Source organism: Anser cygnoides, chromosome 1, assembly GCF_040182565.1.
Source record: "Anser cygnoides isolate HZ-2024a breed goose chromosome 1, Taihu_goose_T2T_genome, whole genome shotgun sequence".
Lineage (NCBI taxonomy): Eukaryota > Metazoa > Chordata > Aves > Anseriformes > Anatidae > Anser > Anser cygnoides.
Window position 1 is genome coordinate 23,943,132 of NC_089873.1, and position 72,089 is coordinate 24,015,220.

General features: G+C 40.0%; 2 protein-coding genes across 6 annotated transcripts in view; both read right to left on the reverse strand.

The window, feature by feature from the left end:
* Positions 1-7,849: 7,849 nt before the first annotated feature.
* Positions 7,850-35,955, reverse strand: LOC106047630 (ADP-ribosylation factor-like protein 8B). Of its 2 annotated transcripts, XM_066990590.1 has the most exons (7): positions 35,344-35,955; positions 30,972-31,052; positions 16,443-16,516; positions 15,519-15,612; positions 13,314-13,381; positions 11,292-11,362; positions 7,850-8,245 (listed from the first exon to the last, which is right to left on the reverse strand). In XM_066990590.1, the coding sequence occupies exons 1-7, from the start codon at positions 35,938-35,940 to the stop codon at positions 8,196-8,198; spliced, it is 1,035 nt and encodes a 344-aa protein (XP_066846691.1). In that variant the 5' UTR covers positions 35,941-35,955; the 3' UTR covers positions 7,850-8,195. The 2 variants fall into 2 exon arrangements, with proteins under 2 accessions (XP_066846691.1, XP_066846693.1); XM_066990592.1 differs by lacking the exon at positions 11,292-11,362.
* Positions 35,956-45,379: 9,424 nt separating this feature from the next.
* SPAM1 (sperm adhesion molecule 1) overlaps positions 45,380-72,089 on the reverse strand; it is a 38,335-nt gene continuing 11,625 nt past the window's right edge. For all 4 annotated transcript variants that reach the window (XM_066990597.1, XM_013199200.3, XM_066990601.1 and 1 more), the window contains 3 exons: positions 50,444-51,633; positions 48,393-48,482; positions 45,380-46,572 (listed from right to left, as the gene is read on the reverse strand). In XM_066990597.1, the coding sequence (XP_066846698.1) occupies positions 45,913-46,572; positions 48,393-48,482; positions 50,444-51,412 (1,719 nt within the window). In that variant the 5' untranslated portion in view covers positions 51,413-51,633 and the 3' untranslated portion in view covers positions 45,380-45,912. The remainder of the gene's footprint in view (positions 46,573-48,392; positions 48,483-50,443; positions 51,634-72,089) is intronic.

The following is a 72,089-nucleotide window of genomic DNA, read 5'->3' on the forward strand; positions in this document are numbered from 1 at the left end:
ACTCCGATACCCCCCACCCTAGAGCAATCTGCAAGCAGTTGTGAAGTTTCCCAGTCTCCTACTTCAAAAGGTGGTAACGTATGCAGGGAAGGAACGGCTTGACATTTGAAAGTGACCTTAAAAAGAGTTTTATCACATGGCAGGCTAAGGTGAAAGCAAATAAAAGTGTTTACTTGCTAAGCACAAAACAGACAACACCATTTGCAAAATACAAACCCATGAATGTGCAGAAATGAAATGAGCATGTATTTATAAGTTATCCTGTCCTTGAGTAAGCAGTTTAGCAAATTACTTAGTTCTGATATTTTTCACCACAACAGCCCTTCACACCCTGCTGTGAACCACTCTAAATTGATGCTGAAGCTCACTAATATGTTATATCTTGCATTTAAACTTAAAGTGCATCTACTACTCTCTATATGTGTGCATGCATGTATTTTTATATATGCATATATGGACCTAAGTCTGCTGCTTTAGACTGACAGCAGATAGGACAGTAACCAATCAGTTTGGAACAATAACGTTTGTGGTAGACTGTCCCTGAACCCTGTCTTTGAGGACGGGGGACAAGGGGACAAAGGCCTGCTTTTCCCCAGTTTTTCTCCCCTTCCCTCCCTTCAGTTAATTCTTTTTCTCAGACAGACCCTGCTCAATATCATTATCCTCAGAGAAACCCACCATCCATCTCACTTCATCAAGTTCGGCTGCCTTTTGCCAATTGCCTATCATCCTTGGGAAGCAGCTGATAGTACCATTCCCAGAAGGAAGGAAAAAGCTCTAGGATTAATTACTCTCCAGTTAAGTGCAGAAAACACATTTGCTGTGACATATTTATCATCTCACAGCATTCAAAAAGGCTAACATCTTGCACTCTAGATGAAAAGCCAGGGACTGTGCTAAGAAGCTTGTATCTCCTTTCAGACGCAGTAGAGTGGGGATGATAGGGAGGGGCTGAAAGAAGGAAGGTGGAAGTAGAGAAGGGTAATCACAGTTTCCCAGCAGATTTTTGTGTACAACATTATGGGACAAATGAAGGACTTGATTCATGTTTTGCTCAGATGCACCTCTTTATTCTTTGCAAACATCACAGTAAAATTGAGTCTTGTGGACAGTTTAAAGCCATTGCCCTATTTTCATTAAAAACAGGAGGAATCTTCCCACTGATCTCCACACACTTGGTATGAAACCTTAGAGATCTGTTGCCCAGATCTGTTGGATTAAGTCTAGCAGACAGAGGTTAGCCAAGGAGACAACCCGTGGCTCAATCACTTCCCAGCCTAGTGTGTTAACCTAAATTGCCACCCATTTCTTTGGGTGTAATATTCAGGGTGCGATGCAGGGCTCCTGCCTTTCCAGTACCTCTGAGGACATCGACTTTGGTGGAGAGGTGGAGTGAAGCACTCAGCCAAAGAGCTTCCTCAGCTGCAACAGCAACCCGAAAGCAGTGGAGATCACGAATGAGAGGCCAGGAAGATGGAACCCCCTGTGACATTAGGGGAGCTCTGCATACAGGAGTGGCACAGGGGAAGGGCAGGTAGCAGTAAGTGAAGCAGACAAATGAGCATCATTAGTGAACAGCACAGAAAATACAGAAAAAAATAGTGAAGCTAGATGAAAGGGATGAAGGAAACAGTCACATAAATCTTCACCCCCTTTGTGTGTTATACGGATTTGCATGATTGTTACTTTTGAGAGTTTTTTTCTTTTCCTGAAGAGTAATCTGTCAGTTATCATTAGCCCCTGGACCAGTGAGCCTCAGATGGCACTGATGACCTCTAATTCCCTTCCCTGAAAGGTGTGAACCCTGCACTTCAGATTGTACACAGCATGTTTCTCTTCTTACATTATCTGATAAACCTGACTGGCTACACTTGATGCCAAATAAAGGACTCAAGCCCCAGAAAGTGTAAATGTGACTCCACTACCTTCAGCGGAGTTTCACTAATTTATAACATCTCAGTCTCAGGCATGGAATTTTATTACAATAAAAACCAAATATTTTACTTTTTTAAAGACTTAAGGTACAACAGTTAAACGTAGTTAAAACTCTCCGATACAAATATCAGTGCATTTTGTTCTGTGTAGCGTAGAAATACTCCTGCTGTTCCCTAATCTTTCATCTCTTGTTTTAGACATTGATTTATTAGTTTACAGCTTCGGTAAATTGAGAAAACCTGATGCTCAGACTTCTTATGTCTGACTTTTGAGCCTCATTTCTCAAATGTACCCTATAGTTATTCTGACAATTATGCTAGATTTAATTAGAAATTGTTTCTCCAAAAATTCAAATACTGCATTATTATTTTGTTACTGTTTACCTCTCTTGTGCTAAGTTCAACATAGTCTGAACTACAACTTTGAACATTGTTTTGGTACATGTAAGGCCGTGTGACAACTTTGACTTTACGGTCAATGAAAATCAATTAATGCACATTAGTAAGAAAATTCTTAGAAAAGCAAAGTCTTTTTGAATGATAATCCTTCCCCTCAATAAAACCTTCCTTGCTCCACAAATCTTGCAATTCTCCTTTTTTCACAGAGACATATAAACCCACTTGTATTTTGTGATGATCGTATAAAGGCAAAAAAGGCTTTAATGACCTTTATATAATTTGACTTCAAACAAACACTCAAAAGGCACTTTTTAAGCAAAGAAATTGCAAATACATATGGAATAAATTGCTAGATCTCGTTAGCAGTATCTTTAAAATGTAAGCCATAAATGTATTTCATGTTCTTTCCTCGTTGCTATATTGCAAAATATTTACAGAAAGAAAGAATGGTTGGTTCTGGCCCTATAGATCTTTCTGTGGAGACTTTGTTAAATATTGCTTTCCTGATGAGCTGAAGATACAAATCTACCTGCACTTACAGGCCATTCAGCTCTGATTTTTGTGTAATTGATGCAAATGAAGCATGTAATAGTGTTTTGTCAACTGCATGAAAAATGGCTTTAGGACATTCTAGTTATAGGAGAGAGAAAATTAAGAGAATCTGAGACGTTAAAGAAGGTTAAGAACACGTTAGTTGATTTAATTCTTCCAACACAAAAAATACTTGCCTTGTGCACCTCCAGGCCTGAATGGTTATGTTAACCCCACCTTTTGGCAGGTAAATACCTTCACCTCCTAGAGGACACAAGTAGACCTAGTATATTAGCAGCTGATGGATGACACCTAGAACAGGCCATGTGCATTTGTTACTTACTGGCTGTGGGCAGAATACAAAGCACTTCTGGGTGTTAGGCACATATTTAAACATTGTTATATTAACTGGACAGTATCCCCAAGCACAGAGATTTTATGTTACATACATTTCTTTTTCATTTAGTGCATTTACAAGAGAGGCAGCCACTGAACCCTAATGTTGAAACTCACAATTCATAAGGTCTCAGATGTTCAGTACAGGCTGGGTCATAAACACTGAGAAAATCAGGGAAGTCTGTTAGAGTCAAAGATGTAGGAGCTGAGATAATAAAAAGGTTAAATACTGGAATACCTTACTTCCTCACAAGCAAAATTTATACTTGTGTTTAACGAGGTTCTTGGTCCAATATGGCTGTACCTTACAGCCTTCAAAACAAGCAGCATGCTGCAAACTTGCATTCCTTGCCCTTTAATTGATAAAAAGCTTTAAATACCAGCAGTGCACGTGCCTGCTTTTGCATTGAAGGATGGATTAGGGAAGTGTATTGACTTGTTTTCCACTTCAGTGAAAACACTTTCCACGCAATCTATAGATAACAATGAGCAAAGAGTCAGGCAATGCTGCTTAACAAACCCACTTACTTTAAGTGCACTTAACTGTAAATACCTTATTCCTGAAAAAGTATACTGCCTACACAGATGTATCATAATGCTTCAATTTTTGAAACTGGAAGGCAGATGAGCTACCTCCTCAGGGACCATTTTGTAAAATTATGCGCACTAGGTGCAATCTAGTCCACTCACTGTCAAAAAAAAATAAAAAATAATAATAATAAAAAAAAGCATTTTCTAAAGGCATGTCTGTGAGCCCTAGGGATGAGTCTCATCTGGAAGCAAGGATTAAGTATTCAGAGATGACAGAAAAATCACCTCCCTCTTTCGTCAGCTGACGAGTGCAGGCCTTCAACTCCATCACAGCAGGTGCTGGACACTGCAGCACAACCCATGAAGAGCAGAATCACCCAGAGCAGCGGTTCTCAAATGAAGGCTTAGCTGCCCAAAGAAATATTTGAATGGCTGCTAGGTCCTGCATCTCACCCACACTACCATGGCCTTGGAGAACCATTAGGAAAATCTGTGCAGAGGCGGCTCACCATTCTGAACGGTCTTTTCAGTGCAAATACAAAAGCACACGCTGACACAGCCTCCTCCGGAGGGGTAAGTCCACCAGCCCGCTCCCAACTGCAGGAGGGCAGAGCCAGTACCACTCAGTGGCACAGGACCGTCTGTCCACCTTCTTTAAAGCTGTCCTGCAACATCTTGAGGACATAGTGGTCCCAGCCCCTTCCTTCAGCAGCCTGGGCACGCTCCCATGCCAGTAATATGTGCCTGCAAGCAGAAATTTGCTCAGCGTTTACCAGAGCCAGTAGGCTCCTGCCAGCGTACCCCAGAATCTTTGCTGGGAAAACTATAAATGTGTCCTGCAGTCTGAAGGCATTTGAGTAAGCCAAATCCACGGGAAGGAGTTCTGCACAGACACTCTGTAGACTGACGTGTACAGACTTGAGGCATGGCCTTGAAACCACAGGGCAGAAAACTGATAGCCAGAAGCCAGCCCTCGCCCGCATCTCACCTCCCTCGTGTGCTTTTAAGCTGTGAGGTTATGGCCTGAGCTAGGTGGAGTTTATCATGCAGCGCCTTGCAGGATCACCGTGTGCATCCTGCAGACCAGGCTGCATCATAGCCAGAGGCAGAAGAGCCTGGTTGGAGGTGCCAGCCAAGGGTACAGCCTGTTCTGCTCCACAAGCTTCTAAACATTTTGGGTAGCTATACACAATTCTTGTATTTGTTCCGTCGGCATGCCCGAAAGTCGCGTGACAGCCGGTATGTACACCCTGTCCTCACGCACAGAACAAAGACACTCAATTTGGTATGCTGCTCAGGTGACTGAAGTACCAGTGTTTTACAAAGTGGCTTATTCACGAACAAATTATGTATGTGTCACTGCTCTCCACAATAAAATGTAGAAAGTTTTATAGTGCATTTGATAAATCCTTTTTTTTTTTTTGGTATCATTTAACTAAAATTTTATGTTCAGGATTGCTTTCTACAATACACAATGCAAATGAAAAAGAAATGTGGGAAAAATTACATCCTTAAGCAGAAAATAAATAAATAAATAAAATTTGCTGGGTTTAAAACAGATGGGTTGTACCTGGTGGTTCTGTATAGCCCTGGGTGACAAGTTACACTATTCCTACGCTTGGAGCAAGAAATAAGGGAGAGGAAACATGTCTGTATGGCTGTTGCACTAATACTGTTTTAGGGCTCTTGGCGTTGTGGGTCTGGCGTTATTAGCTGTGCCTGAACAGAAGGTTAGTCCAGCTTCCACAGCCACCCACATGCCCCGGCACTGCTCTCTTCCCATGGCCTGGAGGACGTTGTGCATGGAGGTCCCTCCCTTCTTCCGAAACACACCTGATGTGGGAGGAGAAAGCCTGTGACCCCTTCAAGTAGCTTTTCTGCCATACTGTCCCCAGAGGTCTAGACCTCTATAATACTTTATGGCCATGTGTGGTCTCAGAAATAGGATGTCAGAGCTGACAGTCAGCCACAATCCATCCTTCCCGCAAGGCTATTGAGTGTGACAGTAAACACTCACCCTGAGCTAAGGCCGTTTTGAAAGATCACTTGAAGGCAAGTCGCTGAAAAACACACAGGCTGTTTCAAATGGGAACAGCGAGACCGGCGCCTGTGCTGATTTGCCTTAGCTTCAGATACAAGGTCACACAGTAGGAGAAAAGAAAAAAGGAGTAAAGAAAAAAACAACCAAACAAACACAAAAAAATAAAACAAACAAACAAACAAACAAAACTAAAACTGAAAACAGCACGTGTTGTATAATGGAATGATTTTAATAACGAAATCACTCATTCTCCCCTCTTATTCACAGAGATTCATTCAGCCAGCCTGGAAGCTAACCTCTTCCCTCCACAGATTGTCTTTACTTTATGTTGGTACTCAGTAATGTGCATACCACATACGGGAAGTTAACTTCTTCAGTCCTTGCCCAGAGAAAAACTACATGAAGCAAAGCAAGGGAAGGATAGGAGCCAGCACGGCTTTTCTCACCAGTGCCGGTTCCAGTCAGCCAGCACTGACAGATCTTGCTTCCACCCCAGAAACTTCCTGCAGCAAAAGGAGCATGGCAGGTCCACAATAAGGAGCAACGCAGTAAGATCTGACATGAGCTCCTGACAGAAGCACAACCTTGTATGCCATGTTAGTAGGTCAGAAGGATGAGGCAGTACTGTCAAAAGGCACAACTAAGGAAGGATATTGAGACCAGTGATAAAGAAGTGGCTCCTCTTTTGTGTTTTATGCAAAATGACTGCAATTCCAGTCACTACCTTTTGCAATAGCTCTGCTACTTCAGAAGACCACGAACAACAAGTGTTCAAAATTTATCAGCTTACTCATCTAATGTTGTTTTCTTCAGCATACAATATGTCACTAGATGGATTACTCATCACATTTCTGAAAGTCTTCTCCCACATCCTATTTCAGTTAACATCCACTAATTTTATAGAGCACTGAGCACTTAACATAGTCAAATTATTTTCATGGAACTACTAGAAAAATTAGCCCCTCTGGCCACAGCTCCACAGGTGATAACAAACAAGTGCTACACCTTGCCTATCATGCTTACAGCAACATTCCTGTGACACTTGAGAAAGATTTTATCAAGGCTGCTCAGCAGTTGTTTTAAGCAGCTTATCAGAGCCACTACCCAAAAAGCATCCTCAGACTCAATAAAAAAAGTTACTATTTTTATAGTTCATGCATTTAATTACAAGAACAGCATAAGCTACTTAGAACTGTTAACGCTTACAGCACTCAGTTCATCTACCACATTTTTAGACCAGTATCTCAGAACTTTGCCCCCCTTCATCTGCAAGTGTTCTTGAAACACTTGGCCACTGAGAAACTATCTCATATAATATTTAAGTCTATCTACTATTAGTTGACAAGAACTTTCCAGATTGAATAGAATTTCCAAACTCACAGAATTCCCAACAGAGTGCTTCTAAGTGAAGCACTCAGATGCAGGTATCTGTAAGATGTTAGTAATGCATCAAAATGTAAAAGTGAATTACTCCTTTAACCTGTTTAAGAGAACTGATTCTACTTCAAAGCCTAGATGTACTGGAAAATTCTGCAAGGTTCAGGAATGAAATTAGTAGTCCAGAAGCAAACTGAAAATTACTTCAAGCACAATAAAAATGCTAGGAAATACATGAGTTTTGGGGGCAACAATGTCAGTTGGTCCATACAAAAAAGATGCACGTGCTCTCACCTGCTCTGTTAGAGAGAGACAAACTTCCACTGCAGCCCCAGACTTTCCTCTCCCAACAGAGGACAACACTGTCTAGAATTAATGTTTTTTTTCAATTCCCAAAAAATATTCATATGAACCATTTACCTTTGTGACTAGAAAAACTAGATAACTGCAGATACATAACTTCAGAAATAACTTCTCACCAACTGGAGTATTTGAAAGTGATCTGATTAACAGCATTCTGGCAATTAAGAATCTTTTAATTATGGCTTTAATTTATTACTGATAGTTAACTACAGGTATTAATTGGAAAAAAAAATCTGTACTAATAATTGATATCTTAATAAAAAAAACAACAGTCATATCTGTTTCCACTGTGCAGTTTATTCTGTTTCAAATTAGAAAAAAATACTAAGTATTTGACAATTCACATGCATAAACTCAAACATTATAGCCCAAAAAAGTACTGATTTCTTTCAGTCTTGTATTAAGGCGTCCAGGAATTTCATCTAGGCAGACAAATATCTGGATTAAAAAAAAAAAAAAAAATGGAGAGACAAGCTATAATTCAGTTTTATTTCTGTTAACAAATATGATCAAAGTGAGTCCTGGTAGTATGCAGTTGCATTCTTCATCTTTTCAGTTGTATATAGCTGACAGGAGATTGGGAAAGTGATTGGGAAAGAAGAGTTATCTTCAGCAAGTTTTCTTCAACAGTGTCTTGATTTGGAGTGCTGAATAAGCCATTGCAATGTTATGTCTGCCAGGAAAGATAAAACAAAATGAAAAACTCAACAGCCTGTTTGCAGAGTGTAAAGGGACAACAGAGCACCAGCAGGTTAATACAAATAAAAGCAAACAAACAAAATCCAGAAAACACAGATCTTCACTCACACCTAATTAAAAATTCAGCACTTAAGACTCCAGGGTTCTGTTTCTGTTGCTTTTTGTTTGTTTCTAAGTTATGTGCATTTTACACTCCTGAAATATGATGACTGACATCAAGTTCTCTATGCCACAGATGAAGAACTATTGGAAACGCAAAGATTTAAGATGACCATAAAATGTACTATAAAAACCCGACTGGAATGAAATGTAGTATGAGAACAAAGGCAGAAATACATGACCAGAAGAAAAGAGAAGGGTAAGCATCTGACAAGACATTAAGAAGCCATTTAGGTAGATTGTAGGAGTCCAAGGTCTCTGAAAGACACGGAACAGTGGAGTAGAATTTGATAGCTGAAATTGGTCCCCCTCCTGACACAACCTCCTGCACTGGGCTGAAAACTGCAGCAGTTTACAAACTGATTCATGAGCAGATTAGATGCTTTTGCCTCAAGGCAGTAACATCTGTCAGGGAAGAAGGAAGAGTGTCAGGGGGCAGCAACAACTGTAGCCCTCAAATTTAAATTTGTTGTCGCATCTGTGCAAAGTTCAAGACATCACTCCAGGAATATCCTGGCAGACCAGCTTAGGTACGGAGATTGCAGACAAAAGCATCCCACGGTATCCAAAGCTAATAACTGTATACTAATCTTTCACAGTCTCTCAGGACCCAGAAGCTGGCAGCCTTACACCTACGCCCCTTGATGAGACCCGCTAGTTAGGTTGCAGTTTGCACTGAAAAATGACTCTCTCGTTCAACTGCATTGACATCAATCAAAAATGCAGACAAAGAGGACAGCTCCCACTCTTCTCCCTAACAGCCTAGTAGTTTCATCACTTTAATAAGCTAAATATATTTTCATGACAGTTTTTCATCATTGGTATTTGCCAGTCCTTTGATCTCCCCAGGTTCTTGCTCTTGCTTTCAGTTTCTCCAGGTGTTCTTCAAAATATGGCACATAAAAAATATGGTCATTCAAACACGGTGCTCCAGTGATGCTCGCACAGTTCTGAACACACAATATACACCATCTAGTCCCATTTGTTATTCCTTTGTGCACATATTCAGCAACCAGGTCAGCCTTTCTAAGCACAGTGCTACATCGGAAGATACTTGACTGATTCTCAACCAGGACTTGAGTACTTTTCATCTCTACCCTCAGGACTACCACAAGTAGATGATCTACACTGTTCTGTATCAGTGATCCTTTTCATTATTTTCTCATCTGCAAACTCTAGCACACATTTTACTGCATGCTTTTTTACTCCAGACCATTCATAGAAATGAGCCAGGATTAAAACCTACTTTCTCCAGGATCCTTCCAGAAATGATGCTGATTGTTACAGTGTCTAATTACAATACCACTTTGAGATCCTCCACTGCAGCCTTGCTGATTTGATGAGGATCAAATGCCACATTTATAAAACCTGACAGACAAGATGGTACTTATGTAGTTGGGGAATATTTTCTGAGTTTTGAACAAATAAGTTCTTACTTAACTCGGAGCCATGCAATTTCTGAAGCCAACCAGCTTCCGGAGTCCTTCACCAGCAGTCTTCAAACTTGCTTTCCCTGTATTCTACTTTCTTCATTTCAGTGCTAGCTGAGGCCTGTGCCCACCTCAATCTGCCCCTGACTTATGCAGATAGTCCGGACTATGCAGTCTTCCTCTGTCTTTATATCCCTAAGCCTATTCTTCCCAAGTTTAACAGTGCATTCTGTGTCCTTCCTTCACTCAGAAATAATGGCTGCATACCAAACTTCAGCAAAACTAGACCTTTTGAACCAACTTACCCAAACCCTGTACACCATTTCCAATAGAATATATGAATGTCCTGCCTGACACTGCCTAACAAGTTCCTGACAAGCACTCAGCTGAAATCTTCCCAACTCTCTGAAGCCCAGGTGTCATAGCAGTCTCCTCACTACCTCCACTACCTGGTTCTCCCTGCCTGTGATGAAAATTTCCCCTGCTGCTGGGAGAAACTGGCTTTCCTCCCATTTCCACTCCCACTGTCTCTCACTCAGCTGAGCCCTACAGAGCTGCATAACTCTTCCGACAAGCCTGGTTTCCTCAAGAAGCAGCTATAAATATCTACCCAGGCTGCATCCCTCCCAACCAGCACCACCTGTCTTAGCAGTGTGCGGGGAAGAAGGGTGGCACAGAGGCAGCATGTCCCCAGCCAAGTGCTGCTGCTGGCACAGCCTGTGCTTCACCCCACCGGCAGCGCTGGCCTGGCCCACCTTCCCTCCCGCTCACCTCAGGGGCCCTGAGGAGCTCGGCTTTCTCCACGGGGTACCCGGGGCAGGGAAGGGGAGAGCATGACAGAGGAAAGGGACGGGGAAATGGAGAGAAAAAAAACAGGAGAGAAAGAGAGAGAAGGGCAAAAAGAAGGAGAGCTAAATGGGAGACAACTTCATGAGGCATTTATAGGTCCTCAGACTTTAGGATAAATTCAGGGTGTCTCCAGTAGGACAAAAGCACTAGTGACATGCATGCATGTAAGATCTGATTAAAAAGTAAAATCATGAACAGGAACACTTATCAAAATTTATTAAATATAAATAAAAACTGGAAGGCCTTCATACCAGTTACTTTTTTTTTTTTTTTGAAAAAGTAACACTGTTTTTATGAAGGATTCAGGTAGTCTGGTTTTTAGACACACTTTTCCAAGGCCCCTGCCAAACTAATTTTATAAGTTCTTGTGCAACTGAGGTCACTCTAGGAGTGATTTTTAAATTATACATAATTCTGTATTAAAAGCAATTCTATTGAAGTAATACCATTTGAAGCAAAATCTTTCAAAGTAATTTGAGATTTTCAGTTATATGTTGGAGCTAGATATTCAAATCTCATTAATGTTTTAAAACATCTGATCCAAAGTATACACGGATGATGCCATAAGAACAAGAAGCTTACCGATGTTATCCTTCTCTTTACAAGAAATAGAATAGCAACAGATTTCTCTGTCTTGAATAGCTGAAAGGTTCCTACAGAACAACAACAAAAAATCATTACGTGGTGTTATAACTTCACAGAAACTGACAACAGAAATTGCCATTAAATTACATATTTCCTGCTTTTTATTCAGTGGGTTAAATTCTAACCTCAGATACTCAATTTTTAAAATATGCTATGACATTAAAAAAGTTTTTTAAATTAAAGATTTTAAGGTTATAAAGTCATTTCAAACATTCGAATTGCTCATTAAGTCTATATAGTAGTGAATAATAAAAAAGCAGAAATCCATAAGCTGACAATAAAATTCTGTACTGGGAACTGAATAACAGTACTTTGTATTAGCATTCACCTTTTACTCTTTCAAATTAGAATTCAGTGTTTTTAGATCTATTAAATCTTGCAGTCAAACAACAGTACTCAGCATTAATATTCAAGACGCTTATATCATACACAAAGATATCAGATAAGTTTCCTACTGAAAGGATACTTCTACAGTTAGGAAGACACTGCTTCTTAATTTACTTGTTTCGTTACAAGAATTTCCCTATTCCCCCTCAGCATTTTTGAACACTTTGCTATTTTTCATTTGTTTATCCTCACACAAGTCACAGAAACATGCAAGAAACAGATGATGCTCCTAGAACAGATGGGAAGTAGAAGCACTGAGAAGGGAAGTCTTAAGCTTTGCAGAAAAGGACTTGGGGGACCTGGTGGACACCAAGTTGAAAAAGAGCCAGCAATGTGCCCTTGCCACAAAGAAAGCCAATGGTATCGTAGGCTGCATTACGAGGAGTGTTGCCAGCAGGTCAGGGAAGGTGATCCCTTCCCTCTACACAGCCCTGGTGAGGCCAAACCTGGAGCACTGCGTCCAGTTCCGGGCTCCCCAGTACGAGAGAGACATAGACATATTGGAGAGGGTCCAACAAATGGCCATGAAGATGATTTAGGGACTGGAGCATCTCTCCTGTGAGGAAAGGCTGAGAGAGCACAGGCCGTTCACCCTGAAGACAAGGCCTGGGGGGTTGTCAGGTGGAGATTTATCAATGTGTACAAATATCTAAAGGAAGGCTATAAATAATATGAAGTGGTGCCCAGTGACAGTACAAGTCAATGGACACAAACTGAAGCACAAGAGGTTCTGTCTGAACATCAGGAAACACTGTTTTACTCTAAGAGTAACCGAGCACTGGAGCAGGTTGCCCAGAGAGGCTGCATAGTCTCCCTCCTTGGAGATACTCAAACGCCATCTGGACATGATCCTGGATAACAGGCTCTAGGAGGCCCTGCTTGCTTAAGCAGGGGTCTTGGATCAGATGATTTCCAGAGGTCCCTTCCAACCTTCATGTGATTCTGTGATTCCTAAGCCTCAGTTTAGTTGCTTGGCCTTTGGACCATCCTTTTATACCGCAAGCTTCGCTTTACTTCCTACTGATTAAAATGATGTGATCTGAGATACAGAAACCTGTTCTGCAAAGTTATTGCTATACCACTCATTTTTACAAAATTGTGTATTTCATTTAAAATTACCCTTACAATGCAACAGTTTAAGTTAGTTTCAGTTATACATAAGTATATGCTTTGGATACATGCCAAAAATATCCAAATTGCTTAAATTTACAGACAATAGTTTGAAAGGTTCTGTTGTAATGCCATTCAAGCACTAAACTGCCACTACAAAGTACTTGGAGAAGTGTAAGTGAGCCTATTACTATCTACCAGTTTTATCTTCAGTGACGGGAAAACAGGATTATCTGGAACAACTTTACACAACCGAAATAATAATCAAGAGAAGTTCAAATCTCCTGCAGTCAGTTATCAGCCTAGATTGCTACTTCAACTGCCAGCAGAACTCGAAGTGGAGCATCTGAGAATGTAAAATGAAATCTGTTATAGCTAGCTATTGCCATAGACTACCAATGACTTTCTCTTACATACCGCATTTCACAGCATTTCAGCTTTTTACGCAGCCCAGCTACTTACAATTTCTCAATTAACTGCTTTTCATCCAGTGCACCTGGGAGGTCTCTTTTATTTCCAAGGACTAACACCTGAAAGAAATAATTCATATTTATGTTAATCCAGGGGCAGTAGAAGTTTATTTTTGTCTTTAGCCACCTGCTGGCATTATTTTGGATCTCACAACCAAATATTTAGAATGCAGTAACTGACATATTCAAAACGACCAATGTCTGCGTGAGCAGCCTGGAAATACCCCTTCCAGTCAGGGCCTGGTGCTGGGTACACATCCTTTGAAAACTGAACCTGTCCAATCGTCTCTGAGTGTATCAGTATCAGAAGTTCCAGACGTGGATCCCTTTAGTATGAGACTAAACTTGTAAGGGAGCATGCACCAGTGCACTCCAGCCACCAACGGTCATTCAATCCACAGGACCAGATTGTTCATCAGAAGTAAGGCCCCAGAAGTAAATGCTGGGTCCTCAAGACCACATGATTCACTCCACAGTTCTGCTTCCCTGCTTCTTAATGTAGGTAAACCAGGGCACCCCAACCACAACCCACCCAAATTAAATGACTGATTCCTTTCCCTACCCATTTTGAGCAACCATGGTAAAAAAAAAAAAAAAAAAAAAAAAAAAAACACAGAGGGCAGCCATTAGGAATTAAGTCTGAGAAATGCAGTAAATCTACCAAAGAGATGCTGGGACTTAAATTTCCTATACAATACACAATACTTAAGACCTCAAGTATAAATTAAGGTCAGATGAATGGTTTGAGCACATTCTAAGATAAAGTAAGCAACAAAGGCTTTTCTAATTATGATTGCATTATTGTTTTCCAGATGCGTTGCAACTCCAAGTCAAAGTCAGGATTGTTCCATTATTTTCCATGCAATTGGAACACACAAAAACTCATTACTTGCACTCTCAGATTAAAAAAGGTACCTTAAAATCTATAATGTCAAAGCCTAAATAGAATAAATTGGAGGAAGTTCAAACTAGCTACTACCTATGAAATAAAAATAAGTAAAAATACATTACTGCATCTTGGAAATTACTGTGCTGGTCAGGCTGGGCAAATGAAATATGGTATAATAACATGTAAAAGCAAAGGAGCTTAATTAAGTACTTCTGGAGATATTAGAGACCTACCCTGTCAAGGAAGGGGCAGTGAGAAGTAAAACAGAATGTGCAGATAGTAAAATAGAAAGACAATGTCACTGTCCATGACTGGTCTGACAGTACATTTCTGTAGGATTTGTTCAATATGTAAGTAACATATAAAAATGCAATAATAATAGCAAAACTTGTAATAAAAATGGAAAATCACTTGAAAAATTCTCCTCTGAGATGGATGCATTTGCCTAATTTTATTTTCACAGTGATTTGAAGGGGACTCTGTTGATTTTCTGTCTACTTATCTGCATCTGACTTGAAGCATTTGCACTGGCTGAGTATCCAAATACTTGCTTGCATAAATGGGCAAAACAAGATCCATAAAGTCTAATTAGTAACTTCTCCCTGATTTGTATGTAGCATTACTTGTTCTTATGATCAAAGATAAAAACTCATTTGGTGATGCCATCATCAAAGATCAGCGCTTATCAGATTGACTCATACTAGGTCTCAAATGGCAGATTACATTTAACTGAACATCAGTCTCCAACTTTGCAATTCCTGACTAGAATTTCAGCAGGATATACTATTCTTTGACACCTCTTACTTGAGAACCAAAGTATTTTTGTACTTTTTCCATACATTTTTTAATTTGAAAAGCTAAAAAGAAAGTCAAGAGAAAGAGTCAAGTTCCTCCACAATCTCTGGAAGCAGAGGTGACTACTTGATGTTAGCATCTGCCAACCTTCAGTAAGACAAATCTCATATGTCTTAAGATACTGCCACAAACATATCTAGGTCAGTGGTTTAAACCCAGCCAACAAGGGGACTGTCTGGAAATAATTATTATCTGATAATGCCACATGTGAAAATGAATTTGTTCCAAATCTATTCTGACCTTTAGACTAGAAAATGTACAAACACACTGCAGCACTGATAAGATGCTGAGTCGTGTGAAAAATGTTACTTTTTTTTTTTAAGAGAGCTTGGCGTATTAAAACTGCATTACACTTACACTCGTATTTTCAACAGTCCAAGAGAATCCATTCATGAGGATTTAAGACTACACAGTCTACATTCAGGTAAGAACCACAGAAATGAAAATACTTACTGGAATTCCATGCAATTGTGGTTTATCTATCAAACTGTGTAGCTCATTCTTTGAAGCTTCTACTTTTTCTAAGTCTGCTGCATCCACCATGTAACTGCAATGGGAAAATAGTTATTTATGATATTGTCCACTACTTACAGAAACTTGCATTAAAACTTCTGAAATGTGACAAATGTGTTCACATTGACAACACCATTAAAACTCTCCTAACTGTATAAACCTTGGATTTATTAACACAGGAAGACACAGAATTAAATATGGGCTGTGGGGAAAAATGGCCTGGAAAATGCACTTACTTACATAGCTGGCATGTGGGAAGCATAAAAAACATTCCTTGTATTGTGCTGGGTCCTCTTACTGAATGGTTTGACAGATCTAAACATCTTTAAAGACTCTTCTAGAAGCAACTGTTTCTATCAGAAGGATTTTTTTGCAGTAGGAAAATCCAACATCATCAAGATATTGAAGAGTAATAGGCAAATGGATGGAAAGAATGGACACTACTAAATATAATTATATCTACATATAGTGCTAGGAAACAACAAGAATATTGCAAGCATAGGAAACAATTTTCTGCCAGCTGCATAACGTAATACCTTTTATCCAGATGCCAGTGAAGTCAAAACAAGACATTTTAATATGGTAAGTTAAGTAACTCACTGTTACAAGCCACGTAATTTTTTCTTGAATTCTGCTTTCTGCTGCTAGAGCAATCAGGTTCTGAAAAGAACACTGCTGCATATCTTATGCTTACTCTTTGTTTTCATATTATCACCAAGTTCAGCTAAACATTTGACCATAAGAGAAAAGCAGCGTCATTAAGAAAGGGGTAAGTAATTGAGATGGAAAGGAGGAAAAGCATATCTATATTAATAATATGTATTTTAAGTTATGTTTTATATAGGCATACACAAGAAAACTTACACAACTGCATTGACTCCTCTGCAATAGCGTTCCCACATGCTTCGAAACCTTGGTTGCCCTCCAATGTCCCATACCTGGAAAAGGTAAAAACACATCAACCCCAAAACTTTTTTAAGTACACAGCACTAACAAAACAACTCTTACAAGCAGCATGCAGGTTGTATTTACTCTGCCTAAATGTAGGCAGTTCTTAAAGTAATTGTCCTCAGAGACTGGTCTTCTCAGCCCATTCCAGTCAATGGGCAAGTCAGTCCTGTGACCGTAACAGCTCCAAATGCCCACTTGGACACCTCTACCCTTTTCCTCTAACTGCAAGAGAAGTCTAACTCAGATAGCCAAGTGAATTGTGCAAATACACAGTCTACCCACAGAGAATAGCTTATTTGAATGAAAACAGCTATGGAGTTGAATTTTTTACGGGGCTAGGGAGACCTGAGACAAGAATGCATCAAGCCTTCAGTGGAATAAAGGATACTGATAAACAGTTGGTCAGAGAGTAGAGTGAATCCACGTAAAGGACGATATATGCTAGGGAACTCCACTACCTCCACAGCTTTCCCATTTGTTCATTAAACGTGATTTAAAATACATGGTTTTGCTGATTCGAACCAAAAAGGAAACAGTACTGTAAGGTAGGCCTGAAGTGATTAATCAGTGAATCTTAAGGAAGGGAAGCTCAAATTCTTCCTGGTATTCTATAAACTCCAATCCTGCAAATACTTACACATCCTATTAGTCCTGAACTATCCCACTGAATTCCTTATCATCAAAGGGCTACCCCATCATTTTTCTGTGAAGGAGGAACTTATTCTGCTGTGCTTGCAAAAAAAAAAATCTCTATTTTTGGTGGATGAGAATAAACATCTTCAGAACGGTTTCCAAGATCAAAAAAAAACAGGGAAAGGATCTAAATCACACAGGCAAGGGCTGCATGACGATGCAGCTGTTGCAGCTACATCCAAAGACAGTTGTGTACAAGTTGTGTACAATCTTTAAAGTATTGATGAATACCAAAAAATAAAAGGATTGGATTTGTTTCTATGTCAAGGGCAAAAATTCCTTATTTCAATCCGATTTAACTATCAGAGCAGTATATTCCATACACCTAAACTAGGAGGAATATCCATTACAGCACAAACTGAATTTGGAAATAGCATGCACAGAAGCAAAAAATTATGCCTTCTAAATTTTCTTAAGAATTGTTTTCGTATTTATACTTCCTAAATACAAATACGTTAAAGCTGCTGTGGCAGTAAAGGCTTGCACAAAACAGACTTAATATACCCTTGGGATAAGGACTTTTTAAAGTAACGTGGGCTGTATTTTTTATTCCACAGTCCATAAATCATCTTTATGTATAAATTTCTCTATCATTTTCAACAACTTAGGTTCATATTTTGGAAAGAAATATTCCCCAAATCACCATTACAATCATTCCATGATTGATATCTTACCATTCCTCCTAGCATAAAATTAGTATACTACTTAAATGTAGATTGCCTTTGATCCCCTTTATAGGATTAAGAATTCTACACATTAAAGAGAGTTGAGTGAAATTCTGAACATGAACTGGGTATCAATTATTATCTGCACTGACATTTGAGGTGCTGTTTCAGAAGTCTTAATAAAATACACCTTTTATTTTTAAAGCTTGAAAGAGAAGACTACACAGTTCAATATTATAGTTAGATGACAAATCTCACACCAACACTAATTATTCCAATAACTCATCAGGACCTTGAAACTATCAGTAGCCATCTGGTGCACATCTGTGTGTCTGGAGAAAGAAACCATATTATTTTCTTGGTAGATCAGAGAGGAAAGAAGGGGGAAAGAGGACAGGGCAGGCCAGTAGTAAGATGAGATTTTTGAAGGCTGATAGCCATTATTCCTGGTAGCCAGAAAAATCTACAAGATGATGTGGCCTGGACTAATCACAAAATAAATATAAGATAGCAAAATACTGGGTTTGTCCTTGTTTGATAATATATTGCATCTATACTATATTAAATTGCACTACAGAACAAGTGTTACTGTCATTAGGAGAAAGAGTCACCTTGAAGCAATGGGAAGATAAGTCATTTCCAGTCAGTTTCCCTAATAGGGCTTACAGCTATTCATTAAAGTACAACACGAAGGACACAAGGGAGATTAGGTGTTTCTAATAGCACTTTGGAATCCATTTTATATCAATATATTAAGTTATAATTATGTTAACTAAGGAAAGAAAATACACTGATAAAAAATCCCTCTCCTCCTTGCTTATGAAATTAAAATGGTGCAAGTACTAACTTCCTAATAGTCTTTACTCTGTAGAATAGCCAGTAACAGTGTTAGCTACTTTATTCCAAACACAAATCTCTGCCTCAAACCATTTTCATTGTTAATGACTGAACAGAGAGAACAGTGTAACAATAAGGGGCACTCAGGAAGGAAAGGGGAGATATGTTAGCATCACAGATGTTTTCGTGCATGAGCCCTGCATGTTTTGTACATCACTTACTTTTGTACCCCAGTATTTAACACACAGGTGAAACGTTCTGTGTGTGAACTGGGAGAGGTGGGAGACTAGATCTTAACAGAACATCAAGTAAGCTGTAAAAAGAAAAGTTAATTTTGTCTACGTGATTTTTAAAAGACTGGATTTCAAGTTGCTCCTGTGGCTTTTGTTGGGCCCTCAGGAATCTAATTTTCACAATATTTAATAGGTAGCTTTATCCTTAGACCAGCTGATGTTAAGAATCAGACAATGCCTACAGAATGACCAAACTAAACAGAGAAAGAGTTTATTTGATATCCAGTGCAACTGCCTCAGAGGAGATCAAAATCTCAAGGAGTTGCTGTTTAGGCTAAATCTCAGAGGCACACACCTTAGTTCTACCGCATTTTATAAATTGCTATTTTATCTGGCCCTGTTTACTCCTGTGGAATAGTAATTCTTACCAGGCTTGAAGGTCCATGCTCCCATAACGTAATGCAATGTTTTAATTTGTAAACTAGATTTATCCCTGCGCGTTGGAATCATCATTCATCACAGTGCTTATACTTACCTGTTCAGTCAAATTCGTCTCAAACAAGAATCTCTCTGGGTATGTCTCTTGTTCAGCTTCCATACTTCATGTGGCTCTAAGGCTCCCTCCTAAGACTGCAGCCACCAGCTATGTTTAAGGAAGAACCCTTTTTCTTTTGCAGAGGTGTATCATGACAGCTGAGCAAAAATGCAGTTGTGGCATACGTTCAAAGGTTTGCAGAAGCTTTCAGTGACAGAAAGGCTCATTAACACTCTAGTTGCGCTTCTTTTAATTAGCTTATATTGTGGGAGGGTTTGACAGTTAATGAGAAAGTTGCAGGAAGGGAGAAGTAGTATTTTCTAGCTGTCAGTTTTTCATGGCTTTTGTTTTTCAGACATGCTGGATGGGATTTACCTTCTGATAGAGAGGTGTACCATGACACATCTGTGTCTGTATGTCGATGCGTGGGCTCAGTACCCAAGATCTCACTATGGTCTGACAGCTGTTCAGCTGACCCAAAGCAATGTCTTCTTTAGGATGACAGCATTACGCCCTGAGGTTGTCGGTACCAACTAGAGCTCCTCTCACTATTAAAGGAGCTTAAACCTCAAGGCAGGCATAAAGCTGTTTACATTCAAGCATCTTAATTTGCTAGCTGAAACTGACTCTACAAGCACCTGAATGCAGAAATACATCTTTCTAGTTGGAAGTACTCAGAAAGTATCAGCCAAAGAACCTAACCTGAACAAATAGGTAAGGAGATTCTAAACACAGAGAAATATTTGGGCAGAATAAGGTAGCATCAGCAACACCTGACAACATGTTGTACACAGACAAGTCCATGTACACTGACACGTGACTTAAGAGCTCACACATACACAGCAAGCACATAGCACTCAAAGACAATGCAATGTGGAAGGACAGGGAATAACTGGATAGCACGGGATTCGTTTCGCACAATTTCAGCCACCTAAAATGTAGGCATGTAACCCAAGTTAATAGCATCTTCCTGTGATTACAGAGGGAGCCCTGGGGGCACCTAAAGCAGAAAACGATGGCATCTGCCATCTCCCCTATCAGGTGAGCCATACCTGCAATGCACCCACTGCTTTCCTCTGAGTTTAGCCAACCGGCTCAGGCTGGCTTCCTCCTTTTTACCTGGCTAGGGCTAGGGGAGACAAACCCTGAACAGTCACCTCCTCTAGACTGGATTCTTCCTCCAGTAACATTCACCTTTCTTATCTAATAAAGGGAAGAAAAAAAAGAGTTAAACAAACAACCTTAAACTTTTAAATAAAATAGTCGTGGCTACATTTTCTGCAGGCAATACTTCCCCGAACACTGTGTTCCTTGAAATCAGTCTTGGTCTGTGAAAGAACCCTGTTGTCACCCCTCACTTGTGATAAAGCCCAGCTCTTAAACATTTTTGCAATTAGACATTTTATTTTTAGTTACATCAGGCAGAAAAAATACTATAAGAACACTTCACACAGTTTATAATTATTTAATTTAATCATAATACTTTCACTGAAGAACTGGAAACAAACTTAGATTTGCAACACAAAATGGCTGAGCAACTTCAACTCCTGAAAACAAGCTCAGAGGCATTTTAGTAGGAGAGAGTATTTCTCAGTGATGAGAGTATTTCTGCCATTCTATCAGAGACACAAGGTAGAATGTCCAAAGGATCAACAGCTGGATTTTAAGCAGGACATAAAAGCAAAGTCTGTTCTCAGCAACCATTTTCTGAATCTAGTGCTGCTTACATCTGCACTGTGTTCGAGGGCAGGATACCACCAAGGAGCCCAGATTTAGAGATAAGATCCTTAACCAAGATGTAACACACCCCTAAATCCAAAGAGCCAATCCTTCCTAGCCTGTGTTGTATCTTCCCTCAAGAAGAAAGCCCCAAAGTTGGGTGATCACACGTGATCCTGTGCACACACTCTTCCCATTATCATGAATCAGTCTCCAGACACCAAAATCCTAGATATTCTGGTGAAGACTGGTACACAGAAGTTGTAAGCTGTAAGGAGAACTTGCATTTGGAAGACTGACAGCAAGGAGACCAGAGGCAAGGACACTGCTAGCTCAAAAGGGCTGATCAATAACTCCTGTAGTGATTATTAATTTTGCTTGTCCTTGAAGAACATATAACCATGAAAGCAAAATGAGTATTTGTTCAACAGCAAAAGCTAGTAGGATGCACAACAGTGTGTATACTGGGAAAACATACTCCAATATTGTCAGACAAACAACAAAAGGACGTTCTCCCATGTCAGATTTAACCCCCAGAGCAGCTGCCTGGCACTCTCCTCACGTGTCCCCTCTTGCCCTCTACTTCTCAGGTCTGAGCAATCCTGACAGATTCTTGGCATTTATCAATGAGACAAAGCTGCTGAGGAGAGAGCTAATCAGAGGCAGCATTTATGGTCCCCTGGTGTCCCTGCAGGATGTTCGAATAGGACATACGTTTAAATAAGTTGCAGATAACTTCAAGCTGGGAATGGATACGAAGAGAAGATCAGAATCCTAAATTATCTGGACCAATTAGAGGGACAGTCTGAAACAAAACTGCTGAAATTTAACAAGCACAAGTTCAAAATGCTACATTCGGACAGAGGGAACCAAATGTACTGATGCAAAATAGATAACCAGGGAGAGACAGAGGAGGAAAAGCTCTCGAGCAGTTCACTTAGTATGAATCTTCAGTGTTGCAGATCTTAAACCAGCATGTAGTAGCAGAAGCAATTTATGTACAACTTTGGGAATATTTACTGCCCTATCCTCAAAGTCAGTGAGGCTCCTGTACTAGTTTCAACCATCAGTCTATAGAAAAGATGTCAAATTTTAAAAAGTCAAGACCAGCTTGGTGGCCCCCCACACGTACTGGTGCCTGGGGTTGTTCCTTTCCAGGAGCAGACTTGGTGTTTCCCCTTGCTGAACCACATGAAGTTCCTGTCAGCTTACTTCTCCAGCCTGTTGAGATCTATCTAAATGACAAGCCAACCACTTGGTTAATCTACCACTCTGCTCAGTTTGGTAGCATCTGCAAACTCTGTCCCATCATCCAGATCCCTAAGGAAGACATTAAACTGACTCCAGGGTACATCACTACCAACTGGACTCCCTGATGTGGATCTCAGCCCTTAGTTCAGCTTTTCCTCTGACGTAAAACTGTCATAAATCACTGGGACATCCCACAAAAACTATTCTGTATAGAAATAACCACATTTTGATTTGACATCAGCCCAGATATGGCATGGCCTTTTCAAAGGGACACGAACCACATGGAACGGCCAGTACTTGCAGAAAAACTGCTGAAGCTATACCAGCTGTACACACACAGGCTTCTACTGCAGCATGATGTGAGATGGTGACATAGCAGATAAGATATTTTTCATTGTTGCTGAATAGTAGGATGAAGCATTAAAAAGCAAGAGGATTATGTTTCTCTGTGGATGTTTGGAAACTTGGAAACTCTGCTCTTTAGAGGAGGAAGGAATGCAGCAATGAAGGAAGCTGGAGAGGAACACATAGAGCTGGAATTCTCCTCCTCCGTTGTATGAGAGCAAACAGCAAGTAGCAAGAAGCTTGGCTTTGCCCTCCAGCTCATTTGCCTGCACTTGCCCAGGCTGCAGCTCCCATGGAAGGGCGCTGGCCTCTAGTGGTGACAGCTGGAGTGACTGCAGCCCAACCTCTGCAGCTCCAGTTCCTTCCAGCCTGCAAATAGTCAGTGGGGTTGCAGGCACTGGCTGGTGGTGCGATTTTAAGAGGGTAAGCTTAAAACAAAGTGAAACAGCAAGGAAAATAAGTTGCTCTTTTCCATGTGTATATGCATTTCATGTGTTACTTCTTTTTCATATCTGAAATTATTCTAAGACAACCACTGTGAGAATCAAAGGCTGATTAGTTGGAGCTTCACAATCATTTAAAGCAACAGCTAGTGATGTATGCCTTCTGAGCCTCTCAAAATTTGGTATGTCAAAAGAAATGTTTTAGCTACTCTCTAGCTTATTGAACAGTAAATCTCACCAAACCAAAAGTACTACTAATACTGAGCTAATCCAGAAATAGAGCAATCCCACAGAATCAAATCACTCAGCAAACAACAAAACTTGTTTGGAATTAAACCCTCAAATTACTTCTGTCATAGAAATTTTGTCAGGAAAAAAAAAAAAGTGATAGCTATCAGTTTCATTATAACCTTCATCAAAATAGTCTTAAGAGATCCCTAGACTGCAGTACATCAGGTATTTTGATGCTGGAAATCATCCTGTAATTTAATACCTCAACCACAGCCTCAAAATCCATAAAGCTTCTTGCTTGGATTCCAAATGGTGCCTGGTAAAATCTTTTCTCTTTTCCTCACCTGCTTTTTGGTAATTGTAGGTGACAGGTTTTATGAAATACATTGATATGCTGAATTTATGAAATTGATATGCTGAAGTTTGACAATACATGGTTAAAGCTAACAGCTTTACAATTCTCATCACGCTCAACCACATGAGCCACATTAAAGACAAAATGAAATTGGCACTTTTCTATTCTTTAGACCTGCATAAATCAGTGTTTTTCTTTCAGCGTGGTTCAGATAAATACTATTATACACAGGTATGTCAGTGGCCATACTTCTACACTCTAGGATTACGGTCTAAATACGAGAATAAATCTGCTGACTTCTGGAAAAGACTGCCAAAATAGTAAGAAAGTACACTGCAGGGTCCTTAGTTTTTGCTGTCTTCTGGAATTGCATGGAATCTTCAGATAGAACTGTAGCCAGGAAACCAGACAACAATGCTGCTCAAGCACAGTATTTCCTTTTTAGTGACCTGACTGAAAAGATGGCAAAAAACAGATGAAAGATTAGTATCACCTACTTGTTGGCATTGTAGCTTTCTTTCCCTGAAGTGATCAATCTTAGCCTTCTGGAACGCCATTTTTTCCCTTGATGACTTTTTGACCCAGACAGTTTCTCAGCCTCATTCTTATATTAAGTTTAATTTATTCTGTCATACAGTGTCCCCTTAGACCTTCGAAAAAGGTTAGATGCAGGACCTTTCTGCTTAATATGAAGATTGCTCCTGACATGCTTGAAGGACTTTACAGGTTTAGTAAAATAATGCATTATCCAAGAATTCTAATAGCCGCTGATAGTTGGATATCACACTATTTCTATGCTTGAGAAAAATAACCTGCTTTGTTGTGAAAGGTTAAACAAAATTTCACTCAAATTCCTTGCTAACTATGATGCAAACTGTTCATTGAAGAATGAGCAAGAGGCATCCCCCTCAGCATTTTCCAGTCATCAGCTTATCAACAAACAATGTCATTTCTTCTCACAGTAAAGTAATTTTGGAAGCTTTATCTAGCAATTAGATGGTAAGATTTTAACAGTTTATTTAAATGCGGGAATATTGACTTTTAAGTACTTCTTGACAGGCTTTCAAGGAAATAAGCACCTATATATGAACCATATTCCCCCAAAACACTTATTTTCACTATACACTGTTGTAGCAGAGAGACCACTAGAATTTGTTGGGATACATTATTTTCCGTGCATATTGGTTTCCAAACTAAGTACTGTTTTCAAATCTAGTAAACTTACTAACAATATTAGTATTATCCTCTTATTCTTACCATACTATATTGCAAACTTTCTATCAACTATATTGTAAAACTTTTCATATAACATGCTTTTTGAGAACAAAGTGTAAAACAAGGCATTTTTACACAGAAACCCACATACCTCATCCCTGCATGAAGCTAACCTTGATAAACAACTGTGTAAACAATTCTACTACAAACTTTCTTCACGTACTTGAACCATCCTAATTCAAAACACACTTCATTTTGAGGACTCTGTTTACTTGTAAAATACTTTTGTTTGTCTAGTTGAATGAACCATCAACAGCTTTCTCCTTTTCTTCCATGTCTGACAATTTGGTAGCAGCACCACTATAGCACTCCAACTGTCCTTCTGTTTTCTATACACAAACATCAAATCATGGCTTATTGTTTCTAGTCAAAAGACATAAAACAGTGGAACTGAAAGGCAATTCATACTCTTATAGATTATTTATCCTATCCATAATCTCTTATGGATTATTCATGGTTGAATGAGGTAACTTTTTTATAGACTGTGTCATCCACGGACTTCTTTCATCAGTCTTGTGGCAAGGCAGATGCAATGAGAATTATATAAACTGGATGTTTAGGAATAAATAAAATAGAGAGTATCCTCTCCTGGATAAATTGGGCAGCACAGACAATTGAATCTGGCAAATCAACAGATGGTTGCAGGACTGGTGCCACAGCCCGGGGTTTGGCTACTTAGACTTATTTGACTTATTCACTCCTTTGAATAAGTGAAAACTTAAGACAGTTTGACCAAAACAGAAACAAATAGCTTTGGTTTGTAAGCCTGCTGCTTCATATCCTGCCGCTTCATATCACAGTACTAATCAGAATTGTCACTGCTTTAGTTCTCCTACACATCTGCCATTGAGTTTTAAGAGGCCAAGAATGCATGGGATGGCCTTAGGATTCACATGCACCTGCAAGGCAGTACCTCCGATGTTCTAAATACACTGTCTTGAGTTACTATCCCAGCTAGTGCATGTTCATTCGTGTATAATAAGTAGAATCTTTGAGGAGAAAATCTATAACATTAGTGCATCAATCAGACTGTTTTGGTACTGGTGGCTATTCACTTCATAAATTCTCTTTCATAAGTAATATGAATAATGAATTAATCATGAGGATTAGAAAAGCTTAAAACCATTCAAAGTTTGTAAATCCTAACAATATCGCATTAAACTTTTATTTAAAAAAATATTGCCACATTTTTCCAAACCCACAGTCAGCCTATGTGTGAACACATAATTCTAGCAGCCCCCTAGCCACATGCTGTGTTAGCTGTACTTAAAAGTTTGTAGCTATCAGGGCTGAAGGATGAAAAGCTTAATTTTAACTTAAGGAAAACTTATTTTTTCTCAGAAGTGGAAGGACTGCTTTCTTCCTGTCCACATTCAATGCTCTAAATATGCAGTCTTGCAACTAAGTCAATCCATCTAAGCTGCCCTCAAAATGCATGTGCCTGTACCCTGCTTTCCTACATTGGGGTGGCACCACCAATCATGCAACTGTTTGGGGGATCACATTACTTAGGTAATTTGACCAGGCATAAACTAGTAGGATCGTTTTTAGTTTTGTTTTGTTTTAAAGAGGTTACATTCAGTTAGATCAATTGGCTGTTCTGTTTACTGCTTTGCCATGTGATAATTACTGTGATAGAAAAGGGGTGCTAGGGTACATGACCAAGCTTAAAGTGGAACGTAAAGCCTCTCGTCATGATCTACTTAAACTGACTGTAAAATCTGACCTTTAGTCTCCACCATCCTCACCTGATTCCCTCTTAGGTTTCCCAGAAGGGAAATCTCATTTGTCCCCAGTGTGAGGAACATCATTGGGAGGTTTAGAAGTGCTAACACAGGCAGAAAAGCAGATGTGATAAAAGGTTATTTTGTGACTTTTTGGAAAATGGGGTTGATTTCACCTCACTCTACATGAAAGATTCTGTTTGGAAAGCAGAATTTGGAGCCAATTTTAAAAATATTCAGTTCTGATTTTGATAAAAAAGGCATTCTCTTGTAGAGAAAATAAACAGGAATGTGCCATACTACTGTTCTGCTGTTGAGTTCAAGTATGTTCCTTCTACAGCAGAATTCAACACTTGCTCAGCAGTAGTGATGGCTGTTAAGACACATTTAACAGAGGCATTCAAGACTAGAATTCTACTTTCTTTCATTCACTGACATCCACTCCTAGACATTTGCTGCTTCCTCTTGAATTGGTATGAGAAGGTACTTTGAGAAATTAGATGTTTACAGTTTGGCCTTTGTATATGCAATGGGATGAGGCACAAAAAAGTGGAAGAGGGGATCATGTTTGATGAGAAGACAATGATTGTGAAGACAGTGGAAAAACAGTACAGCCAACACAAGTTCACAAACAGAAAGCCCTGTTTAACGAACATAATTTCCTTTTATGATAAGGTCACCTACCTAGTTGACCAAGGGAAACCAGCTGACATAATCTTTATGGAATTTAGCAAAGCTTTCCAGACCGTTTCTCACAGTATCCTTCTAAACAAAATGTCCAGCACACAGCTAGATAAATACATAACGTGATGGGTGAACAGGTGGCTGACATGTTGTGCTTAAAGGGTTTTAATAAATGTGGTTACATCAGGCTGGTGGCCAGTGACTACTGGGGTTCCACAGGGCTCCATTTTAGGGCCAGTTCTCTTTAATGTTTTCATAAATGACCTGGATGCAGGACTAGAATGCATACTAATTAAGTTTGCAGATTATAGTAAATTAGAAGGAACTGCTGACTCCCTCTAAAGTAGGGAGGCCTTGCATATAGATCTTGACAAATTAAGAGTGCTGGGCAATCACCAACAATATGAAGTTGCACATGTAGATGGGTCTACATACAGACGGGGGATAAGAGGCTGGAAAGCAGCCCCAAAGAAAGGGATCTGGGGGTTCTGTTTGACGGCAAGCTGAATATTGGTCAACAGTGTGTCCTGGCAAGCCAAAAGGGCCAACCATATCCTGGGGTGCATCAAGCACAACATTGCTATCTGGTTGAGGGAAATGACTGTCCCACTCCCATTTGCGCTGGTGCAGCCTCACCTCAAGTACTGTGTGCAGTTCTGGGTGCCACAATATAAAGAGGCCACTAGCAAGTGTCCAAAGGAATGCTACGAATATAGTTTTTGGTTTAGACGGGAAGACATATGAGGAGTGGCTGAGGTCCCTTGGTTTGTTCAGCCCAGGGCAGAGCAGGCTGAGGGGAGGCCTCATGGCGGCCTGCAGCTCCCTCACGAGGGGAGCGGAGGGGCAGGCGCTGAGCTCTGCTCTCTGGGGACAGCGACAGGACCTGAGGAAACGGCATGGAGCTGGGACAGGGGAGGGTCAGGCTGGGTGTTAGGGAAAGGTTCTGCACCCAGAGGGTGGTCGGGCACTGGGACAGGCTGCCCAGGGCAGTGGTCACAGCACCAAGCCTGCCAGAGCTCAAGAAGCATTTGGATAAAAGACATATGGTTTAGTTTTTGGGTGGTCCTGTGTGGAGCCAGGAGTTGGGCTCCAACTCAGAGCATTCTATGATTCTATGAAACTCCATAACAAGGAAAAAGAGGAAACAGCTGTCCACCAGTCAGTACACCTTCTCATTACTGCAATAAAGTAGATGCTCCTGTAAATCGAGATTCCCCCTTACCAGCCTTCCCTTACTTGTAATGTAAGCACTAGTACAAGCAGAGCTGGCCACAGATATGAACCAGAAGAAATGAGGGACAGCTTGGATGATCTTGTGTATACTGTAAACATAGGTGAAAAAAGGCCAAGACCAGAAGTTAAACTTCTGGATGAAATTCTGTATATGTTTTTTCAATAGTTTCAAACATAGCGTTTTCATAAGAATTAAAACAGAATGCGCAATGAAATAACATCTTCCATTTACAATTTACAGGAGAAACCAAAATGAAAAATCTTTTGAAGGTTTTCTCTCAAAATTTCAGAAGTTTCCTTCTTTCAACTCCTGCTGTGTATGCTTTTTGTGCTACAATGTATTTTAGTAAAAATATGATAAAGGTATAATCATTTGTATTTATTTTAAAACATTAAATTGAACATCATCTCTGCCATCACACAAAATATGGTTGTTCAAAGTTACAGAAAAGGATTCCCTACAGAAAAAAATTTCTCCACCGAAGTTTTTGTGTTCTGTGACGACACACTTTTTACTTCAAAGAGTTTGGCCACTCTGCATTGACTTTGCAGTGCTCATCACATGACAGTTTGTTGTTTTTTTTTAAACTCACAAACACACAAGCACCATCTATACTGGAAAAAAAATTTAGGCTTCTATCAATCATTTATTTTGCAGGAAATGCTTGAATTAAAAATGCTTCTACGATTCTACTTTGTCTTCTTGCTTACCTGTTCTGTGATAAAAGTAAGATCAGATTCTCTGCCAAAGGAGACTCTGATCAGATACTTACCGTAATTATCATCCACAAAGTCACAAAACTGAGCTTATAAGGCAATAATGATTCTCCTTCATTTTACTTTCACTCCATTTTATATTTATATTTTTACTCCATTTTACTTTTAAGCTTTTCCAATCTTTACTGTAGACCTAGTTTTAAGGTACTTACTATCATTTCTTTTTGGTATTCTGCCAAAATTTCATGGGAAATTAAAATCAGCCCAAATCATGGGTAACGTTAAGAGTTTTTAATTCAGCCAAACCTGATGTGAATTTCAAGAGGGTATATGGGAAAGAGTCTTGGAGTGCTGAGAGGAAATAGCTGGGTGACATTACACTTTCCATTTCAATAGATTTCAAAAGATGATCTTATTAGGCACTTATACACATGGTTGTAGAGAAACCTAGTGATTATTCTACAAGCTTATATCATAGAATTAGATACTCAGTTAAAGTGCTCAGCTGAAGGCGCTACAGTCATGAGGTTTTGAAAAAGCATACCAAGATACTAAGACCAGAGACAGAAAGTCACAATATCTATATCCCTATAGCTATTTTAGGTTTTGGATTATTATTTTCCTTCAGCTCGAACATCTTCCAAGCAACAGAAATCAATTATCCCTTTTACCACCCTTTAGCTGCTCATGGTTTAAAGTGAGTGGGTAGCCAGTTAACAACTGCTTATTTTTACATTATGGGTGTTTTCAGAAAATCCTTCCTAGGTAGAGTCATACCAATCCAGAGGGAAAAGGACATATTTAGAACTAAGCAAGAAAGGAAAGAAAATGAAGGAAAAGAATGGAAAAGTCAAGGCAAAGAAAAAAAAAAACTACATTCTCTTCACCTAATTTTACATGAAAGTTATGAATTTGATCTAAACTAATCAACCAAGCTTCCTTCATAATCAAGCAACAAGAGAGAGTGTTAATGCTAGTGATTTCTCTCTATTTTGATGCTTATGGCATGAATCACAACCAAACTGGTGGCATCTATACCTCTCTATAGGCCTAAGAGATGCTGCCGTGACAACTGACTTAGATTAGATGTTCTGTTTCTGGATAGCTAATACGATGTGAACTCAACTATACTCTCCCATGAAATGCATAGCTTAGGAGGAAAGTTGCTTCACATTACACTTAAGAGTTGTGAAAAGGGGGGAAGATGACAGAAGAAAGAAGCACCTGCAGGAGACAATTTGGCTCCCTCATTATCTCCAAATTTCATGACTTTTCTAATCAAACATAGTGCCAGCTTCTGCCTGGCACGGATATCATGAAATCAAATAGGTGAATGTAACACAGAAATATATGGCTATATGCTTTAAAAATATTTTGAGCTAGGAAAACAGGTAAATGGTTCTATATCACCTTAAAAGAAACTTTCTAAACCTTTTCATTATAAGTTGCAATCACTCTCTTTTAATTATCAATTCTGTATTAATGCAAACATGCACACCTACCTTTATGGTAACGTTTCCTTTTGTTATTTTCCTCATATTGAATCCTACTGTAGGAATCATATCTTCTGTGAACTGCCCTGACTAGAATACAAAAAAAATGGTTACATATATTATAAAATAATCCATACACAGCAGATACATCTCTCATTTGCAATCTAAAATTTTTATTTTACAACACTGTAAAACACCACATTAATTTTCTACAAGAGCATTGGCCAGCACTTCAATTAATGCATTGTCACGCCAAGGAAAACTGTTCATTTCAGTCCCTTTAAATGATCTTTTATTCTCCTCAGTGACAAAGATCATCCCGGAAACCACGAGACTTCAGATAATTCCTCATTTGATCTTTGAGCAAGCCAGAAAGCAGCATTGTCAAAATACAATGAAACTGACTATACTTGGATTTTTCCCTATAGTTTCTCACCACTATTACCAACAATTTAACATGAGATGTAACAAATGGTGAAGGAGTACTCGTGGAGAAAACTTCATGCAGTCCCTTTCCTTCTGAGTAGGTGACAGCAGAGAAGACCCACTGGGGAAACTAAACGAATGCCACTGAGATGGGAAAATTCAAAGTACTAACTCAGCACACCATAAAACTTAACAAAGTGCTGAATGCCTGCCTCTACCTCCTTAGTTATGAGAAGTATTCCTACGAGACAGACATTTGTCAATACAACAATGGGAACCTTACAAAAATATACCCAACTACAGAAGGTAGCTTTTGAGGAAAAAGATGAAACTCAGTTCTAAGAAGGTAACTCATTATTCATTCTTCCTGTTCAAAATGCATCATTAATGAGGTATTGTGCCTCACCAGGAGTGGTGCATTAAGGTATGCGGAAGGGTACTTAACAGTTCTTTCTACACAGAGGTCCAGGCACTCTGCAACGCACACAGTAGTCCTGGATTTCCAGTCACCCAGAAAGGAAAGGCGTGGTACCTTCTTCTTCTATCTGCCCCATATTCCCTTCACCCCTTCAACCTCACCAACCCATGTGACCTGCTTGGTTGGTTTTCTTTGTTTCTCCCCAAAGACAATATGGGTATATGGACCTCACTCCAGCAGGTCCCTCCCATTCCAGAAGCAGATGATCAGAGCTTCAAGGTGCACCACAGCAGCAACATGCCTCCAGTCACACGCCACCACCAGCTATCCCTAGTGCTGTTGCTGGCCACCATACGCTTTCTGCAACTTTTTTCTTCACTGTTTGTGGCGGAGTGAGAATACAGTTTGTACTGCAACTCCAGTTTGTGTTTACAAAGTAAGGTTTTTTTATTTGAGACTTAAAACGCTGTATAACCTTTGACAGCTATTCACTCCTCTTGCATGATTTTGGGGTTTGGAATTAGATCCTTTGGGTGAGAAACAACATCCATCAATTTATTGTTTCAGTTTTACCTAGGGAAACCTCACTGCTAAATTCTGTACATTTTCCCCATCTTTTGTTTCTGGAAGACTCTTTTTTCTTCCCTTTCCTTGGTTCAGTGACTTGTCAACATCAGCAGCAAGGAGAAACAGGGAAGATAAATGTACCTGTAGTCTTCTACAGATACACACACCCAGCAGTGACTGAAGTTTTTAATTGGATAGAGTAAGACAAAACCAATCAGTAACAATCTGCTGTAGCGGGTACTGGCCTAATTTGCTAGAACACTGGGAATGTAATATCATTATTCAGGCACAGGAAAGCCTGGAAAACCAGACAGCCAGCTCAGGAGGCTATCATTTAGGCAAACTCATAGAAAGTCAGCACTCCATTTTTGTTAGCAAATTATACACCATGCATAATACGCTAAACTAGAAGACAAAAATCAAAACAAAAAGCAATCATAATTGCTGTAGTTTGGGGGATAGAATGCAACATATTAATGTCTCCTTTAATGGTCTTTATTATTCTAAAAATTTTCAGTTATGGTTAAACAGAACAAGCTACAAACTAAGTGTTATGTTTACAATTCTTTATTTTCTCCACACAATGAAGAAAATTAGTATGTTGAATTTTTTGCTCATATTAGTCCACAAACTCAAACTCCAATTACTGTGTTTTGTTTCAAGTGCTGTAAGCACCATAAAGTAAAAAGTAACTTCAATTTTGCTTGCTAAGGAAGTTTTACATGACAAATGGCCTATTTTCGTCAATATTCAAGATGTGCAAACAATTTTATTGTTATACCTCAGTAAAAAAGAGATTACATCCTGACACAAATGAAAATAACCAGTGCTAAGAAGTTTGTAATGTCCTTTTTAAATGTTGATGAATATTGAACTGACAATGAATACTGTCATTACCCCTTACTATATCAAAAACAATGGGCCAGATTCTACTTCATCACATCATGCATATCCATAGTAAAAGGCAGTGAAGTTATCCAAGGTTTCCACTGGTAACAGTGGACTAAATAGGGCTCAAACAGGGAGGAGACTGTCTCAAAGCATGTTTATTCAGTGTTAGTAAGAGAGGATCTCTGAATACTATTCTAAAGTGAGAAAAATAATTATTTTCTATCTTTGGTTATACAATCTGTTGCCGTTTGCATTTTAAGAATACACTGTTTCGTAATGGTTATTTTCATCTTGTCACATACTAGCCACATGCATGCGAATGTACACAGAGTTCCCTATCTATTTGCCATCTTCTTATCAACTGGAATCAAGAGTACACTACTATCCATTGCCTCATGCAAAATTGTTTACTCCCAGATTCTTCAACTAGCCTTCTTTGGCAATTATCAGTGCACGTGATCTCCAATATGAAAGATCCAAAAGCTACAAAAACAGTCATCTATTACACTCCTCGAGTCAGAAAACAGGGATGCCTTGCAGAATACTCTTAAGAGAGATGTGTGCTGACAAAACCAGGCCTGCAGCAACAGGAGTGCTATCAAATTCGTGTTAGCATAAGAGAGGCATGACATCATTCCACAGGTGGTGTAGCACAAATGAGTGGGCAAACATTTTACAAGCATTAAATCTAATACTGCACACTACTGTTAGAGCACTAAGGTCTCTGAACTGCTGTGTTTTCCTCTGCTCCCTCTATGAAATCAATACATGAAGAAATATCATTTATTAAGCCCTTTTTCCCTTCCTCACCAAAGCCTGCTGTTGGGACATGAATGCTCCCTGTGGATATTAAGAATATGGAGACCCACATGAGTGCTTAACAATTAACTAGAATACAAGTTTCAGAAAACTTTCTGTTTATCGACTGATATCCCTTAAAGCATATCTTCATTGCTAGCTGCACTCTCCCTACCTCATTCCTTTTTACCATTCTCTGTCTTAACTTCTTCACTCGCAGTAATTCAGTTTCCTTTCTTTCCTTTAATCCATAATCACATCTGAAAAAAAAACAAATACCCTTTGAGAGGGTATTTGAAATTACATTGAGACAATACATTGTCTCAGTTTCCTTCACTGTAGGCGCTACCCCTCCCAGCCTGCTTCTGATTCTTGACCTAAGAGCTATTCAGGATGAGGACTGATGAACATATGGGAGCTCCTAAATTATGGCAGGCGAAGCTGCCATACACCTAACAGCAGTAGATCACCTCAGAGAAAAGGGTATCACTGATAAGCTTCGTGATTACTACTCATCACAGTTAATGTATATTTGTTTGTGTTGGAAAGGAAAGCTTTGGATGGAAAGGAAAGCTTTGGGATGTACCCAAGTGCAGATGGGTGGGCAGCACAGCAAACAGGTAGGAGGAGGTTATTTCAGCGTGGTGACAAAATGGAAAACACCAGAGCAGACGTCAGTGCCAGAGACGAACAAGACAGCAAGGCCATTGTCACCAGAGGAGGGGAATGGCAGAATCAGACTTGAATGCTGGAAGGAGCTATCGAGGGATTGCAGGAGACACTATTTGATGCAGCTGATGGATGGGGTGAATTCAGTGAAAGGGAAGTTAAGGCCTTGGGGGAAGCACAACGTATTGCTAATTATTTGGGGATATACCCACACGAACTTTCAACGACGGGCAACAGGCCTTGCCAGGGGCTCTGTTTGCGATGGCCACACTTTGCAGTCACGACACGGCACACATCTGCCTTCTGTCCCTTGCAGGATTTCACACACATATGAAACCGGTGCGAAACCTGCAGGCTGCCGAAGGCCCACGGGGCTCCTGCCAGCCCCCACCCACCACCCCGGCTCCGGGGCATCCCACGCCCGGGAGGGGCGGCTCGGGCGAAGCCCCCCAACTTGTTGCGGGGGGCAGCGAAGCAGGGGCCGAGCCCCGGGCACGCCGCCAGACCCCGCTCCCCTCCTCCGCCCCGCAGCGACCCCCGGCCCCGGGGCGCTGCCGCCTTCCAGCCGCCCCCCAACCCTCCCCCAGCCCCCGCCGGGCCGCGGCCGCGTACCGCCAGCACGGTGAGCAGCGTGGTCTTGCCCGAGTACTGCAGCCCCACCAGGGTGAGCTCCATCTCCTCCTTCCAGAACAGCGAGCGCAGCCACTCCAGCAGCCGCGCCACCAGCGCCAGCATCCCGGCCAGCGCCCCCGACCTGCGGCAGGCGCCCAGCCCCAGCGGCACCGCCTCGCTGCTGGGCATGGAGGCGGCGGGGTCGGGACGGCAAGGAAAAGGGAGCGGGGAGGCGAGCGGGAGCCTTCTCGTGATGGCGGCGCCGCCGCCGCCCTTCTCCCGCGGCCACTTGCTGCAGCCAGGGGAGGGGTTTGGCCCGGACAGGGGCGGGGGAGCCCCGTGGGGGGCTCGGCGGGGAGGAGGCGGCGGCCGGGTGGGGTGGCGGGGACCGCCCGCAGCGGGGCGGCTCCGCCGTGAGATGGCGGCGGGGCGCGGGTGGACCCCGAGGGGTGAAGGAGGGGCCCGGCCGGGGATGGCCCCGGGGTCGTCACATCGCCTGCCACATCGCCTGCCACATCGCCTGTCGCCTGCCACATCGCCTGCCACATCGCCTGTCACATAGGCTGTCACCCCGCCTGTCACCCCCACAGCGGGCATCGGGCGGCTCCAACGTGCGGCGCCCCGTGGGACCTCACGGGCTGTGTCAGCCTGGCGCTGTGGCATGGGGAACCGCAGGCCTCGGGAAGCAGCAAGGGGGCCCTGGGGTCGCTTGGCTGGTGCTGGGCAGACTGGGCACAGCGAGGGCCCTGTGGGGTGAAACAACCGGTCTGTGGCGGGAGAGTGCTGTGACGGGGCAGGACAGGGTGTCACAGGGCCCCACAGTGTGGGCATGCAACTGGGACCAGGACCCACCACCCAAGAAATTGCATCCATGCTTTCACTATGCAGCTCTTGTTTATGAGAGTTGAAGGACTCAGTCTCCTTTATGGGATCTGTTTTGTAGTTCTACCTCCTATGATGACAGTTCTCATAGCCCTCGTGCTTCCACTTTCCATGTGAAAGTCTTTTCCTAAATTGTTCTCTGCATGGGGACAGACTGGCAGTTCCAGGGCTTATCATATTTTTATTTGGGTTCTTCTCTGACAACGTTTGGAGAGTCTCCCTTAACATGCTTCCCTGCCTCAACAGGAGATGCTAGTTATGGTTGTTTTGTGTAGTTGGCAGTAGCAAGATATGCAGCATCACAAGGAATTTTTTGCCTGTACTACCTAAGTGACATTTAGCGTACTATCTTGCCACACAGCATTAAAGAAAGGCTTCTTTTCCCCAAAAATAAAGAGGTAACGCTTAACCTGGATCCATCTGCCAAGCTCAGAAGTTGTCATTTAAATTATACATGATGCTCTAGGACATTACAGTGCTGGGTATTGGTTGATTAACTTTTTTACAGATACAAGCAAAGCATTTCAAAATGTAACATGGATACTTCTGCATTTGAAACATAGCAAATTCGTCAATCCATTTAGAAATTCATTTTTTATGCTTATTTAAAAACAGAATTAATCATTTTCTAAAATGCAGTTTGTGACAAAACTCCCTGGTTATGTCCATCCAATAGCTGGAAGCTGTTGTGACATTACTGTCAAGAGCAATTGGTTCTGGGCTAGCAGTAAAGGTGAAAGATTTTTATGCTTCTTCATGCCCTGGTCATATATACGGTCAAAATGACTCATAATGTAATTCCGTGATTTTTTTTTTTTTTTTTGGTAGATATTTATTTACCCCTGTAAATACAGTTGAACATTTTCAGAAGAAAATAGGATGCTGGAACTGGCCTTGCCACCCAATGTTAATTCTAGAGAATTGTTTTTCATTGCTTCTCTTAATAAAGTCTGGAGAAAAGCAGACATTAACTAAGTGGCAGGTCCCAAAGAAACAAGAGGAGGCTTTTTTTTTTTTTTTCATTAGCATAAAGTATTGCCCTTGATACAGACGTAGTCCCTTTGTCTGAAAGCTGTTTCCTAGTTACTTTTGATTCCTCAGTTTTGGGGGCTAGGTTCTGGGCTAGAAGGAGTGATCATTGGATCTGATATGACCATTCTTATGTCATTGGGAATTAGTGTTTTTAATGCTTACGTTATTTTCACAACTTTTTATACTTATGAATAAACTTATCAAACTGGAAGCTGTGTGGCTCAGCAACTGAAACAATTGTTTGCTCATACCTAAGACTGACTCCAGTTAAGAGTTGTGTAATTTTGTGTTTTTCTGAGTTTTGGAGTTTGCACTCGAGAGGTGGAAGTTGCCCTAATTATTTGTCTTTCTTCTTACTATGATAGTTCACTTGTCTCAATCCTTTGTGCTAAGTACAGGGTGAAGTTAAAATGGTAGAGCATTAGCCTTAATGATTCATAAATCTAAATGAACAATATAGGAAGTCATGGGAGGAGCTTACAGGCTGCCAACAAATATATAACTTCAATGACTTTTCTTAAATAGAGTTGTGTCCTAAGCAGAACAACTAGTGAATTTAGTTTCTTAAGGAGCTAAGAACCATAAACTCCTGCTCTTCTGCAATAACTCCACTTTTCCTCTGTCTTCATGTCTCCACTGCTACCTTCCTGATCCATAGCTATGCATACACCCAAGAGTAACTGCCTTCAGCAAACAGAATACAAAATGGCTAAGTTGTTTGCCAGATAGAATGCTTGGGCTTGTAGTTCATTCAGTGGAGAAACTCGTTCATGTTCCTCTCCCATATCAACCACTACCTCTTCTGAAGTTTGTAGAAACATGTTAGATTAAAGCTTCTACCCATGATAATTGAAATTGTCCTTAGGGTTTAAAAAGCACTATGAAAATGGATGGCCAGGCAGCTGGTAAAGTTGTAGACAAAACAAGGTCATAAGTCTCTTTTTCTTAGGTAAGAAATTAAGATAGAAAATGGTGAAGTAGTTAATTTACAAGATGAAAAGCTTTGGTGTTTTTGGTTAAAGCTAGAATTTTGGATGCTGCTCTTAAAACTGAGGCAGTAGTGGTGTCTTCAGGCAATTTCAGAGCATGGTACAGCTCTCAAAGTTTCTTGAAACTTGGTGACACGATGAAAGGAAGGAACTTGATCACGTTCAGCACTGAAGGAGCGGGTAACCGAAGTCAGCTATTTTACTTGCTTCTTGTTAGCAGCAAAATGGCCATTCACCATACACATACTGTCCTCAGCCAGCAGTTACAAATTTACTAGCTGATTACCATTTACTCTAAATGTAAGCAGGGGGATCACTGGAGACATGAGTGGAAAAGTTGGGGTAGAAAATAGGTTATTCTGGTTGGACGGGTAAAAGGATTTGGGGAAATAATTCATAGGCAAACCACTGTTCTTTTCTTTTCTGTTATGAATCTTGTTATTTTTAAAATCTTGTTTCAGCCAAGGCAGTTATCGATTTTTGAATGACTAGATGAAATGTTCCTGGCTGCATTCAAACTGAAAATATAAGAATTTCTCCCTTATCCACATCACCCAGCTGGCAATGTATGGACTAAAGACAGGCCATGTATAAGGGTAGTTTCTGTGAATGAAGTGGTTCTGATTACTGCATGAGGTAAAACTCACATGAAATAGAGAAGTCTACTTTTTCAAGAATTTTTAAATGACGAAGTAGTGCTCAAGGCCCATACTCAACCTTAAAGAAACTATATTACAGATACAGTAGTATATTCTGGAAAACAAAAAAAATCTATCATACCCTAGTAATAGGCCAGCAGAGTGTAGGCAGGTAAATTTTAAGACTCTAATTCAGCTATACACCAACTGAAATCTGTTACAGCGTTTAGAGGATTGAAATATAATAAAAATTCTTGGAGTATTTGTCCAAGTTCAAATATCTGTAATACTGTTTTAAAATCTTTTATAATGTCCCTACTTTTGTGACCAACTATATGACTGTGGAAGGCAATTCTTTAGTTTACAGACTGCTTGATAATAGAATATTGTAAAAATATTGCTACCTTGCTACAATGAGCATCTCAAAGGACATTTGTTCTTGTAGTTAAAAGCCTGAGCGGGGGCACAGAAGGCCACCATTCATTATCCCATGTGACTCTAGGCAAGCCACTTAATCTCTCTGGGAAACATTTAACCACTGATAAGATATTTCATTTTTCTGTTTTGTCTATTGAGATTTACACACTTTGAGAACACTGTAGCTGTGTTATGGCAACATGTAGCACATAGAGTATTGAGTCTTCCAAATGCTCTGTCTCTGAAGCAATAGTAAAGCAGATCATTCCATTGCAGAGACTCACTTGTGCTATAAAAAATTTTAGCAATAGATCTTATGTTTCAAATGATGATGATGGTGATGCTATAAATACACAGTCAGAAAAATTTGACCTGAACAAACATTACAGATCCAAACATTTGATCGATACAAGATGTTTGGGTCTCACATCTTTAGTTCTGAGCACTACCAAAGAGATTAGATCTGATTGTCTGTAGCGTAAGCATGGGTTTTGGTGACAGATGTAGATCTTAATGAGAAGTCTTCAGCTGAATGAAATCTCTAGAGAGGAGAACATGAGAAGAAGAGATGTCTCACTCTGGTATTTTCAAGTTTGTCCTGATATACCAGATGTTTGAAAAAAATGTAGAATATATGTCTTTTCTGCTAATGAGGCACTGCATGGGTAAGACACTGGTCTTCCCTTAGTAGGCCGGAGTCAAGCAGCTGCTTTGCTAAGGAGAATAGAAAGGCTGTATTGAAGCTCTCAGTGAAAGCATTGTACTGCACCTGTTGGTGTTCATGTGCATCAGCCGGGCTACTACTGGCTGGAACCTCAGAGCCTCTGTAGTTAAGAGAGTAAATCATTAAGAGACATCTTAATGATTTTTTTCATAGTCCAATGAAGAAAGGAGTGAAAAAGCACTTAAGCATGGATTGTTACACTGACAGAGTAGGGCACACTAAGGTTTTTAACTTAAGAACTCTGTATTTTGGTTACCTAAGTTTGGTATATGCAGAATAAAAACTTAAACTACGCATTGGATTTACAGACAGACAAAGTGTGTATATTATTAGTCCAGTGCCCTTAATTACTAGTTGGGCCCAGCAGTGAGGTACTTCCTACTTTGTTGTGGCATTAACAATACTGTTATTACGGAACCACAGGGTTCCCTTAGCCTCCCTTTTAAATGAGTGGTTATTAGGTCCCTGCCTCAGGAAACCATCACTTGACACTGGCAAGCTATCATCTTGTCTCAACCTGGTAGTAGCCTGGGGGAGCAGTATGCTCCACAAGGAGATTGCCAACATATGGTGTATTTCTTCTGCACAATCTTGAAGTTCTGTTGAACAAATGTGCTTCCTGAGATGAAAACAAAGGCAGATAAAGGAGACGGCACGTTGTTTGAGGTCCATGTATGCAGCTGAACACCCTTCTCCGTAGTTGTGTGCACAGAAACAAAATGTTTGCTCAACATACAAAGTAGTGACTCACATTAATTTTCATACTGTCTGTTCGTGTCTGATTACTAATCAATAAATACCTAATTAGTTATAAACTAAGGGATATACAGGATACACTGAAAAATGTCATCTAATTACTACTGCCAAGGAGAAATATAATCAATATACAGTGATGGTGATAACACATTAGTGAACATAATGAAATCCTGAGTTAATTCCCTTAAGGATGCTAATATTGATAGTTGCCCTTTACCTCCCTACCCTTTACTTTCTCATACGTGATGAAGGGACAACAAATGCAGGAGGATTTTGCAGTCATGAGTACTACTGACAGTGGGGAGAAAAGTAGCTGCTGAAGGTTCAGAACAACTACAGAAGAGAACTGTTCTCTAAAGACCCAGTTCCTTGACTGGCAGACACAAGAACTGAGGATTGATCTCAAATACTCAATGTACTCAAAAACTCAAAAACTCTCAAATACTCAAATACTCAAATGTTTCCATAATTTTTCATAAAGAAAAATATCGTGATGGTGGGTTAAAGTTTCAGTGGAGTCTTTCCAGCAAAATAGACAGAAGGGTTTGGGATAGCTACATTGCAGGAAATACTTAAAACTGTTAAGGGGTGAATTTAGACCAGTTAACTTTTTGAATCTGTTTCTAGCCACTTATGCACTGTTTTTAGTTAGACAAGAAAAAAATCCGCAACAAAAGAACTGTAAAAAAGAGATTTCTTTAAGAAAGATGAAGTCTTAGCTCACTAAAGCAGTATTCTTTCTTTTTTTTTTTTTTTTAACCATACAATATTACTTTGTATCGATGTTATTCTTTGGAATGAAACTCATGACTGTGTTGAAATCTCAGGTCGTAATCTTGCTGACTGCTTTGCCTTGGCAGAATGGGTATGTGCTAGTGTGAATAGGCTTGCCCAAACAGGCTGTGAAAAACCTTCCAAATATTTTTTATTGTGTGTGCTTGAAAGACAGAATTTAGTTGTCTCCTTAGAAAGGTCACTTGTGCTTTGTAATTGAATATATTTCCAAATTATGTAACTGACTGCTGTGTTGTTGTTTGTATTGTTATATGATGGATAGATACGTGTACAAATCTAATCTGTGTCTGGAAGTTGTCTAGTGCATCTTATACAGGCCTGAAATCTTCCACACAATTCTTTGCTTATATATACACAGCAGGGTGTCCCAGTATAGTACAAGCATTAACACAAATTTTCCTGGACTCTTTGGGATGCTAGTCACATCCTATGCTGTCTGCAAAGTGGTCTTATTGGCCTGTCTCAGAATCTCTTTGCGCATTGGTTATTTTTCAAACAGAGAAGCAAGAAAGAAACTGTAAGACATGGACTAGACTGTGATTTCACTTCTGCTCAAATTACGTAAAAGCCAACAATCATCTCTCTTGAAAGTGTTAATATTTTTTGGTGTTCCAGAATAAGCAACACAATAAAGCAGATCCAGATTCTTCACACAGAGAAGCAGAATTTTAATGAAAATTTTAGCAAAATTTTCACTAAGAAGAGCACTGATGGTATTTGAACATTTTTCATTTAGACTTCTTCATTAAACCCAGTTTAGCGTTCCCCGGCCCCGGACTATTGCCAGCCTCCATTCTGCATGGAAGTGTGAAGTACAAAATAATGAATGGTAATCAAAGTGAAATGATTGTTCATCTAGTATTTAATCTTCTGAAAAATATAAGAACATAAGAAACTGGAACTATAAGGCTACAGAGACAACTTAGTGATTACAGGATGTGCAATTAATGGAAAGTGATTTTAGTTTTTGTCTGCTTTAGGAGAATACAAGTTTGGCTTTGAACATAAGGTAAGTCACCAGCAATAGAAGGAGCAGTTTTCCTTTTCCTTCTTTTCTCCATCCTTACTCCATGAAAACTCTTGCTGACTCCATGGTGGCTCTGACATAGAAAGAGGCAAGACAAATATAATACAGAGCAAAATAATGTATTTGGAAAATACTGTAATTATACACAGTAGCTAGGTGACCTGAATCTGTTTGCAGGATTGAAAGCATGAATTCCAGATACATGTAGGTGACATAAGTATCCAAAATGAAAATTCAAAAGGTGGTTGGTACATGAGAGCATAAAATAACTATGGATGGAGCTTAGGAAGATGCATTTCTGTGGACAGTTTATTGTGATGACCTGCTTTACTCTCACTTTTCTTATACTTTTCCTATCCTAACTGCTCTCAAGAAAAAGATCAGATGGATGGATCTAATCTAATGTACCAGTTACTGTGTTCTTTTATCTTTATAGTGGGCACTGGGAAAAGATTGTCTACATTAAGTACCAGGTAGATAAAAACTGTGGTACACAAAGACCGGTCTGTCCACATTCACTAGTGCTTCATTCTTTCACTTCTGCAGTTCACTTCTTTTGCATCTACTGGGAGGTCCTAGATGCTCTATCTTAACTCTTCTGTTTTTTTAACTTCTCATTCCTACTTCTTTCCTTGTGATTTCATCCCTTCCCCGTCACAAACACTCTGCTTGCTACTACTTGGCTGACAGTCAATAATATTTATGGCAAGACTTGTAGGATTTTGTGATCCTGCAAGCTCTCTTATCACAAAGTAATACAAATCTGGTGTTTTCTAGAGAGCTAGATGTTTAGAGAGAAGCTTAACCTCAGGAAACTTGTGATTTAACAAAGCGATGCAGCCTTTGAACTAAAACTCTGTATGCCAACATAAAATTTTAGCTGTTAAAGGGTTCTGCTGAAAAAATAAAACTTCATGTAAGTCATACAAAATATGCTAAGACATTACCAGTGAAGTTTCCAGTTTTTAGAAATCCTTTGATAGTTATCACAGGTTCAGCATGAAACAGAGGGACCTCAGATGCAGCAATAATGCAGAAGGTATACAATGGCTTTTGTCTACCCAAGGTCAAACAAACATTGTCAAAGCTGCAGTGAAGAGCCTACATTTCTACAGAGGTGATCAAAACCTGATGGCTTCTTTGGTACCAGAAAGATTGCTACAAATATAGTTTTACTCATTAGTCTACTTGTAACATCGATGGTAGGAAGAGCTTTGACTTTTGGATTCAACAGCATAAATGCGATGAGAAAATTGTCACTTTTTCTTAATAACTTGCTGTCCAAAAGCCGTAAAACATTATTTCTCCATGTTAAATCTAAAGCCTTCATCTATTTTTCTGCACATCTGTTATGACTGACAATCTGAAAATTTGAAGGCGTTGGCTGTCATATGGGTTTTCTGCTGGATTTAGGCATTAACTTTTCGTAAGTAAAAGGCTACTGTATTGAAATTCCAGGTAGTTCCATTAGTGAGGCACGTTGTATCTGTGGGAGGTGATGATTTATTTATGCAGACCATGCCTAGCTCTAGGGAGATTTTTTTAATCTATCCATGCCAGCAACTACTCTTTACCCATTAGAAGTCAAGCCTTCTATTAAGCATCTGACATAACAATTTGGAAATATTATTTTATCAAATGAACTCCAGTTAATTGCTTCTAAGTGCTTAAACTGACTACACATAAATCATAACTGGCCTAAATGTGAAACTGGAATGTTTTCCTTCTGAGGTATATATGCTACTTCAATGTTGTTTTTGTCAATAAAATAATACTAGGCAAATACCCTTACTGTAGCTATGATGACACTGTGTTTATGAGTGGGTATTGACACATCTTTGACTTGAGTAACTGATTTTCTCTTAGTCCGGTACAGAATACACAAGGTTCTTTCATGTCTCTCCTTTGCGAGGAAAATACAAGCCGCGTTGTCTCTGCAAGACAGCTGAGCATCTGCAGTGAAGGCATGGGTCTTGTGTGTTTGCCATTTCTCTTCGGAGCTGAAAGAAAGTGGTTTCACTCTGTGGCCTGGCCTGCAGTGTCCCCAGTGGCATGCCTTTCTGTGTCTGTCTTCTGCCAGACTCCTCTCCAGATATGGGTATTATCTCTTTTCTCTGCCTTACCTGTCAACTGGTGTCTGCCTTCCTTCCCTGGCTAATGGCATGTGGCAGTAGTGCCCCCACTGAGAGAGCGCTCCGTGGCACGCAGCTTTTTGTGTGCCAGGACAGGTGGTTTGGGGTGTTGTGAGCAGAACAGATCAAAAAGTTGGTCCTGAGATTACAGATCACAGACACTGAAGGTGAAGAAGGAGAGTCCCAGGTCCCCAGCATCACTGCATCTTCCACTGTTGAGTTTTCCTATGGAATACACTGGCTTCCACCAGATAGGTTGGTTAGGAAATAGCCTTTTTTCTGTGCACACAAACTTTTGTCTCAGTGGCACAGAGACAGTCACATGCACTCGATAGGACTGGCCGAATCGAGAAACCAGAACTGGTGACCAGTGCCAGTAGGGAGTGAAGAAGCAGATCAGATAAGTTGTGTGCTGGCCAGACAGAAGAACTGAAAGCCAGGAAGCGGAAATCTGAAATAAGGAGTGGACTTGGGAGAAGAAGAGGAGAAGAAAGAAGGAAGGATTAACCACTACAGCTAAAATTTGAAATAATGAAGCTGTAATATTTGAAGACAACATTTACAATAAAGCTAAAAACTTTTGAACAAGAGTTATGAATATATTTAATTAAAAGAAAAAAACAGTGTCTTTGTAGATACTGTGAAAAGTGAAAAAGGGTCACATTAATCAAATAAATGTTATGCTGCAAAGTCCCACAGATTCAAAGTTAAGCCAAATATTTTTAATAGCTAGTATTCATATGGAATGAAATTAATTCCTGCATAGAGTATTAAACTTGTTGACTGCTCAGAATGCAGTCTGGATCGTGACGGATTTAACTGGTTGAATTTGTTCTATACAAAATGGCATTATCAACAAATTTGTTTTTCAAATGTAACTTAAAAATGTAAACTGTAAAAAAAAAGTTTCTCATTCTGGATTATCCTTTCATAAGTATAATCAGTATATACAGACTAGTATATTTTTGGCACAAATAGTAGTTTATAGAACTAAACTGGAGAAATAACATTCAAACTGAAATGTCACCTAAGGAATAGAAAAGGTTACCTGTTACAGATAAGACCACAAAGCTGCACCTATTTTACACCTTTCAGGAGTGATTTCTCTGTGCAAATAAAACCTTTAGGATTTCAAACACAGCTAAAGGAAAAGAATATTCTCACTTTCATGAGTCATTTATATTAAGGTTCTAAAAATCAGAATTAAACAGAGCAGATTAAACATCCTTATTTTATAGGGTGAAGAACTACTGAAAGTACGAGTGTCATTTGCTTCTACATCAGATATAGTGGCAGCCGTGACAGTGTTATATTCTGCAGCAGTTATATGGAGAATATTATTTCCAATGTCAGGTTGGAAGGCTTCTATTTCAGGATGTGTAGATAATGTCACCTTACTCTGAGAGGTAAGTGAAAATACAGTCCTGTTAGACAGGATCTTTTCATCAGAAACTTCTATATTAGAAAGTGAATTTGAGGATATCTGAATGCAAATATCTTCTGAAATGCAAGCATGGAGGTATTGGATGTCATTGATATTAACTCGAGGTTCACAAGTGTGCCCTGCATAACAGTGGCAGTCAAATTTATCTATGAATGTTTGTAGATCCTGAAATGCTGGTTGCCCCTGTAAAGTGTATTTTCCATCTTTTGTCATTCGAATAACAATATTCTTGGGGTTCAAGTGAAGATAGTCACTGGAATTCCATTTTTTCCGTGCACAGGCACCAGAATCTTGGCATAATACTTGGCTACAGATTCTGGCTGCCATTGTGACATTGATGAGGTAAGGAATCAAAGTCCTCCTAAGGTAGTTGTCCAGAGTCTTACAGGTGTTCTGTAAAAAGAGCATCATATCTGAAAAGTTTAGTGCAGAAACTATTAAAATGTTGTTATTATAGTAACAGTACTATAGTGGATATCCATAAATGTTTATCCTGAGGTTTTGATAATAGTTATAACTGGTTGTTGGAAGCAGGTTTATAGGAGAAGTTTCTATACAATTCAAGGATCACAGTAAGTTTATCTCGGGTGGTTGTTGAGTATGTTACTAAAAGCACTTGCATTAGAAAGTAGATAACTTTAAGCTTTCATTTTATCTGTATGACACTTCCTGTAGTATTTTGAATCAGATGCATTTTTAAAAGTTCTTTTTATGTGTCCTGAATATTTTGAAGGGATCTTGAAGGGAAAAAAAATACACAATTTCTTCAATTACACATTTCTTCAACCTGAACAAATATTTTTTCTATTAAATCATCCTGTGATACTCTTCAGTTTTCCCTGACACGAGTAGCTGGCTGCAGGAATAGGGACCTTTCACAGCATTTTTGAATGGAACGCACTTTGGGAGGATGGTCAAAAGGTATGCTAAGGGAACATCTAATTGATCATGAAACTGGCATATATTCTGTGTATGCTTGGCACAGTATAATACCTAGAGGTTTGTTGGACTCTTTGTTTCTGAATCTATTTATTCTTAGGGCATTTGCCCAATACCACACATCAATACATAGAAAAATCTAGTTACTTAACACCCAAGGAGATCATCTCAATGAATCTGAGGTATATGTAATTGTTTTTCTTTTAGATATATCTAAAATCCCTGCCTAGAAAATTTTGGTTTATGCAGTTCATGCAGAAGTCAGGCTCGCGGTAATATTTCATTGCTGAGACACTACAGACTATGATACCCTTGAAAAAAGGTGCTATTAGTGCACAAATGCATAGTCTGGCTGAGTTGTAGAAAATCCTGTTTGCTCACTGAAGTTTCAAAATTTGAAAAAATACAGTTGATAGGCTTTCTCAGAAGCAGGGACATGCAAAGAATGGTCAGTGGGACACTTCTGAGAATTTGACACTTACAGAGCTGTGGAGGTTTATTTGGCCATGCTGTCTGTGACAGGAGGTTCAGCAGTGCTGAAGATTTTTGGTTTTTTGCTCTTAAAAGGCTTCAAAAGTGTCTTCCCATACAGTCGTTCATTCTATTCAGTTTGCCTGGATATGAATGAGCTAGTTCAAAAGATTTGAATGTCCTTATAACAATGTTTCTCAAAATGTGTTTTTGACCTTCCTAAGACAATCTGATTTTGTTTCCTCTTTTGACTCAGATCTTTCTTACCCTGGAATTAGTCAAACTAGTACTTATAGCACACAGAACAGGCTAGAGCTGAAATTTCACATGCTGACTCCAAGTGTTTTAAATATTATTGCCAAGTGCACCATTTTAAAAATAAAAAGTGGAAGGGTCCTTTTTTAAGAATTGTTCTGTGCAAGTTCAAGTAATTTTTTCTGTACCTCGCGAGTGGAATGTATGAAGATATGGGAATTCTTTCCTTAAGTTAAGTGAACAGGTGGTAACTCACTTACAGTTATCATGGTAGCTTGTCCAGGTACTCATCGCCAACAATGAAACTTCAAAAAATTGAACTCTTATTCTGTGTAGTCAACAGTAATCTTCATAATCCTGATTTTTTTTGTCTTCTTTGTTTGTTTGTTTTTATTTGTTTGTTTTTTGATTAGTGAAGACAGTAGGTCTGCTAACAATATGGACTCATTTTTAAAGTGGAAGATATGATGTAAATAATTATAATGTTTTATATCCTTTTCATTTTATTGTTCTTTAAAAATGTCATATTAATCATTAATCTGGCATACCTTACTTTGTGTTAAATTCATATCGCCCCAGATCACAATTCCAGAAGCACCCAGTGCAGCAGATTCTCCAATGGTATTTACCAGGTCATCCTGAGAGTGAATGTGGAAAGAATCCTACTGATGTAAGTAAGCTATAACATATGGGCAAAAGGTATAATACGTATAGTAAATTACATAGCCAAAATAACCACTCTGAAAACAGCACGCAATTATGCACAATGCAAACATCCTGCTCACAATTACGCTATGTTATTCTGGGATGGAGTTGAGCAGGTGATACTAGAAAATACTGCCTACTATCTCCCGAATATATATGTCATCTGGTTAGAAAAACATGGCTGTAAAACTGAGCCAGTGGTTTGGCCCATGCACTCCACCAACCATTTTAAGATTTATTTTGCTGCATTGCCTCCTGACTGCTCAGCTGGTAGTAACCAATTTCACTAATGCTGCCTGAAGCAGAGGCTGGAAAGCACAGGTGAGTGGGTGGGGGAAGAGGGGTGTCTGTTTTTTTATTATTATTATTTTTGGTTGGTTGGTTTGGTTTGTACTTAATTTCAGTTACCAGAAAGTGCTGAAGCTTAAAAGTAGCAAGAGAATAGCGTTCACCAACAGGAATCTCTTTTCTCAGGAGAATGCCTCTGGCCTTTTACAGAGATTGATCTGGGAAATTTGTTTCTGTTCAGCTCTCTTTCTAGAGTCAGCTATTAGCCCAGCACTAACAAAACATGAAAACCCATGTGGGAAGGGAGAGGACTATGGATAGAAAAAGAACAAGGAAAAAACCTTCTGTGAAGAACAATACAAAAAGGAAGGATGTAAGGGTTTCAGTGAGTAACAAGAAACCCAGCAGTGACCCTAACAGCACACCCTGTTCCTCAAAGATATGCACAGAGCTGTGGACAATGCTCGGTGATGCTCTAACTAGGATATTGGAGGACACAAGGCAGTCACCGGGACCACAACCTCTGACTTCCCCTTCCTTTTGGCCTGGATGACCAGGAGGAGGTTTTCCAAAGTGGTGGTATCTATGATAGCATAGATATATAAAAATGTTAAGGAAAAGCTGTAGCGAGGAATGGTTAGACCTTAAACAGAGGCTAACCTTGACAAACCCGTGAGATGCTGATATGCCATTTAGGAGGCTACTCCAGTACACCTAAGGACAGAATTTCCTCACCAGCTTTAAAACACATTTATCCAAGAATTAGCAAACTTAATGTCCTTGCTTTGATTTTTAAAAATTGAATTTTGTATCAGTACTTCAAGTCCTAGACAGGCAAGGAAGTTCTTTGACTTCGCAGAACTAATTACATTATCATCACAAAAATCAGACGAATTGGGGTGGAAGAAGGGTAATTTACCGTTTAAGAACTCCTGCAACAGAACTTGTCTTAATATGCACCTCATAATTTCAAAATAAGAAAAAGGTTAACATTCTGGACACGAAAGTGATTGCTGAGTGACCTCTCACTCTCCAAATGTAGGCTGAGGAGTGGGAGAGGTAGGAAAGTATGAGAAGATCTTACACTAATCATATTTAATGTCCTTCTACAGTCCTCTTACACAAGCAGGAGAGATATATCTCCTACTTATCAAAGCGAAAAGCAAGGAGAAAGAAGCACTTCTATAACAAAAAAAAATAAAATAAAAATAAATTTTAAAAAATCATTTTTATTGTTATTCCTTATAACTTTTAAAAGCAGATATTAGGCCAGCCCAGTTTTACTAATTCTCTTGGAAAGGTTATTCTTTCCTCTGAGTTAACATACTAAATTACGTTTTTTAGCTTTCTGACATTTTGCTACATGTGAGGACTGTTCAGAGTGCAAATTATTATTTAGTAAATATCTAGTAATTTCATTAGGAAGGCTTGAAAACAAACCTCTTACTGTTCAGTTTGCACATATCTAGTTGATAGATTAATTTATTTTTACACAAAATCTACATACTTTTTTTTCTGAAACAAATTAGTATCTTTGCTAAATAAGTGTCACCTAGTAATTTCTTTCCACTTCAGTTTGAAATATTTAAAGTGTAGCTCCACTCACCTGAGAGAGATATTCCTCATAGACATCTGTGAACACTGGTCGTGTATATACAAAAACTGGAAGGGGGTAAGTAGAATTGGAGACATATGAAACTCTAATGGCTTCTCGAACTCTATTGCGAACAAAGAGTTGGGCATTTCTGGAAGATCTTAAGGCTGTCTCTAGATAGACAGATGGATAAAGTGCTGTGCTTTTCTCCCACAACCAATTAAGCTCATTATTTCTTGCTATTTCAATATCCAAACAGGTTCCCGTATAATTATGTGGGTTTTGTTTGTAATCATAGTTATAACAGTCTGGGTAAAGGTAGTATCCCCATAGACGTTTTGGTTTCATTGCTATGCCCAGTTTCAGAGACTCCAACATAATAGATTTTGCTGCAGCTTCAAATTCCATTTTAGCTATAGTCCTGGCTTCAGCTTCTGATAGACTTACATCTCTCTGCTGAACGAGTTCAATGGATTCCTGTCTATAAATGTCTTTTGATCCCCAATTCCTTATCCACACAGGTCTCCAGTTTTCCCAGTCAATAACAGCCAATCCAAACTGTTCATCTGAAGGAATATAGAACTGAATGTCCTCTTTGGCTTTTTTTAAATGATTCTCCAGCTGCAAGAGTTGGGGGAGTCCTCCATTGAATGCCTCTCCTGTGATTTCATTTTTGTAAGGATAATAACCAAGCCTGTCTGGGTAGAATAGAGTAATGTTTTGCCCGATGGATGTCTTCAATGTGCTTCCAATGAGAGAAAAAAACGTCATATCCAGATGCACTCCAGTCCTTTCAGTACAAAGTTCTGTAGGAGCATTCCAGATAGAAAGGAATGGTGAATTAGAAATAAGTGGACGAGCTCTTATGTTCAGAGATGAGCAGCAAGAAACTAGAACAGTGGCGAACACCATACCGGATGCTATGGGATACATACAAGTAACACGGATTCCAAAACTTTGTATTTGTCTTAGAGTTTCCATTGTAACAATTGCAGTGGTATTAAGTGCTTCTGATCCAAAAAAAATTAAATGCTCTCTGGGTGTTGACAAGTTTGGTAGTCTGTCAGAAGCTTTAGCATATAATATATTTCTTCAGATTAAAGCTATTAAGCAATGTTCTTGAGGTGTAAAATCAGCATGTCCTTTATGCAAGGTTCTCTACCATTTCAGACTGGAGGAAAAATCTGAACAATTTTTAAGACCTAATGCAGAAAGAAAAAAAAAAAAGCAGATAAAGTAAGAGGGGATAAAACCTTCTTTTCTAACTGTGAAACAAATACCATTTATGGTTTTGAATATATTGTCATCTTTGAGTAAAATTCCCTCTTGAAGGAAAAGCACAATGTACAATCTTAGAGGACATAAAGTATGTAAGAACAGTGAAAATTGTCAGTGAAATAGTATCCAGTGAGTTGTGAATCAGAATGAGTATGCTTGGTAGTCTTGATTGTGGCTGTGAATGATGTCTGTAAACATAAGCAATCTCACAATGTCCTCTCTTAGTCAACAGTAATCTATCAGTAATAATTCTCACCTATCTTAAAATATTAAAGTTCGAGGTCTTAATTGATTAATTGTACAGAGCACTTAAGGGAAGATCCAAGATAACACAAAATTGGAAACCAAACTGTGGCTTACATCCAATAAAACAATCTATATAAACTCATTTAACTCAGTGAGGTATCCATGATATGATAGACACTTTGTCTTCTGTCCAGAAGTTTTTAAACAGGTTCAAAAACTGCATATAATCTTGGCATATGGCCACTTATCTGTTGCTTGAGATCATTTGAGATTTACAGATTAAGTGACGCGAAGGCCAAGTCTACCCAGGAATGTAATTCCTGGAAAAGCTGAGGTCGTCCATACATACACAATGAGCAGTCACTTTTATTCAAGAACATAATGGTAGTGGTGGTAGTCATGGTGTGGTCATCAACTTTTACATAGCAGACCGACAGCTAAAGCATTCCTCTGTGCAGGAGCTTATCCGAATCCACTTCCCTCCTGATTTGGAGACAGTTCAAATCTGGATCTGTCACTTCCCCTGGCAGCCTCATGGTTAGGTCACAGAGTATCCAAGGCAGATGAGAGCATGGAGGAAAATATGGGAGGCACCATGAAATGGGCCATAGTGTGTCTGGGAATACCCATCACCCAGATAATGAAGATGTTAAAGAGTGTTGGGTCCTGAGTGAACCCTTAGTGTATATTACCAGAAACAGGCCTCCGGATGGACTTCCTGGCACCGATCACAGCCCTTAAAGCCTGGCAGTTCAGGCTGTTTTCAGGTTCACTGTCCATATACCTAGCCTGTACTTCATCAGTGAGAATGCTATGGGAGAGAGTGTTGAAAGTCTCACTATAATCAAGATCAACAATATCCACTGCTCTCCCATTGTCCACTAAGACAGTCATCTCATTATGAAAGGTGATCAGGTTGATGAGGAATGATTTCCTCTTTGTAAATCCATGGTGACTACTTCCAATCACCTTCTTGTCCTTAGTGTTTGGAAGCATTTTCCAGGATTATTTGCTCCATCAGCTTCCCAGAGATCAAGGTGAGGTTGGGTTAACCAGCTTGTAATTCCCCGGATCTTCGTTTTTTCCCTTCTTGAAGATAGGGGTGACATTTTCTTTCTTTCAGGTCTCAGAACCCTCCCCCAGTCACCTAGACCTTTTAAAGATTATTAAGAGTGGCCTTGCAATGACATCAGCCACCTCCTTCAGCACTCATGGGCACGTACCATTACATCCCATAGGCTTGCATATGGCCAGTTTGTTTAAATGTTCCCTAACCTGATTTTTCTCCACTGAGGGTGAATCTTCCTTGCTCCAGTCATTGCTATGGGTCTAAGGAGCCTGGGATCACAGAAGGCCAGTCTTTCCAGTAAGGACTGAGGTAAAGAAGGCACTGAGTATCTTGGCCTTTTCCATGTCCTTTACTACCAGATCTCCTGCCTCATTCAGCTGCGGACCCACATTTTTCCTTGTCTTCCTTCAGCTGCTGATAGACCTGTAGAAGCTCTTCATGTTGCCCTTCACATCTCTTGCCAGATTCAACTCCACGTGGGCTTCACCTTTCTTAACACAATCCTTACACACTCAGACAGTATCCCTGCTCCCTTCTCAAAGTGTGCTTCGTTTTTAGGTTTGAGCTTTGTCAAAGCTCCTTGTTAATTCATGCAGGCCTCCTCTTAGATAGCTCTCCTGCATGAGGAGAGACCATTCTTGAGCCTGGAGAAGGTGATTCTTGAAGATTAAACAACTGTCCTGGTCCCCTCTTCTCTCCAGGGCTGTCTCAGAGGATGTTTCCAAGCCAATCTCTGAGAAGGCCTAAGTCTGGTCTCCTGAAATCAGTGTTTGTGGTCTTGCCTTGTTTTGCCTTTTTCCTACTTTTCAGGATCCTAAACTCTACCATCTCATAGTCACTGCAGCCAAGACTGACCCTAACCTTCACCTTCCGTGTTTGTAACTCTGAGGTCCAACAGAGTGTCACTCCTTGCTGGATCCTACATTAACCATGACATGATACAGACAGACTTCCAGGACAAAATAAAAACATTCCATAGAGAAATTCTGGACAAAAGTATTTTCCACTTATGCAAATACAACATAATAAAATTAAACCAAATTATCACACATAAAGAGCTGATATACACTGGCATTTGCCAAGATAGTGATCCTTTATGTAATAGCTTTTGTCGTATTGAAGTGAGATCACTTCAAAAAAGGACTTGTAGTAGTTCAGCTCTTATTGTGCCTCTGGCTCTGGCTATGAATGATTTCTTGCCTCCACTGAGGTCAGAAAACTACAGGACACATATTTTTCTTTGTTCCTATAAGCTTTTTCATAAGTGGATTTCATTAACAGGACATTGATAAAGAGATAAAGAGGAAAGCATTGCTTTGAATACTGTACTTACTGATTTAGCTAGAACTCAGTTATTTATTATCAGCTAATCTTGCAAAGTTTAGTTTAACGTTGTTGGGAAATAGTTCTCCAAATCTTGCTGTAATGTACTCTGCTGGGTATAAGCTAATAGATTACTTTATGTGATAGCTTCCACTTAAAAGGATTGCCTTTAGCCCAACCTAACGATGACAGCTCTAATAAATGCTACTCTTTTCAGTCTCCTTGAATGCCAGTCTAAGCAAGCTGAGTAATAAAGCTGCTCTTGTCTTTGTCAAAAAGTCAATACCTTTACAATATATTAACACTAATTGCTCTGGGGCTATCTAACTAGAAGTACATACTGATGGATCTAAATGCCCTTCATCTAGAGAAACAGCTACTGCTTTAGATTTCCCTGAATATGGCATTTGTAAAGGCTTTCTATTAGAAGAAATCACAGGATTTTTCTTGGTTTAATTACGTTATCATTTTTCACAGCATAAACTGGACTGCAGAAACACACATGATTGAAAATACAAGTGTGCTCCCATATTTTGGAAGCTACAGTCATAGAACTGGGCCATATTATGTGACCCTGAAAACAAATGACCCACTTGGCCAAAAAAAGTTAGAAAATAAAATGGAGAGGAGTACACTTGAGCTTCACACAAATATTATGCACCAAAACCTGATTATATGTCCTATCAAAAATTATTGGATGTGCTCTTTCACTTATATTTCTGATGTGTTAGAAGAATTTAGATTTTTTTTTTTATGAAAATTAAACGTGAGAATCCAAGTTTAGCCTTGAAATAAATAGACATAACTTAGTCAATTCAAGTGTATTTAAACTTGGAACCTGAAGCTGAATCCAAAGTTTGTTTGTTCTTTAAACCAAAGGTACCATCAATACCAATACAGTTCATAGACTCATGGTTCCCTGAAAGAGGATCAAAGCAGTTCACACTGTTAGCAGTTCACACTGTCAATATCTGTATTTTTAAGGGATCAGTAGAAAAAACTGTGTGAAACCACCAGTGCTGCTGGAACTGCAACCTAGAGATGATTTAAACCCTTGTGCTCCTTTTAGAGGTGAATATCCTGGGCACGAGGCTGTTTGTTCGTTACAAGCAGGTATCAGAGTCATATACAGAGCCATAGAAGGAATGGAAGAATAATCCTGCAACTGCATTGCACTCCCCACTTGGGTCATTTGGGAATTTCTAAAATAGAAGGCAATGATATTCGATTAACACAAACACACCCAGACATTGTGAGAATAACATTAACGCTTGTGAGGGGTAAGGAGCTCCTTGGGAAGAAGGCACAACTCTCTAAGCATGAACCATATGTGCTGCACAGCTGATGGCAAATTCAACCTGATCAAACATTAAGCATGAAGGATGGCCTTCACATAGTAGGATTTAACCTCATTGTTAGAAATGGACTGAGATGTGAAGTCAGAATTTGGTAAGCATTTATTTTGACAGGCTTCTAAAACTCCACCTCACTTCAATATAATCTTCTCACTTGAATTACTACAACTGTCTGTGGGGCCACACGATGAGTTGCTCAAGTCAAAAACACCTCAGCCAAAAGGGAAGAGAGGAAGGGTTTTTTTCTGACTAACTACACGAACCAGCAAAACTGGCTAGTTTAGCCCGCACAGACAATTTAAGAACTGCTTGTCAAACTACACCCCAGTGCTGTAGCTGTCCTTATCATCAATGACTGCCAAAACAGCTCTTTCATGATTGCTTACTCCCATTCTTGAGTTCTGGTTTTGAGTACAAGGCAATGGTTGTGTGAGGACTTGAAGCCTGAGAAAATCTCCAAACAAATTTCTGTGCTGGCATTCCCAGCTTGAGAGGATTTTAAATTGCCCGTGGAAGAAATCAAAATATGTCGATGTAAAGGTCAGTAGATGAGCATCCAGGTTGTAAATAGCCTTCCTATAAAAATGTATATATGAAAGATTTCGTCAAACTACTGTTTGATTATTTACATGCATTTTTGCTATATGTTTTTGTTAATATTTCCAATTATTTTTCTATACTCCATTTCTCATTTTTTTCTCTTGCAAGTTCTAATTCTGAATTCTGTAAAGTTCTGTAATATCCTAGCAGCCTGTTTATTGATGTTCTAATTTGTTTTTGTGTGAGTTAGCCAAATAAACTGTCTGAACACATTTCCAATAGTATTTGGAAAATTTCTGTTGTTGTATTGTGTATAATTAGGCTTGGTAGAACTCAATTTCTGTAATGACAGTTTCCATTGCAGAGGAATCAAGGACAAGATAAGAGTCCATTATTTGTCACTTGGTGCAGAACTCCATAGCAGGCTTTGAAATTATTAAAAATATGAACTACTAGTCAATGTCATGTGAAAAATATATATCTACCATTAATATCAATTAGTAAACAGCTAATTAAAGCACACTTCATGTTGGGGGTAGATTTGAATCACATTTCCGTACTACATTACTACTACCCTAACATAGAATATTGTGCAAATCACAGCCCCATTTTTAAAGGCAACCAGTGTTTTCCTTTGGTCTGTTTTTAGTTAAATATTCTTCACTGTATCACACCAAACCCTATTGAATAATTCTAATTAGAAGCCTTCAGAAAAAAACTCAACACCTGCTTTTTGTTTTAGCCCATGCTTTCAACCTGTTTTTCCCTCTAACTGCCTGACAAGGTTGTAGGTGTAATTTTCATCAATTCCCCTATCCCATGGGGACACAACTCAGTAAATTAAATAATCTTTGAATAGTTTCATCAAAATAACACTTTGTAATTCCATTCCTAAAATGCCCAATGTCATTTACTTTGCTGCCAGACCTTGTGTTCCGGTATCATTTAAAACTCTTTGGACAGCAGTTTTTGCAAGAGAGCTGTAGTGCAGATGGCCACGCACTTGGAGCTGCAGAACAAAAACAGGCTTCCTAGGCAGTTTACTAGATCTTGCAAGTGAGCTCTTCCAAACAAGACACTGTTACGCCTACAGGTGTGTGGATGGTCTCAAGGGGAGCCAATAACCTGGGGGATTACAATACTCCATTAAGAAACATGTATGTTCATCACCTCTCATAGGAGCGTTATTCTGAAAACCAGACAGCTGAACTGAACAGATAAACACATGATATTCTTTCCTTGTAAGCCTTCCATGCAGCACAGAAATATAACTACAGCACATTTTTGGTCAAAGAAGATGGCATTTCACATCTGTGTTAAGAATATTTCCCCCCCAGCAAATCATGATCTTGTTGTAGTAATTAATATGAAAAAATGATCTACAGTGTACAAAAGTAGCTGTGTCTTTGAAAGAGGTGAGACTGTTGTAGACATCTCTGGAAGAGACAGAATAGACCTTTGTTTAATCCTCTTTAAGTAATGCAGTTTTATAATTACCATAGCAGACAATTCAGAATGTGAAACAGTTTCAGTCACAAAATTATGCCCTTTTTTCTGAAAAAAAAAAAAAATGTGCTTTATAACTAGAACAAGAGGAGGGAGAGGTAAGGGAGCTCCTCAAATCAGAATTAGCCTTTGAAAAAATACGTATTATTAACCTCAGTACCAGTTTATATATTAACATCTGCCTTCACAGTGGGAGATTTCAGGTTCTCTTGTGTTATACCTGAATGCTCCCTCTTAAAAAAAACTTCCTCCCCTGGGACTGTAATTCATTCTATATTCCTTTCTCCCATATGATTGTACATAAATAAATATAATCAGAGGAAAATATGAAACCACATTAAAAAATGAACCTTCCCAAAGTATAATTTCTCTTTCCTACTGTTTCCTACTGCATCCCCGTTCACCCTCTGTTTCTTCACAATCTCCCTAGTCTTTTGTTATTTTGATAAACCTCCTAATACCAAGGAGCCAGTGTAATTGCCACCCATCCCTGGAGATAAGTGAGAGAGATGGGTAAGCAGATGTCAAAGTCTCAAAACAAAGGTGAGTACAAAGCTATGCAGAACACCGGTGATTTATAAAGGAGACATTAGCATTATCGAGCACTGTTTGGGGAAATGGTTATGCAAAGAATTAACAGTTTCAGATGAAAAGAAAAAGGAGCTCAGTTGGACCTGCCTGAGCAAGCACATTAGCATAACCCTTAGAGAAAGCCTAAAGAAAAGGATTTACAGTAAGGGAGCTGGAAAGCAGAAGCTTGCAGCTCTCAGGAAGTAACAATTTCTGTTTCTTTGGATCTGCCACTGCTACAAAGGCAATAGCTTGTATGGTTCTTAGTGCCAAACAACGAGGATACCTGACCTCATCATCAGTTTTTCTTCTAACTGAAATAACCTGCAAACTCCAACAAATCCTGGCTAAACAGCAAAGCCAAGAGGCATAATGAACTCTACTGTTTTTAAGGATAAAAGGCCTAATGTCTTGAATTTGGACCACTCGCCAGGAGCTGTGACCTGGACAGCGCATGCCATTCAGGCTTTGCTCTCTCTCTCAACCTGGAGATGTCACCCACCTCCACACCTTCTCTGAGGTTTCTCCTCTCCAGTGGCTTCAGCAGAAACCCACACCAACCTGTACCTGGGCAGGATCTGCCCAGCATTTGCTCTATTGTTTACAAGCAACTCTGACTCAAACCTGTTCCCTTTGATATTTTGTGGATTGCCTCGCCCATTTGTGGCTTTGTATAAAAAATAACTATTACCTGCAACATATCATTTACCTGAGTTGAAATGTTGAAAACATTAAGGTCTCATCCTTTTTCACCCCGACTACAAACATCCACTAGGGACAAATAGGTTCTTACTCAGCTTCCCCAAAAGTAAGTTTATTCCAATAGACTCCTAAAGAAACAAAATCCTGTGGTAGTGTACTCCTGCCTGTAGATGAAACTGATTCCTGTCAAACCTAAAAAGTTTAAAAAGTGTCATTTCGACTAAGATGGTTTTAGCTATTTTGTTGATATGTACACACAGATTTTACTCAATAGCTATGTCAGCTGCATATTTACTGCTTATAAGTAATCTTTTGTGTGTGTAATAGTTCAATGAATCACTTGGAATGAAAAAAAAATATTAAAACTTGCTGAGAGAAAAATAGCTGATAGTATCACACTCGGCAGAAGTTCAATACGTGATTCATCAAGGTGGTTAGGTTGTTACATGTCATGATTCCTGACAATCCTTCTGAAAAGTCCTACTGAAATTTACCTTCACTTTAAATGTCAAAATAGTAAAAATTCAAGCAACATAAAAATAAAAAGTAAATACTCACCTACATGATACCACAGGTCAGGACTTGCTGGAATGAATGAACGGGTGAGTGGACAATATAATTAGCCTTGCCTGGAAAGGCAGGGCTCTGGCCCAGCCAATTGGGATTTGTCATTTAGTGAAAACCTTAGCATAATTATAGGGAAGTTGATTAAGGGTGTCTCCTGTCATAGCTGATTGCAGTGAGCACTGTGACAAAACATTACCTGTCGAAGACCTTACAACTAGTTTTATAGTATACCTCACAAATGCCAAAAGTTTTAAAAGAGGCTGCTTTTTTGTGTGTTTTGTTTTGTTTTGTTTTGTTTTGTCTAAAGAAAGAAATACCTTACATTTCAACTTACTTTTGCTTTTTGATGCACCAGTGTTTTGACCAATGGAGGCAAAAGTTTTTCCGTGGTTGGGGGGGGGGGGGGGGGGGGGGGGAAAGACTGCCTTCCATGGTGCCCAAGCATAGGTACCAATAGGAAATGCATGCATGCTGTGTGGCAAACAAGGTAGCAGGGAAAATTATCCACTGGGGAACAGATCCTGAGGTTGCTAAGGATGGGGATCACTGAACTGAGCACCGCAGTGCCCTCTGATTGCTCTCACGGAGATCCAGCATCCCTAGTGGACGCTGATGTAGGGCATGTTACCATCCACGTAAAGGTGATGGAACAACTTTCCTCTGTCATCAAACTCCTCGTTCTAATCACACTCGCACAGCCCTGTGGGATGAGGGCTTCCCACAACGATGGGATGGCAGGAGGTGCCATGGGTTATAACTGTTTTCAGCTGTAGGCCTTCCATTTTGCTTGTAATAAGGCAGCTTAGAACCTGATCCATTTCTCCCTCAGCAGCTTTGGAGCTCATCAACTTTGGAGTTGATGTCGGTCTCAAGTCTTTTGTCTCACTGTGGAAAAAAATTTGTCATTTCAAATGTTACATGTAGTGTTTTCTTTGTATTTTTTGTTTTGTATTTTTACTGTTTTCAGTACTGCATGACATATCCTTCATAAATGTATATAATGGATCCAATGATAAATTCACAAATGACAAAATAGCCAAAATACACGGTTATTTTACAATCATTAAGGTGAGCTGCCATTTAGAATTAATGTTTTACATTGATTTTAAGTAATTATTTAGAAGAATAATTTAGAAATAATGGTTTAGAAAATAATAGTTTATAAAATCATTCTAAAATTATGATAAAAATATACTCTAAGGCAAAGAGTCTCCTACGATGAAGGATGAAGATTTTTTCAATATTAACATATATTCATGTCATTGTTCCACAGTAACATGCTACTGCACATTACACAAACATTTTAACACAATATTAATTGGTAAAAGTCTTGAAATTCTAAAATTTGTTCTTGTCTGGATTGATTTTTTTCACTCGATGTGCTTGTAAAAGAAAGTATTTTCCTTCATGGAAACTATTAAGCCAGCTTTCTGTGTGAGATTGCATTATACACAATAATGAGACCTTTCAGGTCAAATTGCTGTTGAGATGCATGGTAGCTGTTTTCAAAAAGCCTTTGTTGTTTCAGCCCAAGCTATACACTGCAAGGCTCTGCCACTTCACCTGTAGCACTGTTTTTCTCTCCTGTAACATTGCATCTTTGTGGTACAGGATCCACTCCACAGCAGCGTTATGGACAGAATCCTACCCTGCAACTTTACCGCCTATCTTGTGGTCTAGCATCCATTACCGTTGTCAAATAAGAATTTCCTCCCAGAATAAGACTTTTGCTGGCTTCAGTATTAAGTAAATAAGTGAAATAATTCTCAAAACAGGAAGGAAACATTGCCATGCTTGTTTGTAATGATGTTGTGGGACAGAATGAAAGTTGAGAAGCCTGAGGAGATGTGGAAATGGCTCTGCAGGGGTATGGGAAACAAAAGGGAGGGAAGAGGAACTATGACCAAACCATTCTTCACACCTCATTAACCTACTAGTTTGTCTCAGACATTCAGCAACATCCCCTCTGGCTTCTATCATTAAACTATTTCTTTCAAAGCAAGACTTGCAGTTACTGGTACATAAGGTTCCCATCCCCACAGCAAGCCCAACAGGGGTCAGCAAATTATTCACTCCGGTACTCTGGGGCTTCTCTGTGGTCACTGCCCAGCATTACAAACAGCCTCACTGCCCGCTGAATGTGTCAGTCCCCTGCTGAGACTGCCAGCAAAAGTGTTAGTTTTGTCTGTGTGTTTATGATGTGGACATCTGTCCATTAGCAACTGGAGAAGAGCCCCCAGTGTCACGCCCCACAGCTGCCGGTTCATCAGCAGACACTAACAATTTCCAGTTGCTACTGAATGAGCTGGATTCAACCCAATAACCTGATGCTAAATGTCTCTGTGCTCCTCCAAATCATAAGAGTGTGGCTGTTAGGTGGCTCTTGATTTCACTCTGATATGACACAAACTGGAAGGTGTTCCTGCTGATTGTGGGGCATCAGGAGAAGATAAAAAAGAAATAAAAATAACAATAATAATAATAAAAAAACAGGAGAGCCACAGCTGGCAGCTAATAAAAGAGGAGATGTCTGAAGCCAGATGGGAAGAGAAGCTGGTAAATATATGCAAATACTGCACAGTTTATATCACTGAATGCTACAGATATAAAGTCGCGTATGTAATGTGCAAAGGCAGAAGTGGCCCAAAGCTTTTCAGCAATGTAGGCAAAACTGAACTCTGCTACCTCAAGAACAAAGAACAGAGGAATTGAGTTTTCTCCCATTATTAATCAGTGGCAAAATTCCACTTTGTGACTTTGGCAGAATGGTCTGCAATGTTAATTACACCTGGTGGACAGACGGGAAGCAGGGGGCTGAGCTGAGGACGTGGTGTCTCCCTTCCCTTCTCCCTTTCTCTCCACACATCCCCTGCTCTCCAGCCAGTCTGACCCCACTGAGATGAATCCTTCTTCCCTGGTACTTCATCTCTGTGGTGGTTTTACTCAGCTGGGCAGCCGAGCTCCACCACAACCGCTCTCTCACTCCCCCTCCTGAAAGGGAAAGGGGGAGAAAATAGAATGAAAAGGGCTCAAGGGTTGGGATAAGGACAGGGAGATCACTCAACAATTATTGTCATGGGCAAAACAGACTCAGCATAGAGAGATTAGAGAAAGTTATTGCCTATAACTAGAGGACTAGAACACTGAGAAGAGAAAACAAACAAACAAACAAAAAACAACAAAAACCACCTTCCCCCCATCCACCCTCTTCTACCTCCTCCCCCCAAGCAGTGCAGGGGAACAGGGAATGGGAGCTGTGGTCAGTCCCTGACGCTTTGTCTCCCCCACTCCTTCACGGTCACTCTCTGCCCTGCTCCACGCGGGGTCCCTCCCACGGGATGCCGTCCTTCCCAAACTGAGCCTGTGGGGGCCTTCAAGAACTGCTCCCACATGGCTCCGTACCACGGGGTCCATCCCCCAGGAGCAAACTGCTCCAGCACGGGTCCCCCACAGGCAGCAGGTTCCTCCAGACCCCTGCTCCTGCGTGGGCTCCTCTCCACGGGCTGCAGCTCCGGCCCGGGGCCTGCTCCTGCGGGGGCTCTCCATGGGCCGCAGCCTCCTCCAGGCCACATCCACCTGCTCCACCAGGGGCTCCTCCACGGGCTGCAGCGTGGAGATCTGCTCCGTGTGGGACCCGTGGGCTGCAGGGGGACAGCCTGCTCCACCAGGGGCCTCTCCACAGGCCGCAGGGGAACTGCTGCTGCGTGCCTGGAGCACCTCCTGCCCTCCTTCTGCACTGACCTTGGGATCTGCAGGGCTGCTTCTCACTCCTTGCTCTCCCAGCTGCTGTGGTGCAGCAGCTTTTTTCTCTGTTCTTAAATCTGCTCTCACAGAGGTGCAAACAATGTCGCTTATTGGCTTGGCACTGTCCAGCAGCAGGTCCCTTTTGGAGTTGGCTAGAACTGACTCTTATCTGACATGGGGCAGCTGCTGGGCTCTGCTCAGAGGCCACTCCTGCACCCTCCCTGTTACCAAACCCTTGCCACACATACCCAGTACAATCTCTCAGCAGAGGAAGGCATGAAGGCACATGTAAACATTTCTCAGTAACTATCCTGTTACCCGCAGTCACAGGTCAAATCCTCCCTTTCACATACCATGTCACCTTTTCCTAAGCTCACCCTTCAAGGAGGTGCTCTTCTCTTTCTCTGTTCCAGCACAGTTCAAGACCACCTCCAACCTTCCTTTCTCCAAAGTGCCCACCATAACCCTCACCTCCCCCAGGCAGAAGGACTGGCTCCATAATATCTTTACCCACCAGCTCTGCCATAGAGTCTGTGCTCCAGTTTACATCAGGATGCTCTTTTCCATCAGCACTTCACAATATGGGGCTTAATCCCATAACTCACTCCCTTTGTGGAGGCTACCGTGTCCAAATTGAAATATTATGGAGCTTGTTTCTGCAACCCAGAAGTGGAGCAGAAGAAATGCTTCAAACAGGCTTAAGGTCTCCTTCCCTTCTTTTCTGTAATGGGTTGCCTATGATCTCAGCACTGGCAGGAGCTGGAGTAGACACCATGCAAGCAGGACACAGCTACCAGCAGCAAGGCCACAACTGCAGCAGTACTCTAAGTGTTCCTGTGCACTGCCCTCACCTGAAACCAGACCTGGGCAGTGTTGTAGCCCTTGCAGATAAGATATGGGAGCTCTGATCGCTCCAGCAGTTTGGCTTGGCAGCACATATGTTTGGCTTGTCTTGGATTTTGCTTTCCCAGCTCATTGCAGATAGATCTTTGTCACATGACTTTGTCATTATTTACCATACCTTTCCTTTGGTCATGATTTTCTAGATATTTTCCTTTGTACATTATACAGTACTTTGTTAGTTCCTGCCTAAAGAATTCAGACTGCTTTTTGGAGATCTGTGCCAAATCTCCGCGCAGGCACCCCACAGGGTTTAGCTACTCATAGAGGTGGGCCATCACAGCAACTGTCACCTGCGTTCTCTTCTGCTTGACAGAGCCATGTTAGGTGCTAGTGAAGCTGTAGGTCTTCCATTTTCTAGGCCCTACTGGTCTGAGGCTGTATGAGAAACCAGGGCACTGGGGAAGAGCCACAGAAAACAGTGCACTTCCCTATCTTGCACCAGAATGGAGGTGACATACAAAATCAGGGATTTTGGGAGCATATTGTGGTTTAAGCTGGGACCCTTCCTACATATGCATAAACTTTCTGGGTGGCAGTATCTCCTGAACGATGGCAAGTCAGGTTGTCTAAACACTAGAACCCTCTGTTGTATTGCAGCAGCTCAAGTCATTTTGAAAACTTCCACTGTGCAGTGTGGCATTTGACTATGTCCGCGTCATGTAATGGAGCCCAAAGAAGATTTTCCTTTGTGATTTCCAAAAAAGACAGTTTACCTATGTAGCACAACACAATGCAGAGGCAGAAGCCTGGGTCCTGAAAGCATTAGAGCAGACTAATACATTTCACCTTTTCACCCGTAGCATTGTTCTAATTTGGCACAGCTCATTTCTAACGTGTGGACTACTTTTAGGACTTGAGCTGGTCTCTTTGTGGGACAGTTCAGCACTGCATCTTCTGAGACTAAAAGCCCCCCTGGATCAAACGGGCAGGATTCTGTCCCACACACAGTTCTGCAGAGCATCTATGCTGGCGCTGCCTCTGTGGAGCTTTTCGTTTGGGCACAGCACCACACTTCTGCAGTTATCATTTTCCCTGCTGTGGGGCTGACGCGTTTGCATATGCAAGGCTACTTCTGACTCGTGCTTCTCTGTACAAGCTGAAGAAGTCCTTTGATGGGCAGCACAGCTCTCCACTGGCAGGCTTCCCACAATGTGGTTTGCACTCTGTGCCTTCTAGGACTCAGATCTAAGCTTTTAAAGAAATTATAGAAGGCTCTTCTTCTTTTTTCATTTTTGCGTAACTAACTAATTTTAGTTTTGAGAATGACATAGTTAATTTACATTTGAATCTTTCTAAGCCACTGCCAAGCTGCCATGACAATAGGCACTATATAAATTTGTAAATAAGAATTTTCTTATTTACCTGATTGCCTTTCATGTCTCATTGTCTTTCATGTCAATCTATGCCAAAGCACTTTCAAGTTATAACTTCAGATGTGGAAGCTAAAAGCAATCTGAGTGAAATGGTTTTATGTCAAGAAAGATATATTCCTGTGTATTCTGTGTACATATTGAAAGCAGCAGCTTTAATAAAGAATAGTAGACAAAGAGACACCATTCCCTCACCCAGCCCAACTGCAAAAAGGTTTGGGAAACTAAACTCCAGCTTAAACCAACAGCAATAGCACAAGATGCTTCTGAAGCTCACCCAGTCCCACGTTCTCACTGCTGAAAGTCACTGCATCGCGCGTAGCTCTAGTGCATCTATGTGAACTTACACCAGTGACCCCACATTCATTAATACAACAGATGCTTGGGGTTGTGTCTTTACCGAGAATAAGCCCACTGGTCTATTCATGCCCACTGACATGAATATCTAGAAAGTGATCCCTTCCCCATGGACTGGCTCAAAGCATATGTGCAAAGAGAGGGAAGCAGATGTCCTCACCGACCTGGCATAGAAAAGGAGATAAACCACCATGGATCCTTTCCATTGTAACTAGGGAGTTCAAAGAGCACTTCATAGTCTTCCCTAAACTCACAAATCCTTGTCATTTAGCATACTGGACAACAGTAAATCCTGCTTCTCACTCTCACTTGCCAGACTTTACTTTTTGGTGCCAACATGAATCCTGCAGGCCTGAACTTTTCCCCCATTAGGGAAACATAAACTACCTGGAAGTTATTTGTGTGGAAGATGTACGAAATTCAAGTTAATATTCTCCATCCTCATAGTCACCAAGAACAATGTGGGGTAGAACATATCACTTAAGATACTGACCAGCAATAAACCATCTTTATTGAATAATACTGACCTCCACCCCAAACACAGAGACGTATCACTGCCCCAAGCAAAGATACATGCAAGGCTCATGAAAGACAAGACCTTGTTTCCTGACTGTTGTTTTGTGACAGGTTGTGTCTGTGTGTATGAACAGGCAGAATGACAGCAGAAGACGAGGAAGGAGCATACCTGGAAATATTCCCTCACAGCTCTGGCTGGGGTGACCACAGGTGTTACAGTTGCCCACTGCCCTTCCATCTCTCGTCTGGAAGCGCTCTACGTGTGCAGCAGAGATGGACAATACAGATGTGGGCAGCGCTGCTTAGCCAAAATCATCTTCAGCTCTATCTCACCTTAACACAGCAGGTCCTGGACTGCAGCAGTAGCCAGAAAAAGGCATACCAGCACTGCCACTACACATTTCAAACTGTGAGAAACAGTATTTAACCAGTCAATGTGTACATGCATAAATTTAACTGAGAAGCCTATGGTTGCAGTTTGGTCTTCTGCTTTATTTTTTTTTTAAATAGACTGGAATATTCTTTAAAAAAAAATCATCAAAAAATTCCCATCCAGCAGTACTATACAGTGTGTTTGATTGATAGGTTTTTGTTCTCTTCACGTTTGCGTGTATTGAACTCGATTTGGAGTTTGATCTCAAGGATTTTCTTCTGAGACCTTCCTGCAGTTAAATTAGTTCTTTTTCCTGAGCATTCAAAACTTCCCTGCTGAGTCTGCTTTTTTTTTTTTTCCACCCTGCCTGTGAAGTCAAGGAGAGTAAAAACTCATTAAAGCTTTGCCATAACTATTCATGCACTGGAAGGGTGTTTCGAGATGTAGGTACTAAGAGATCCTAATTAATCTTTGCCCTGTTTTAAGAGAAGTTCAGGGGCTCCAGAGGCTTCTCTCTCTATTAACATTTTGAGTTTATTTTCCTGCTGCTGTCTAACACATCACTTCTGCAGAAATCAGAAATAGATTACTATCCATTTATAACATCTGTACAGAAGAATTCTGTCTGGCTTAGACTTCACCAGAGGATATTCCTGATTTGTTTCTGCCAGAAGAGAGGAATCAGACCCAAGGATTTTTCCTTGTGATTTCTGTATCAGGAACTACATCACAAGCAATTATAAACCCAGTCTGACAAGGTCTTTATGCACTTGTAAAATAACTTTCATTAAAAAAAAAAAAATTAAATTAATAGGAATCTCTGTTCACTAGAAGGCTTGAAGAAACAGATCCATCTGTCACCTTCAAAAAAAAAAGAAAAAAAAAGTCCAATTTACTATGCCTGCTGAGAAAAGTGCTAATTAAAGCAGGTCATAAATGCTTTTTGTCAGGATGACTACCTAAATTTGAATTTTAAAAATAAATAAATAAATAAAACCAACACAAGGTTTTTCAGGGAGGCTGGGACAGGAGGTTGCTTACCACCCGGCTGCACCACCAGCGAGTTTCCACACCTTCTAACACAGTTGGAATGTGGCCTTAAAGAAAATCTGCATTATAAACTGCCTCTGAAGTGTTTCACCTGCTTGTGAAACGAATTTAAATGACTTCTGAAAGCTGCAGAGGTAGCAGTTCATTTGGATTGCAAAGCAGTATAGGCACGGTAAGTGTCTTCCCAGGCTATCCATCTACATATTAAAGGCATAAAAAGAACTACTTGGAGTCATAAAGACCAGTGCCAAAGCAAATTCAGGGAGACCCATGGCAAGTGAAATGGTGGTTCTGGGCAGCAATGTCAGCGTTCAGGGGTTATTTATCATACAGAGTCCCAAAACATTGTTGTACGTTATAAAAATTACTTTACACTTCAACATGGCGTTGCCCAACATTTTTAGGCCCTGAAGGAATAGCTTTAGGAAATTGCTGTTTCTGTGAGACTTTCATATCTAGACTGCATTTGATTTCCGATAGTTTAATTCTTTGCAATATAAAATAGAATTACTGGAGGGTATTTTTGATACTCTTCAACTAGGCATTTGAGAACCATTACAGTTTCTTCTATGCTTGACTCTGTTCTACAATCGTCTATGTAAAGGTGATATATGAACTTCTGGAATACTTGTATAAAACAGAGTGAAACAAATTTATTTCCAGTTCCATCTTTCAGACCCCTACATGCGGACTTGAACTTGCCAGCAAAACCGTCTGTAATTCGATCATTATGAAACAAACAGAACATGAGAGCAAGACAGAGACTTAGAAGTACAAAAGCTTTATGGAGGATTGTTGTAGATCATGTTTCGTCAACACAGAAGGAAGAAAAATCCAAAAATCCCCCAAAATCCACTGAGTAAATCATCTATGACAGATGTTTCTCTGAACATAAAGGAAATGATCAGTTTACTGAGAAAGAGGGAAGATTTTGCAACCTGGGGAAATCCTGCAGGAATTTCACCATGAGTGCTATATCAGCAGTACATGCATGTGAAAGCAGCATCTCTTTCTCTCCTGTCACATTACTCTTAAATTCATGCACTCCCAGATAAAAAAGGAAATTGATAATGGATTAGAGTTCATTAGAGTCTCCTGTTTCTTAAACCTTTACTGTAGGACTTCATTATAGTAGTAGGCCTTTATTAAGGAAAGATTAGGGAAATCATTCATTTTCAAGATATTTCACAAATACATCTGAGCCCCTTCATGCAGTGAAGGCTGCTATAGTACACATTCTAAGTGGAATACTTGCCTCCCTGATCTGCGTTGTTCCACTGGACCCTCCGCCAGCAGCACCACAAAGTCAAACACTTCGTATTTCCATAGGATGCACAACCATTTCACTACAGCATTCAGTAGACAACCTTTTATTATTTATTTATTTATTAGTTCAAACAGTTTTATAACTGATAATTATCTGTGACCCAGTGCTGGATATCTCAGGAATAGGTTTACAGTCAATTAATATACATCTTGCTCTGGTCCTGCTTCACTGCCTTAAATACGTGCTGTAGCTTTGCATAGTTGGAGGTGTTTATATGATGGATGCGAAAGCATGCAGCACTTTATATGCAGCACCAGGTGGGAGAGAAAGGTGAGTCTTGCCTCATGGTCACTCTGTAAGAACTTGTCCAGATCCACTTTCTGTAGGCTGAGTCTGCGTCAGCTTCTTTGGGTCAGAGTAACTGTCGTGAAACCAAAACATGGCACTCATTTGGAGTATGAGATTATTAATTTACAGCTTTCTTTTGGCCTAGAACAGCTTCTTTTTGCTTGTAAATATTTCAATACTGGTTAGATATGAGCAGAAAGATTATGCTGAAGTAATTTGTTGAAAAAAAAAAAAAAAAGAAAGAAAAATGATCAGGAAAACACATTAGTACCAGAAAGATGTAAAAAAGAAAGATGTAAAAAAGCCCCCAAACTGAGGGAACAAAGGACATTTATTTAGTCTTTAGACGAGAAAAGGAAAATGTGGCAGTTTTAATAGGTGTGAAAGGGAGGAATGACTAAAAACAGATGAAGGAATGGAGAGCTGGGAGATCTTTCAAAGAAGCTATAGTTATAAGAAATCGTAACTTTGGAAAGCAGGGGATAATCAGATGATCTCCAAAGAACCTTCTCAGGAGTCTGTTCTTTGAATTTTGCAGTATTTAAATGTGTCTGACTTCAAATTATTTTCTTTAGGTTGACTGATACATAATGCCTTTTAGCTACAGGTATGTCAGACAACATAATAATTCAAGAGATGAGACATACCACAGGACTGGCTGCTAGATAAAGCCTTTAAAGGCTGTACACTTTCTCATTGAAAGGCAGTGTAGAGATACGGGGACCAAAGTCCCCATTTCCAAAGCTGCCTACCAGTTTCTGGTGACATATATTTTTTCCAGAAGCAGTGAAATCTCTTTACCCTTCCTTAGTGTTTCGGAAATTTTAATCAGTAGTCTCAAGATAGTTACTTAGACACTGCACCAGCCAGAATTAATAAGTAGGTTTAAAAATACAGGCCCATTATTTTTTTTTTTCAATTGCCCAGGTGGAAATATCAGCTTCAAGGTTACTTATTTCCTCCTTGAGCAAAACCAAACTTTGAATTTCTGCACACTGCAGCCAGTAACACTAGAATAAGCTACACTCTAACTTCATACTTGATCTTCATTCTGCCACATCTCAGACCGCACAAGCCAATACTAAGCCACTTCTCCAAGGCTGGTTTGTGTAGCCTCATGAGGAATTTCTTGGCATAGCAGCCAGTTGTTCATACTTGCACAAACTATGGTTACAGATTACTAGGACTTTTAAGAAACTTTAAAGCTTAAACATGACAAAAAATAACACTAAAAATCAATTGCAAGTATTGTTACCAAAAATAAGTGATCAAGGCTTAAGAAATTTGAAATCTTTCTGAAACCTGTAATCTTTATTCCATGTTCAAGCAATACTGGTCCTTTCTCCATCCCTTCTCTTTAAGGATTCAAAATATCTACAGTGAAATCTATTTTTTTTCCTTTGTCACAGCATCACAATTAAGTTGAAAGCTCAGTTCCATTCTGCTCTGCTAATATCTTAACTACTCAATCTTAACTACCTGCTACATTACATAATATTAGCATAGTGAATGTTTAGCTCTCTGACATAAAAGTTACAGCACAGATGAAAGTAATTGAGTTAATGTCAATGAAGACTGAGCTATTTCCCCACTCTTCTGGCAAGTCAGAGCCTCGTAACTTTGAATGATGCTCACTGAACATTACAGGGAGGTTTGCATCCTGCTGCCTGTTTTATCCTACTGGATAAACTAAAAGATCACTACAGTCTGTTGAGCTGCCAAATTGATACTTTCCTTTATCACTTAGGAAGGGATTTCTCTCATCTGTCTTAAAGTTAGGTGCCTCCTCTAAGATATTTACTCCAAACACTCTGTGTCATTGATGAAAAAAGACAGGAACTTTTAGAGCATATTTCATTGTGTCTATCTATCTGTTACCATCTAGTAGATTTATCTTTGCCAGGATATCTCTTCTCCCTCTGATGACTGAGTAAATTATGGATGCATAGCTGGGCCCACAGACCTAACAAAGAAATGGTTAAAATTGTAAGAATTAGATGCTATGATGCAGTTCACCCAGGTAACTTCAGGCATTTTTGGCTGAGGTGCCTACTTGAGGAATGCAGTCATCCCAGATTCACCCTGCAGGAACCTCTAAGCCTCATCTCCAATCCTGAACGCAGGTGAGGGGGGAGGAATCACCCTGCAGAAGTGTCTGTCTCTCTCCATTGGCTGCAGATGGTACCTAATGAGAGCAGGCCTCTAATTAGTGTAGGAGAGGTAAGGTATGTAGATGAATTCAGGCCTAAATAGTCACTTATAACACAGAAAATGAAAAGTAATTTCTCTCCCTCAGAGATGGAAGCACTTTCTGCACTATATTGCACTACTCAGGATGTGATAAAGGACAGTGTGATTATCATCGTAAAAAATTACTCGGTTTGAAAATCAGTGCCTGGTCTGAAGGTGTGCTAGGGACCCACTGTGGCAGAACTGTATATTTTAGAGGCTCACCAACATTTTCTCCAAGACACTACATGACTGAATACTTGATGTGTAGCCTAAATATCAATAAAATTGTATAAATTCTAATAATTACCCACTTGAAAGGGGAAAAGCTACAAAAGAGTAAAA

Coding starts and splice junctions, on each gene's coding strand:
- LOC106047630 (XM_066990590.1), bottom strand. CDS start 35,940: ATGCCCGCTGTGGGGGTGACAGGCGGGGTGACAGCCTATGTGACAGGC. Junction 31,053..35,343: donor CGCTGCTCACCGTGCTGGCG/GTACGCGGCCGC, acceptor TTTGTATTCTAG/TCAGGGCAGTTCACAGAAGA. Junction 8,246..11,291: donor TAAAGAGAAGGATAACATCG/GTAAGCTTCTTG, acceptor CTTTCCTGGCAG/ACATAACATTGCAATGGCTT.